The sequence below is a fragment of the Rhamphochromis longiceps genome, linkage group LG5, assembly GCF_057381845.1.
Source record: "Rhamphochromis longiceps isolate RC_006_pf linkage group LG5, R_longiceps_female_GT1.1, whole genome shotgun sequence".
Taxonomy (NCBI): domain Eukaryota; kingdom Metazoa; phylum Chordata; class Actinopteri; order Cichliformes; family Cichlidae; genus Rhamphochromis; species Rhamphochromis longiceps.
The window spans coordinates 23,979,643-24,051,731 of record NC_140561.1 but is presented as its reverse complement, the minus strand read 5'-3'; the positions used below and the strand labels follow the sequence as shown (position 1 = coordinate 24,051,731).

The following is a 72,089-nucleotide window of genomic DNA, read 5'->3' as shown; positions in this document are numbered from 1 at the left end:
TCGTCCTGTCCCCTTGGCAGAAAAACAGCCCCATAGCATGATGTTTCCACCCCCATGCTTCACAGTAGGTATGGTGTTCTTGGGATGCAACTCCGTATTCTTCTTCCTCCAAACACGACGAGTTGAGTTTATACCAAAAAGTTCTACTTTGGTTTCATCTGACCACATGACATTCTCCCAATCCTCTGCTGTATCATCCATGTGCTCTCTGGCAAACTTCAGACGGGCCTGGACATGCACTGGCTTCAGCAGCGGAACACGTCTGGCACTGCGGGATTTGATTCCCTGCCGTTGTAGTGTGTTACTGATGGTGACCTTTGTTACTTTGGTCCCAGCTCTCTGCAGGTCATTCACCAGGTCCCCCCGTGTGGTTCTGGGATCAAAGCTCACCGTTCTCATGATCATTTTGACCCCACGGGATGAGATCTTGCGTGGAGCCCCAGATCGAGGGAGATTATCAGTGGTCTTGTATGTCTTCCATTTTCTGATGATTGCTCCCACAGTTGATTTTTTCACACCAAGCTGCTTGCCTATTGTAGATTCACTCTTCCCAGTCTGGTGCAGGTCTACAATACTTTTCCTGGTGTCCTTCGAAAGCTCTTTGGTCTTTGCCATGGCGGAGTTTGGAGTCTGACTGTTTGAGGCTGTGGACAGGTGTCTTTTATACAGATGATGAGTTCAAACAGGTGCCATTCATACAGGTAACGAGTGGGGGACAGAAAAGCTTCTTACAGAAGACGTTACAGGTCTGTGAGAGCCAGAGATTTTCCTTGTTTGAGGTGAGGAAATACTTATTTTCCACCGTAATTTACGAATAAATTCTTTACAAATCCTACCATGTGGATTCATGGATTTTTTTTTCACATTCTGTCTCTCACAGTTGAAGTGTACCTCTGGTGCAAATTACTGACCTCTGTCATCATTTTAAGTGGGGGAACTTGCACAATCGGTGGCTGACTAAATACTTTTTTGCCCCACTGTACTTGACTTGATCAGTATCCTTTTGTTTATTGCCCAAAAAGTGTTTAGATTTAGTAACGTAGAAGCATTAGTTAAACAAGACTGTAGTTTCTAATAATACTTAAGCAAATTCTGAAAACATGTCACTAAACAGTGGTTTCGTTGATATAATGACAGAATACATAATAGAATTATTAAAATGAAATAATTAGGTTAGCTTAACATAAGGTAAGTACATACACTTCATATAAAAAGTTTAAATATAAGCATGATCATTTCATCTGATATTAACATGACATCACCATAAAGACATGAATCAAATTCACAAAAACAATATTTTACAGTCATGTTAATGTAAAAATAAAAATTCTGCAATTATAACACAGGAAACTGATGCTGATTAAACATAACTTTATTGTACAAAGTCAATTTACATTATGTTAATTTAATAGGTATATTTTTTTTCAGTATACCTTCGTCCATATTGGTCTATATTGGTCCATATTGGTCCATAGTTGTTACGCTCCGATGGTGTCACCCTTCAAGTGCAGGAACTACACAGTTCAAGAACTGTGATGCCATCAGGGCCAGTGGGGTTTAGTGTTTTTCTCCAGCTAACCGGGGCAGAAGTCACAGCCAAGTAGGGGTGTGAGGGTATGTGTTTGTCGGGGCAGGAGAAAGCAGCAGAGGGCTGTGAAATGAACCTGAGGAAGAAACTGCTCAGCTCATTGGCTGCCCACTAGTTGTCTGTCTGTCACGTTGCTTGGGTTGTCTTGCTTCAGAAGCCAGTGTTTCTTGAGGAGGAAAACTTGTTTATTGGCTTTTTACTTTTGAAAGTGTTGGTTAGATTACTTAAGAGTGGGCTTACAGGCTGCCCACCCAGTCAGAAGTCAGGAAAACTACTGATACTGTTGTTTTAAGATTTCATTTTTTCTTATTTTATAAATATATATATTTTTTAGTAACTATATGAATCAATAAAGTATTCTGATTCTGATTCTGATTCTGATTTTTCCAGATTGACAAGAGTTACATATAGGTAGGCTGCTTGTATCTACCGCTGACCTGGTATACACTCACCAGCTGTCTCACATCCACCCACAGCAATGAATGACTCACCACTGCAAGAGTGGGATTTTTACCCAGAACTAACGGATAAATTGTTTAACTGACCAGAGTGGAGTCATATAGTCTTTACACTTGTCAGATCCTGTCCTTAGGAAGTATCCATTCCAGAAATGCGCAATTCCCCCAAAAGCTTCATATCAGGAAGTAGAAGATAAATCCAGGTACTGTCAATACCTTTTTTGGCTCTAGTTCTTCTTGAGTTCAAGTTCCTATATAAAACATTTCTGCTTAAGTTATTTGGGTTGCCTGACGGTTGTTCCTGTTGCTGATGTCTACATTACTAATGTCTATCACAGCTGGGATGGCAGATGAGTTTGCAATATGAACCTAAAAGCAGACAAGGGAGAGATGGAACTGAATCTTAACAAAAAGCGAACCATTTATTAAGCTGAAAAAACATTGTATTGTATTGTATTGTATTGTATTGTATCTTTATTTCAGACATATACAGAAAAAACCCCCAATATATACACAACTACAGATACTTGCATTTACAAATACGAATATATATGTAAATACACACACACACGTATGTGCTCAGATAAAACAAAAAATAAAATAAAATAAAACAAAATCTAAATGACATGAAATGACAATTATTAGGTCTGAAATGGAGTAGGAAGAAGTATAACATACTTATTAATCCCTACCCCATGCTCAACATTTTATTGAGATGAACACATGAGCACAAAACATGGCACAGGGAACAGAGGCAAAAACTAAAACCTATACTGGGAATAACTAGGAATGACTCTGACAACTATGACAAGAAAAACATGAACATGAATCCGAGCAGGTGCATGCGAGAAACTGTGACGAAAAAGCATGAAAATGAAACATGGACATGGGGTAACCTGATGTGACGTGGAGGGAGAAAAACAGATGACCCGACACTGAAGAGAGGAAGACAGAGGACTTAAATACACAGAAGGGAAATGTGGGAAATGGAAATACCTGGGGACAGATTGGGGAGACATGGAGCACAAAGAAAGGCAAATGGGAACAGGTAAGGAAGATGAAGGCACAGCCATAAGTTAAACGTTCAACGTAGAGCACAAAACAGACTAGACAAAAGACAGGAAAAGACTCATGAATACGGGGACAAGCATAAACTAGAATAACACTCAACTAAACCCTAACTGAACACTAACACAAGAACTTAACATTATTGTAATCTTACATAAGAAGATCAAGAATGTAAACTAAACACTGGGTGGCAGACACAGCCCCTGATAATGTCTACGTTTTGAACAGAACAGCTATGAGTCTGTCTGGAACTCTAACAGAAGGATTATCACGATGATAGAGAGAGCCGTCTAACATCTGTCCAAATCTCCTCATGTGTTCAATTGGACTGAGATCTGTTGACTTTGAAGGCCATATGCCTCCTTCATCAAAGGCAGCAAGTGGATCCAAATCATGCTGGTAAAAATCCAAAAAGCATCACAAACCCAATAGATGCTCTCACTGTGAAGCTTAAACATTCTGGTATTTCCCTTGGTACATCACACCTCCAAAGAGCTCCAGATTATTTCAATTAAAATGCAATAAAAAAAATAAATTCTGATTCTTCCCAGCAAAGGCATGAGGAGCTGAGGTGGTTGTCCATTCTGAGAAGTACTACCTATACGACAGGATGAAGACTTTTTAACACTACATTTAGAGGTTGGAGTGGGTTCATTTGAAAGAATGATTTCATTTTAATGGATTCGATAGACATTTCATCAGAATGAGCTTCTTTCAGCCAATCTTGTACAGATAATTCGCCTTTTCAGATAGATATTTCCTCCCTGACCTCACTATTAGGCACATTTGTAGAAGCAGTGGTCTATTTTTCTATTTTCAAATCACGATCTGTACGCTGACTGTGTTTATAAATCTATGAAAAAATTGTTGCCATAGCGCTATACCAAATAGTGATATCAAAGTCAGCACATTTTTCTCTCTTGAGAGTTTTGCGTCAGTAGTCATAGTTTGTGAACGACATGATGGTTGCAAATGGGCCCTAATTACCAGACCGAGTCTAAGGTTCAGGTCAATTAGTTGTCCTTCCTTTAATAAACAAAATGGTAAAAAAAAAATCTCATAGAAACATTTAATGACTCCGAAACTTTAGTGTATCATTGATCATCATTAGTTTGGAAATTTAATGCATTTTGAAATATTTATCTGTTTCCTGTAATCACGCTGTTTATTACTATAACAAGTATACATGCCAGGATAATATGGACACTTTAAGAATAATCTACCCACATCAATCCTTTTTGAAACCCCAGATGCACAATAAACATGCACAGTGTTTGCAAAGCAGATTTGCCATGTAGTAAGAAGGTCAGAACAACTGTAAATCATCATGATTTTGTCATATACCATTAATTTGAGTTAATGGTTAATATTTAAGCATATTTAATTTGAGTACGTATAGAACATCATTTCTATACGTACGCAGAAGTTTACATTTATTCTTGATCAGTCAGACCTGTCCTTGGGGACTGTGTGGGCACATAGTGACGAGTCTCAATCACTCCATCCTCGCTCACTGCTGGGTCACTCTCTTGTCAGGGTGAGACACAATTAGTCCTTTCTATTGTCTGGATTTCGGTGACACTAGCAAACCCCTGTCACGACTCTGCTTAAGTTCAGAAGGGGTCAAAATTAATGAGAAATACACATTTTCCACACACAATAGTTGCAGCCGTGATTGTACCATCAGGATGATACAGGTCTAAACCATTAAAAGAGGCTCAGGATCATTGTTATGTACATTTATGAAGTGTGAGCTGTTACACAGCTGGTGAAGCCATCTGCATTTGTTATGTAAAAATGGATTTGTAGCTGTTGTATAATAGAAACCAACGTTACGTCTAATGAAAACAGAGTGAAACGTAAACACCTGCGTGGGTGTGCAGGACCTTTAATTCACAAGCTATACTTTGTGTTACACCTGTGCAAGCAGCAGATGTATAGAAATGAACTAGTAAGTAACTCCAAGCTGGCCTCTTTACACCACTGGATGCACCAACAAAGTCATTTTATTTATTTATTTTTTCAGGAAAGTAAAAGTGACCCTGCTGTCACCCGACATGGTCGGGTTAGAAGGTGGGAAAAAGAAAGAGAGGAAGGAAGCAAGGGTGGGAGAGTGGAGTGAAAGGGTAAAAAACAAGAGTGAGAGGAAAAAGAAAAGTATAGTAAACAAAATCATCAGGTGTGTGTGTGTGTGTGTGTGTGTGTGTGTGTGTGTGTGTGTGTGTGTGTGTGTGTGTGTGTGTGTGTGTGGTTTCTGGAGAGGATAAGACATCAAAGTAATGGTAGCCTAAAATAAATGCTAAGAAAGAAGCAACAGTTATGACAGAGCTGTCTCTGCCACCCTATGACTTCCAGATATTGAACTTTTGGACTCCTTTGGGAAAATACCATCATTCAATAAATGCCAAATAAACAGTCAAGTAACTCTGCTCTGCGTTCAGAAAGTGGAGGGATTGAATTTATTCATGAAAAAGGAAGCCTGCCATTGTTTACAGACTGAAAAAACTACTCAGGATACAAAGTAAAAATGAACACAGATAAAGGACAGTGCTGTGATAGCTATGGGGCCAATGAGCTGACAAGTATTTCATATAATTATTTTTAAAATTATGCAGATAATGATGTAGAATGTACATCAATTAAGATTTTCTATTTATAGTGCATAGCTGTGTATGAGCAATCACATTTCTTTCCTCTGTGTGTGTGTGTGTGTGTGTGTGTGTGTGTGTGTGTGTGTGTGTGTGTGTGTGTGTAAGTGTGTGCGTCTAGTGTCAGTACATGCATAGTGAATAGGAGAATGTGTGTGTATCGAGCTGTATGTATGAATGAGTAGAGGCTGCACTTATATATACCCTTCTAAACCACTGTGATTCTACACACACACACACACACACACACACACACACACACACACACACACACACACACACACACACACACACTGTCCAGCCACTTCGGCATGTGGTGTTGAACCTTCACTCTACTTGCTGTACAACAGCAAGTGGCTTATAATGAGTACGTCACAGGTCTTGCTAATTTCATTAACGTCACTCCGTACTATGGCAACCCATAATGATCCATAATTACAGTGCCAATTACAGTGCATTGTTGTGTGGGGTCATAATATTTGTAAAACGAAGCAGATGGTTCTGATGGAAATCAATCAGAGGCCACAGACATTAGATTTGTTATTAAAGCCACAGTCCTATAAATCATTTCCTTAAATGTAGGTCTTTGTCCCCGTGATAGGGTCTGATCACTGATACTGAGATTATCAACACCCTTTACGTTTAGCTATTTTCTTTAAGGTAAAAGGAATATTGCAAGTGTCTAAGAGCACTATGCTGTGTTTTTTTTTAGGTCAACAGTGACATCTTCTGGTTAACTCTGTACCTGCTGAAATAGAAGCAACTCTCATGTAGGGTATGTCATCCATTATATAGCTCTGAAATGCTCATAGTGCAAGAAAACACCCCCAAAAATGTCTTTTCAGTGGCCGGAATCAATACAAGCTTTAGTAAAGCGTTTGTAAATGTGGTAAGTCTCAGAACAGTTAGATAGCATCACTCAGTCACTCACTGTAAACGAACCAACCGATGAGTAAATCTCAGCTACTCACACATGAGTTGCACTCTCTTTTACTCAGAGTTGACTTTGCAACTCCAAGTTGACTTTGTAACCTTTGTTTGGCATAAGGTACACAAAACCATCAGGTGCAAATGTCAACACTCTACGGTAAACAAATAGCTGAACCTAAAAACGCGGTCGAAATGGCATCTGAGCAGCAGAGGATTTAGGAGCTTTTTTTTTTCCCTTCGTTTTTTTTAAAATTCAGTTCAGTTTTATAGAGATTGAAATGTCAGTGATGAATCATTACACTGAAACAGTGTAATGCAGGAACTGTTGTTGACCTTTATTTACTCCCCACACTACTTCCTTCGTTCCTTCTCTTGAATCCCTCTTTCCAGCCCCACTGAAGCTATTCCTACACTTCTGTCAATTTGTTTGCAAATTATTTTTTGTGCAGTATTTCAACATTTTCTGGAATAGACGGATTGATTGAAAACTTAAACATGGGGTTCACATGAACCCTAGCAGCCTAGCAGCATCACAGCTATTTGTTATCTTTGTAAGAAAGATGAAGCCCATATTACACATACTGTATAATGAAAATGGGCTTTCATTCATGTACTTAACTTATGACTTATGACTACTTATGACAGGGAGTTTTAGCTTTCTATTATCATATTGCAGCAAATGTTACCTTTGAGTAAATGCAATGCGCTGTAATTTAAGGCACTTTCTCAAAAAACAGAACCACCTGACTGTAACTTACACCCTGCACGTGGTGTTGTAAATAATTTCGCAGTATTTTAATGGGGCTGTGACGTATGCAGTGTATTCAAAAATGATCCCAAAGCCAAACGTACATCTTCAAATTATTGGATTTGTTGAACAGGTCCTAAATTATAAATGATTCACTTTACCTTTAATAGGAATAAACTAATAAAAATACAAAACAAAACATCATTTGACCCTGAGAAAATTCTTTCATGAATTTATCATGATTCATAAATGAATTCTGTTGTAAGACACAGACAGAAGTACTGCGTTAACCCTGAACTATACTGTGCAGCTGTAAGGTGGCATGAATTGCAAATTAAGTCAAATAAACATGTTTTAAGCTTGTATGTAGGTACCTGAGTTAGCTGCATTCCACCATTAGAGTGGGTGTATATATATGTATATATATATGGATATATAAAGAAAGAAAAAAAAGCACATGTCCTTCTGAAGTGTCCTTGAGCAAGACACTTAATCCTTAACGGCTTTAGCGATTTGGATTTGTAACAGCTGCAGTGCTGTGTGAACCTAATCTCTTTAAAGAAAACTACTGTACGTTAACTTATTATGTCTGGACTTAACCATGTTTTTCTGATACACATAGATCAAAAATATGCTTCACAACATAAAAGGAGAAAGACGTTTTTTTAATGCCAAACTATTTCATCCCATCATCCAAATAGTTTTTTCTAATTAAAATGTTCAGGGTAACTGCAGCAATTAGAAAAAAAAAAAAAAGATTACAAAACACATTTTCTGTCATGTTTTGTCAGCCAGGCAATTTAAATAGGGTCATCAATCTGCCTCCCAGTTCACTTGATTTCAACATTTTGTCAGCGTGTCAGCATTTTTCAAGCTGTGCTGCATCTGATAAGTGCCTTTGTCAGGCTGCATATCAGAGCCCTCTTCAGCGGCAGTCTTTTTGCTGTTGTTGAGGCGAGGCGACTGGCATTTACTAGAATGACAGAAGCATACTTCATATGCTCTCTACATCATCTTCACTTTCCTTTTTATAAACCTCTCATCAGCTTCCCTCTCTCTGGCTCACTCATCCTCCCTCGCCGTCACCCCATCCCTCTCTCTCTCTCTCTCTCTCAAATCCCTCCTCTCTTCCACTTAATTTTCTCCAATTTACTCCGCTTCCTCCACCTCCTCTCCTCTCACTGCCTTCCTCCATCCCTCAGTCTCTTGGGCATTTTGCAGTCACATAGTCAGGCATGTGAGGTGAAGGACTTATGTAATCTGTTCTCTCCATACATTCTCTTGTTTCTGTCTTTCTTTGTCTGTCGCTCTCTCTACAGTGGTGCCAATTTGCCAACAATGTGGAGGCTACAGAAGTCAAATACACCTCTTGTCTTTGTGTGAAGGAATTGTAAATGCATGTGCAGACTTAGCAAATGCAGACAACCACTGTAAACTGGATCCATTGTTCACCTGCCAGTCAAAGTAATCTGGTACGTAATACCCTTCAAATTTGGTTCCCAGTTTAAAGTAACACTGTGTGCTCCTTTTAAATGAAACTAGTTATTTTAAATAATACTTTATGTATATTTTTCTACAACAATCAGCTAAAGCCACAGTTATATGAAGTTATGCACAACACTAATGAGTTTTGACATAATGAAAAAAGCCAAACAGAGGCTTTATCCATCCTGAATAAGCACAAAAAAGTGAGACGTTAGCATACTGGATAATTCCATCCAACAAATAGCCAGCAGTGTGGCTGTAGGCAATATTAAGTCAAATCATGCAATTCAATCCATCCTGAAATTCAATTTATATTCCTCTAGTGATACCTCTGAAAACCTGGCCTGCATGAGAAGTGGCTGATGTGACATCTTTAGGGTACATGAGCTTCAGAACGTTTTTAATTAAGATGTTCTAAATGTGAGAGTTTTAATCACAGATAAGTTAATATATATTTGTAAAAGTGTATCAATTGCAGTTGTGCTTTATATTTTTGAGGGAGGCTAATTGCCTTTGAGGTTATTCACTACAAAGGCTAATTAAAAGACCAAATGTGGCAAGGATATTAAAGTTACACCTTTGAAAACCTTTCAGCAAAAATCGAAATAACGTTCAAACTTTAATTACTTACAGGACGCCCTATTAAAAGTTATTTAAAAAAACAAAAACTTTATGCATTTTTTTTTACCATTGCAGCACTGGGAATTTCCATTCTGGCAGAGTTGTCTGTTTACTTTCCTCTGTTAAGCATTAGGGTAGACTATGATAAATAACTAGAGCATTTGTTTGCTGTAATACGTTATATATTTATTCATACACAGAACACAAACTGAGCCATGTTGGCTGATGGACAAGACTCATTTCTAATGGTCTCAGACAAACATGGTGAATTTGTATAAGAGCGCATGAGTGAGCATCTCTGTGTGGGTGTCCGGGTGGTGGATTGATTTGAACCCAGGGGCAGTCCTGGAATAGACAGAGTCACTGATCTGTTTCTAATGAAGAATAATGCACTGCGTTGGACACAGAAAAAAGCCCTGCCTTCACACATCAAACACACTTATACATGACAAACATATCAGGGCACAGAGTCATGCTTTATACACATACACCAACAACAAATGTCCATAAGTGCATTAACAGTATCTAGGCTTTAGCAGCTGAAGCATATTTAGCAAGAGTTTATCTCAGGGGTCAGCAACATATATTTTGTTTGATGATCATACTAAGATATACTAAGCAACTGGAGCCTGAATGATTTAACTGAAAAATCAAAAACATAGTGTTGAATTATGTTAGAGTAAATAAATGTAAAATGTAATAAATGCAAAGCTTAGTGTTTCTGTGTTATTGTTGTCCCTACAATGAACTGACAAAAACCACATTTAATTTAGAATAAAAAATGATTACACCATCCTTACATCCCTTTTATTCACGGTGAAGTTTATCACTGCATACTAACAGATAGTTAAGTTAAGTGGCCAATTCTAGAGCTTAAAAATGAAGCCAGTAACAGAGTACTGAAAGCTCCAAGTGGTTCCTCTAATGTCCACTTGAGCCCGACTCCAACAACAAATCGATTTAAGACTCCTATCTTAAACACTCAACTAAATGACATGGCATTTAGTGGCATGGTACAAAATGCTACAAGAACTCAGTTTGTTAGATGTAACCATGCACGTAATATATATAGTACATATAGTACACTAGAAACACTAGAAGATATTTGCAATTACCATAAGATTTGCTTTATCCCCCCCGAAAAAGAAGTAAACAACACGAAAGTATATTAAAAGTCATTTCAATGACTAATTTTTAAAACTATGAAATCTTAATATTTAGTCAACAAATACACGATCAGTTTTACACCACTAAACAAGCAGAAGCTGAACTAAGAACACAGTGATTTGGAAAAATCTGCTAAATTCAAGTCTTGTAATTCTATATTAAAGCAGCAAATGTTTTACCTTATGGTAATGTTGGCATTTAGAGCTTGTTCTTCATAACATATGACTCAAACAACACGATCATTCATTGGTAACCTCCTGAAGCTACATTTAACCTACTTTGTTTGGAAAACCACCTCATTTATGAGGGGAAACTAAATGGAAAAGGCAAATATACTTTACTTGTGCAACCATGCAGCTCCTCCCTGCAGCTCCATGGTATATGCTGCCGAATTATTACAGTGTGTGTCACTGCTGATTTCATTTAGTGATGAAGCTAATTAGGATGGTCAGGCATGGCAGGACTTAGCAGGAGTTTTAGTCAAATATTAAAACTCTGACCAGAGAAATGAGCTTATGTCATTTACACCAATGAAAAAAAAAAGAAAAGTCCTAAAGCAGGATGTAGAGTAATGCCTAATGCTGTTGTACTCAAAAAAAGGCAAAAGGGATTTACTTTTTTCCTTACTTATTGATGTTTTTACATGGTCACGATTATTCCTTTTGCTTTTTTGTGTTTTTTCCCTACAGGGTTATTTAGTCTTTCCTTAGTTTACCTCTCTCTGGCCCCCTTTTTTGTCCCCTCTTGCTCCTTCACTCTCTCCTGCATATAGTTTTGCACAAGCTGATATTGCCATAAATAGTTTTGCTAGTTTTAGTTTTAGTTAAGTTGCTGTCATGTCAGGGAAAAGAGATGCTTGCCTTATTAACTTTTGGTTTCAAACAAGACGAACCGCAGTCTCCCTGTTTTTAACCCATGTATCTGCTGAGACCTCATCTCTGTGCACATTTTACTGCACCATAGACTATAATCCTAGACCGCACGTAAAAGATCAGTGTAACATCTGCCATTTCCAAATCTTTTAGCTAAGCATTTTGGCCACTGCTACTGTAGCTTTCCTAAAGTGTGGCTCCATAGTGTAGTGGTTTACACATTTGCTTGCCAAGTGAAAGGTTTGATTCCAGCTGGAGACACAAATCCCTTTTGGAGTGGCACCAGGAAGGGCATCACAAAACTGCCAAATAAAACATGTACAGCCATATGCTGTGGTGACCTCGTGTGACAAGGGAGCAGCTGTTTTAAAACTAGACATCACAAGCGCGGTACCAAGAGACAGAGGGACAATGCATACTCATAAGATAGCGATAAGATAGGCCCATGCTGTAGAGTTCCCTGATTTATCTTTGGCTTTTTAGACATGATAGCTATATTTATCTGTTATTTACTTTCTGTGACTACCCCAATTTAGATGACAAGGCAGGTTTATTTTCCAGCACCCTTTAACAGCAAGGTAATTTGAGGCAAAACAATATATTATATGTACAAAGGACACAACAGGTAATTAAAAGTGTTTGCATCATGCATTTTTTTAAAAAAATATGAAACTCTACCACTCTAGTGGTAAGCTTTTAGTTATACTGATGCTTTATTATTGTTATGGTCTTTTTGCCCGAGTGTTATGATCTTGTAGGGACAACACCAGCACAGCAGCACAGAGTACAGATGCAATGTAGTGAAAACATCTTCACTCAGTAAGACATTCAGCTGTTTAAAATACACATAAAGTGACCTTATGACATTTTCTCTAATGTTTAGCGTGCATTCTGCCCTGGTTATTATCGCATCAGCACTTACAAATCTAGAGCACATAACAAAACAAAAACAGATAGAAATCACCAAATGCATATGATTGCACAGTTCTGAGAAGGGCATGTTTTTCCAGGCTCGCAAATTTACAAAACTCAAGTGTCCTGAGGCTAAGACATCATCGCACACTATACAGTGTATAGTGTGTGTATTTGAGAGAGGGGAAAGAGGGGGGAGAGCAAGAGCGCAAGCCAGAGGGAGGGAGAGAGGGAGAAAGAGCGTGATGGAGAGAGAAAGGAAGACATTATCTGTGCAATTCCAAGCCATGTCCATCATGTGGCAGTGTGCAGTTTCGTAGAAGCCGCTGTCACAATGGAGCAGAGCCAGTCAAAGTCAGCCTAATCCCTTACACACACACACACACACACACACACACACACACACACACACACACACACACACACACACACACACACACACACACACACACAGATATGTCTGGTCTTTATCTCTGTGTGCAGCTTGAAGCTTGCAGCCTGCCTCCCCCCCTGTCCCTCCTGCGTTCTCCTGCTCCTCTCTCTTTGATGCCTCTGTGGAAACACAGGACCTGCTAATGGAGACAAGAAAAAGGCTTTTCACTACACTACCTTCTTGTCATTCATGCCAATTCATTACAGTAGTGTTTAAAAAGGAGGGGGGAGGGGAAAATAGATTTGCTGTGTCTGGATCTTTGAAAAAAATAAATAAATAGAAAATGTGTGTCAAATGCTGCAAATTAAAATCAGAATAAATGGCACTGATGCTTAAAGACTTGCTAATAAAGAAGGTAGTGAGAAATGGCTTGTTTTTATTACCTTGGTATATGTAGAAATGTTTTTATATTGTTTTTGCTTTCATTTAAAGAAAATAGTCCTGTTATACCTGTTCTATTTTTTTAATTTCCTCATGACCCTGTGAATCAAAGTGAACAACCACCTAAAACAATAAGACAAACTGTGTGCACAAGGATTAAACAGCTATCCTATTTTAATTTGCTTTTGGAATATGACAGCATCAAATTAGCCACATTGCAATTTTTTTTTATTTACTTTTTACATATTTGCATATTTTTTCCTGGTTCATCATCCCAACACATACACAGTTTATTTAGAAATTAATGAATTTAGTTTTTTTTTTTTAAAGTTACATGAATACATTTTTAACCACTCTAGTCTTACAATTTGTGTACGTAAAAGTCATCTTTCTGTATCTGTCACACTTATGCTTATGAACAAATACCTGCACTCATAATTCTTTTATTATTTAAAATTCTCAATAACACTGATTGAAATGCAGTCACAAACTATGTTTTACAGATGGCTGTAGACACTCACTGTTGTAATTCTCCAAACCTCCTCTGTACATATGGTTCATGATTTGAACAAAAAATTTCAAATTGAGATTTAGATCACTTCATAAGATTTAAAGTCCAGTTCTTGTGTAATTTGGCATATGCCAGCCTTTCCTCCCTGTTACTCTTGGCGTCTTGACAGCCACCCTTCCACTGAGGCCAGTTCTGATGGCACATGGACTCAAGTCAAGGGCCAGATGCATCTCTCAGGTCCTGTGTCAGATCTTTGCTGAATTTTCCCCCTATTCCTTAAAAATATGATTTTCAGATACTGTTCCTCCAGTACAGAGAAATGTTTTTGTTTTTTTAGGCCTACCACTTCTTCATCTGCTGAGTACTTGTGCAGTTTCATCCTGTTGTTTTTTTTTGCCTTTATTCAATAGTAGCGCAGTGAAGATAGACAGGAAAATGGGATGAGAGAGAAGGAAAAGACACATGTCATGCAATTCTTCCCCTTCTCTTTCTTCAAAGGGCCGTCCGTGGGTCATCCACAAACCCGGGCCACCGCATATTGTTGTCTCACCCACTAAGATAGCTGGCACCCCACTTCATCCCATTTTTAAGGACACATCATGGTGAGCTATGCCACATTTTCAGCTAATACCTCTTTGAGGATCACCTTCTTGGTGTAAAAACACTATTTTGTACCTTTCAAACAGTTTTATTGTTGGAAATTTTAATAGATTTAACAAAATAAATGGGAAGAAACACTGGGTTTTTTAGTAACACTTAAATTGTTTTAAGTAAACAATTTAAAATAGTTATTCATCTTAATGTGCAGACCGACAATATGATTTATCGTGTTTTGTTGCGCACTTTGAGTCCTTATGTAGGCTATGGAAAAGGCAGGAAACATTTCCTTCTTACCTCTCATGTCTCTTGTGTATGTGTACAAGCCGGCATATTACCTTTTGTTGCTTTTATTCCATGTCATGCTTTTCAAGTCTGCACTCAGTATATTTTAGCTCAAACGTTAATCATAACAATGAGGAGGGCGATGGTTCACAATGTTGCCTCTCTATGAAATATTCCAAATGTCAGAAGAATGACATGCACAGTCATGATAGTAATAAAATGTGTGAGCAGAAACCTTATAGTGAAATGGTTTGGAAGAGGATGTAGCCTATTATGACACAGAATGATGGTACATATGGCAGTATATATACAATGATGTCTATCTTTTAGTGGCTGGATAGCTGACTCGGCTATTATACTACTTATATATTGCTGATTGTTGTTGACTAAATTCACATAGAACCAGCAGCAGCCTAAACACAAGTTAGCTGACCACAGTCTGCCCACAAAGAAAATCCAATGCAGCACATGCCAGAAGTTATTATGCAACTCATTTCAAAGTGAGTTATTTCTCCATACTGCCCTACTACCCACTTTAACCCATATGACCTAACTATTGCTCTAGCCAGTATATGATTATCTTAATTATCTTAAATAAAACCTTTACCCTCTTAAGAAAATGATTTAAACCAGCTGTCTCTTGGTAAAAAAAAGCATCATTCCATCTGAATCATATTATATTCCAGTCATGAATAATCGCTGTCAGTCTTCTCCTGGAACAGCAGCTGTGAAATAATGACCGTAGGAGCAAACGTATCATTATGTGGGATGTCCTTTAAGTTCTCAGTAAAGAGAAGTACAGTGTCAGACCCTATCTGTTGACCCAACATCCTCTTTTCTTGACTTTGCAGCTGACAATGTCACAGTCAACCCTTACTTGACAGCTGACTGAAAGCACTGATGCTCGCTGTTTTCTTAGGAGGAGTCTCTTTGACCACACGTAGCAATTTTGCTTCCAGATGAATTTTTGGCTTTATGTCCAGGTGATGAGTCAGTCTAATTTCAAACATGCATAACTTGCCCTAATGATGCAATCGGTAAGGACACTGTTTGGATTATATTATTTTTTTCAAAGAGAGGGCAATGATATGCTCTCTGCAGGCACATTTCATTCTAAATAAACATGTCTAGAAGTGACAGCTGTCCTGTAAGTCAGGGAGGATAGGGGTAAAATTGCACCTTGACCTTTATACTTTCAAAATAATTTGTTGGTATTTGTAGCTTTAGGTCAACAAACATGTGAGTCTTGACTGACAGAGGGCAGAGGAGGTAAAAATCATGGGTTATTCTTGAAGTTTCTTTTATGTTTACTTTCTAAGCGAAACATATGCGTTATATATTTACAGAAAATGGAAATGGATTGTTCGACAAAGCATCTAAGACTATAGTTTATAGCATTTAACAACATTTAGCTAATTTATTCATATTGAATACCTAACTTTAATTTTACCTTATCAATGAGTGATTGAACTGCAGTGTTTTGATGTACAACTCCACTCTTCTTTTCATTATTGTTACTACTTTACGACTGTGAGTTGTTGAAGTTACTGAAAATGTCACAGCTTTTACTGAATAAGTTTTGCTATACCCACATAGTGGGAAACACTCAGGCCTGTTAAATGATGGAGGGTTCAGTAAGTATGAAATGAAGAAAGTGTTTTATGTTAGATAGCTACAGTACAAAGCCTTGAGTCACCTTTTGTTTCTTCATATTTTGCAAGGAAAAAAAAGAGAAAAGTGAAAAAATGAGTTTGTAGGATTCAAACAAGTATGAAACTCATTATTTGGTGTTACCACTTTTATTCTTCAACACAGCCTGAACTCTCTTTTTCAAGCTTTCTTGTCATTTCTTTAAGTAGTCTTCAGGAATAGTTCTCCAGGCTTCTTGAAGGACATTTTTTTTTCTCACAAGCGCTTCTTTGGATGTTGGCTGCCTTCTGTTCTGTTCTCTGTCAAGAGGATCCCACACTGCTTCAATAATGTTGAGTTCTGCGAGTTTCAGACTTGCCACTTCTTTTTTTTTTTATCCTCAACTTATGCAACACAACATCCAGAAGAATAGAATGAACTTTCTGGGACCCCACTAGTTCAGTCTCCAATTTTACAATGACACACTAGAAACCATGCTGAGATATGCCAAGTTTTTGGCTAATTAGCTGTTTGGGAATCACCTTGTTGGTACAACCCCCCCCCCCGGAGAACCATTGCTCAAGACCACAGTAAAAATGAGTAAAATATCACTGGCTCCTTGGAAGCCAGATTTTTTAGTAATTACGTTTGTGCAGTGTTGTAAGTATTGGCTCATTTATACTACTTTGACTAAAAACTATTATTTTTTAATAACATGCTACATATAATCTGTCACAACTCAGAATGAGCAACCCAAAAGCATGAAACAAATTAAAAAGGGTAAATAAAGTCAAGGCTAGATTGAATCATTTTAGTATTTTTATTTTTTCATTTTACTATTTTGAGAGAATAAGCCTGATTGGGGACGATAACTGTTAAGTCTGATTGGGGAAGTGGAGGCAGGTGAGCAAAGCGGTGATACTACCGGTAAGAAAACAGAACAGGTGTGAAAGGCAGGTCTGAAGTGTCAGACGAGTTCGATTATGGCAACACAGACATCCAGAAGAAATGAATGGCATTATGACAAATGCTGACAGTGACATACAAAAGAGTCTATTGACGTATCTTGTTCCATTGATATACAAGCTGAATATTTTGCCATTTCTCTATTTCTTTTCTCATGTGCATGAAAAAGTGCTAAAGACGGTACACACTGAAAAATCACATGCTCTGTGACTCAGTTTGAAACTGTAATCAGTGAAATCAGCTGCTGCACTGTTCACTGTTGGCTGGAACGGAAACCGGCAGACTCTTGAGCCTCAATAGCACATGATTGAAAACCTCTGGGATTACGTTCACTGTGCCTTTTGTTCATCTTTAATCATGAGGCTGACATTTTTGTAAAGAGCTTCATGCACTGGTTAGCTAACCCAACATAGGACTCAAGATTTTTGACACCTGGACTAGTTTCAATTGTAATATCTTGTTTATATTGTACAAATTATTATTTAAGTTTAGATTATTAAATTTTATATTGCACCTTATTTTAACACACACACACACACACACACACACACACACACACACACACACACACACACACACACACACACACACACACACACACACACACACACACACACACACACACACACGTTAAAATAAGGTGTCTATTCAGCAATAAAGATCCATGAGTACATCAGGAAGATGGCCGCTACCAACTGTGTGCTTAGTGAATACCTCAGGCAGCAGAAACCCGATGAAGAAGAGGAGCAAGGTAAGGAACCATCATGGAAGTAAAAGCCTCTCCGTGGTATGAACGATCGGCAGGTAGAAGAAGTGGCTGAAATCCAGAAATCCAACCAGTGGCTGGACAAAGCAGAGGCACTAATCATGGCAGGAGCGGCTGGAGTCTACCACACCAGGCAAGACCCCAGGTGCAGGTTGTGCATAGATGCCGCTGAGACAATCCAGCAGAGTGTAGGATACTAGCAGGCAGGGCATACATGGAACGCCATAAACAAGTGCCCGGCATAGTATACAGAAACATCTCTGCTGAGTATGGCCTGGAAGTCCCGAGGTCAAAATGGGACATGCACCCTAGGGTGGTTGAGAATGATGTCAATGAAGGCTGAGCCAAGATCCTGTGGGACTTCCAGGTCCAGATACACAAGCTGGTGCTGGCTAACCAACCAGACATGGTTGGTGGACAACAACATAAGGAAAACGGAACATGAGAAGCCAAGAAAGGACTGAGAGAAGAGCTCAAGAAGATGTGGAGGGCGATAGCAGTAATGGTCCCAGTGGTAATCGGATCACTTGGTGAAATGACCACCAAGCTTAGCGAGTGGCTCCAGCAGATCCCAGGAACAACATCTGAGATCTCTGTCCAGAAGAGTGCAGTCCTAGGAACAGCAAAGATACTGTGCAGGACCCTCAAGTTCCCAGGCCTCTGGTAGAAGACCGAGCTTGAAGGATAAAGATCGCCCTGCAGGGAGAGAGCGTTTACATTTTCTCTTTTACAGATTAATATTTAAATTGAGCATCTGTAACAAAACAATTTACCCCCATGGAATTAATAAGGCATTCTGATTTTGATTTGACCTAAAAACAGACATTGGTCTGGTGTTAGTCCTTCAGGCTTCTCATTCTGCAGCACTGCTGTATTTATATTTATAATGGTATAAAGCTATATTTAAACCATTGAGCTCTGCTCTTTTAAAAAACTGGCATAGATGCAACGGTGTCCTTGAAGCCGGATTCAAGAAATAAGTGCTTAAAGTTTTAAAAACATATTTAGCTGACATCATTGGGTATTAGTTCGCTAACATAAACTAATGTAACCAATCAACCTGATGATATCACGTTGCGTATTGGCACAAGATGGCGCTAAATATGTTTTTACAACTTTAATTTAAAGCACTTATTTCTTAAATCCGGCCTTAAAGACGGTGTTACATCTATGCAGGTTTTTGAAAGCAGAGCTCAATGAGCCATAATGTCTTACAGAAACCCCCCACTTTGCTTTTTTTTGCTTCATAAAATATGTGGTTGCTCTTCAGAGATATACAAGTAATTTTCCTAGAATAAATAATAGCCATCAATTCACATAACATTATAATAGTGCTGTCACTGGTGACCTGCATACCTGGCAGTAAAGCATTAATTGTATGAGGGAGAGGAACAACCTGCTATGAACCAGAGAAGCCATTCAGCCAGTGTACTGGGGGGCCTCTGTCTCACTCTCTGGGGCAGTAACAAACCTTGCTAAATGGGAAGCCTGTTAAAGGGAACTGCAGTGAAGTAGCACAGGAAATTTGTATGTGTGTGGTTTTTGGTCACCTGCTGGCTCCAGCAACACAAAGGATTTGGTTTTGAATGTGACAGATTAATTAATAGTTTCTGTTCTACCCTGAATTCACCAAAGTGGTGCTGAGTTGTGCATGAATGTGCTCAAAAGCACATGATTGTGTTTTCAGTGAATGGTGAACTGAGCGAATGGTACTTACGACTGAAGAATATGACATGAGCATTGCTCATTCTGACAAAAGTGAATGGATGCTGTGAAGTGTTTGTATTGTGACTGACAGACTCTAACTAGTGCAGCTTGTTTGAATCAAACAGCAAAGCAGTGTGCTGTTTTAGCGAGTCCAATATGAACATATCAGTAAATGTTGTGTAGCAATGGATATTTGTTTTGCATATGTGTTGAACCTAAGTTTTTCAGATTGTCAAACAAATTTTTAATATTAGACAAAGACAACTCAATTAAACATAAAATGCAATTTTTAAACTGTGCCTTTGTGTTATTTTTGGTCAACAGTGGATTTCCTTGGAGCTCGCCCACGAATCCCATTTTTGCCCAGTCTTTTACTTATTATGAATCATGACCTCTGACCATAAGTGGGATAAGTGAGAGTTGCAGTTCTTGAGATGCTATTTTTGGTTCTTTTGTGGCATTCTGGATGAGTCATTGATGTGCTCTTGGAGTAATTTTAGTAGGTTGGCCACTCCTGGAAAGATTCACCATTTGTTTGATGATGGCTCTCACTGTGTTTGACTGGAACGCCAAAGCCTTGGAAATGGCTTTGTATCCTTTTCCAGACAGATAGGTGTCAGTGACTTTGTTTCTCAGCTGTTCTGGAGTTTCTTTAGATGATATGTGTTTTATGATGTGTTGGCTTTTGAGATCCTTTAGCCTACCAAATTTGCCACTGCCAGACAGTGCTTGATTCAACAGGTTGGCTTGGGTGGTTTATTTATAATATTAAAATTTGTTTGATGACCTGAGGAAGAGGGCAAATACTTCTTTTCTGCAGTATTGTATGTCTACGTGGTACTACAGCCACATGAAAACATTAACTTACATAAGTTAGTAGCATGCTGATGTTGTCGTTTAGCTCAATGCAGTACAGCTACTCATGAATTTGAACTTGCATAGATGTTAATCATCCTTAAAAAAAGCACAAACAAATAGGACTTTTTCTTATTTTTAACCAGTAGAGATGCAACTGCTCTTACTAAGTTATTTTGCTATGGGATATGTATGCTGTTTATAGTAACAATGGTAAGAAGAATGATATTAATGATAGTATTTTTAATTCATAAAACAATGCTTCCCAATGTTAACAAATGGGCTAGCAGTAGAGGCAGAAGTCCTTATTAGCCATTTCCCTTTAGTCTGTTTTTGTAATTTAAAAAAATATATATATCCAGAAAGTCAAATGCCTAAAATGTAGAAAGAAAATTTTCTATTATCAAGCACACTGACAACATCATTACAAATTAGTTTCATCCCAGTCTTCCCTGATGGAAGCATATTTTGCAGCACCTCTGGGAGAGAATATTATCAAGTTAATGTAAAACTAACATCATTATGCCAGCCAACTAGAATCACTTAACAGCAGGAAGCCATAACCACTCTCCCACTGTTCCTCGCTACAGATTAATGAACTCAGTGTCAAGCAGCACTTCATTTAATTTTGCCCTCAGTGAATGGATATTTATCATTAATGGATAAACAAACAAGGGAACTTGTCTACTTCATTGCTTGCATGGGCCCGTTGTGTAATACGTACCGGTGTCAATTGCTTAGGAGCTCTTCAGTGTAATGCTGCCACGGCAGTTTTTACCCCCCAAAATTAAACTTTAGACTTTAGAATTGTTTTGTGTAATAGATATTAATAAATGAAAGCGGTGCAGGCTGGTTGATGCCAGTGAAGTGATATTTATATAAATTTGCACAATCTGTTGTTAAGCATGTGAAATAACCATGACCTCAACTCTGCATTCTCAGGTGGAGATGACAGGAATGTGTTGACTGAAAACATACAAGAACAAACTGATCAAAGACACTTGTTGCAATGACAAGCAAAATAACAATGAGTACCAATTTATCTCAGCATTGACGAAAGCTGTTAATTAACATATGGTCACCTGGTTTGTCAGGTAGTGCATATGTTATTAATTTTATTAGTCAAGACTATAGTTAACCAGTTACAAGGTCTCTTCTGAGAAAACTGTGTTGGCTGTCTGTGTGGTTACCAACATGAATGAGTCCTGCTGTACGACATTACAACATATGATTCGGAAAAACACCATACATTTCTATAAATATATATATATATATATATATATATATATATATATATAACACCCAGCACGCCCCTGCGGGCGGTTTATCCTTCAAGCTCGGGTCCTCTACCAGAGGCCTGGGAGCTTGAGGGTCCTGCGCAGTATCTTAGCTGTTCCCAGGACTGCGCTCTTCTGGACAGAGATCTCCGATGTTATTCCCGGGATCTGCTGGAGCCACTCGCCTAGCTTGGGAGTCACCGCACCTAGTGCTCCGATTACCACGGGGACCACCATTACCTTCACCCTCCACATCCTCTCGAGCTCTTCTCTGAGCCCTTGGTATTTCCCCAGCTTCTCGTGTTCCTTCTTCCTGATATTGCTGTCATTCGGAACCGCTACATCGATCACTACGGCCGTCTTCTTCTGTTTGTCTACCACCACTATGTCCGGTTGGTTAGCCACCACCACTATATATATATATATATATATATATATATATATATATATATATATATATATATATATATATATATATATATATATATGTATATATATATATATGTGTGTATGTATGTATATATATATATATATATATATATATATATATATATATATTTAATGCCCTCCAAACAGGCCATTATAGCCCAAAGCTTCCAAAGCCAGACTTCCGTCTGAAGGGAGCTTTGATGTTAATTTGTGTTAAAAAGCCAGGTTAGAGTATCCCATTAAGAATGGATGGGTGAATGGTGGTGGGTGGATGGAGGGGAGCCTCGAGGTCATACTCCACTCTTTCTCTGTCTCTCACTCTCCCTTTCTTCATGAGTCAGAGCCAGTCAGGCTACTCTGGATCCTCTGGTCCATTGGAGGCTGAATCTGTTCCAGCTGACTCCATGTAAAAGAAAAAAAAAGTTCACTGACGGACACAGTATATTGGGATCTTTAGATACTGCACCTTTGATGTTGGTTACGTCAGTTGTCCAGTTCTACAATTAATGGTTTTAAAAAATACTAATGACACTAAGAAGCCCTATACTGTTGGTCTATATTTGTCTTTTGGTCTGTGAATCGAAGTATTGGTCAGGTGCCGCTAATCAAATGCACTTAATTAATTGATCATCAGCAAGTTGTCCGCATCTATAAAACCAAAGGTTTTGGCCGTTTGCTTGTCAGGAATATTCAGGTGCGTGTTAATGCAATGCCACAATCTTCCCAGGCATGGATTTCCCTCGATCTGAACAAAACACAGTGTTTCTGACACAATATCCTTTGGACACATGACAGCAAAGAAAAGATGTTTGGCCATAATACATAGCACCACTGTTACAAAGTGTGCACAGTACTGCAAGGTAAGTGAATGTTTATTTGCATTGTTTTCTACTCTTTAGCTTGCACAGCTTTCAATTTGCGTTCTTTCACTCAGCACAACACACACATCTCCCATCAGGTTCCAGAGTCCAACTCAAATAGGGAAGGCATGATTAGATGATGGAGATCTCCTCCTGTGACACTACACCCTGAAATCACTGCTTACTGCAAATGCCAACAAACCTGAATGAAGTGAATCAACATTGTAAAGAAAAGTGGATGAAAATCCCCAACTTTGATGGGAGAGATTGATAAAGTCACATGGAAACAATTACATAAAGTCATTTCAGCTAAAGAGATTTCACAAAGAGATTTCACAGGACTGCAAATATAGTCCTGTGAAAATTTTCTTTTTCACATGACTGTATGTGATTCAAGGGGAAATGCCCTTGCTCTGTGACTTCGGTTGTACATATAAATGACTTTATGGTCTCAATCAACTGTTTCAAATAACACTGAATATAACAAGAAGTTTATTTTGTAAATTATGGTCCTATGCTCTTTTGCTAATCCCTTGTGACTGACTGCTGATATCTGGATTATCAGTGGAGGAAAAAAGAGCTTGGCTTAAGGCATCACAATGGGAATTCTATTACCAGTGGGTCAATGTAATAGTGGTGCACAATAGACTTTTATATATAGTCTATGGTAAAGACCATGTGAGCTGTTTTACAGAGGTCAATATTACACTGCCTTTGACTTTAAAAAGTGCCATTTTTTAAGTTTGAAGAGATTTTTTTAAAAGGAGCTGCTGGTCTGTCATGAGTCCATAACTGAAACTAAAATAAGATTCAAGCTAATTGCACCTGAGTTCATGCACAGGAACTGGCAAATGAATCATATACAGAAGAAATCACTGTAACTGGCTATAATAATATTCATTACAATGACAGTTTGATGTGTTTACTGCATGACTTGCAAGCTTCACCAATTAGAGTTACACACAGTCGCCATTAGCTCAGTTCTCACACATACAGCTTCTGATCAGCATCATTCATGTGCAGAGGAAAAGCTGTCTGATGCTACAACTCATGACAGTTACCCAGCAAATGTCTCTTAATCTTCGATTTATTGAATTATTTATTCATTGTCCACTTTGTCCTGAGATCCGTTAAAACAATAAGCTCATGCTGAGTACTTCCGTTAGTTTATTAAACTACAGTGAAACATGTTTGCATCTACTATTATGCTTCTTACCACACTGTTTCATATAGATAATGAGCTGAACAAAAAAAATCCTGGCTTGCAGCTAATCTTGCAAATACAAATATGCATTTTAAATCCATGCCTCTGTCAGTCAGGCTGCAAGGCTTTAAAAAACACCCTCCTTAAAAATGTTATGGATGACTTCACTGCGTTATATCTAGTACACTAGATCTGATCCTCACACTATACTTTAAAGATTTTATGGTTCCAAAATATCAAGATAAGGTCCTGATGACACAAATGTGGCAAATTTGGATGCAGCTGGCCTTTTTTTTCCAAAATGTGATGGTTCTGGCAAGCAGGGGTGCTGGGAGTCTTGCCATACACATGGGCAGGGTTAGGACGAGGCACCAAAGCTTTCTCAGCTCCACCTGAGTGTTGATAGAGTGAGAGAGAGAAAGCGGCAGGTCTTAGGGGACAATGACACACAGTGTCCTGTGTGGAACCATATAAATGCTGTTTGTCATTAATTTATTTAGGACTTAATTGTAATTTCTGACACCTACATGCCTGTATACATAACTGATGTTTGAGGACTTGAATTGAGAAAGTATCATGGCACATTGTGTGTGATTTGAAATAGGGAAGTGTATAACACAGAACAGACAAAAACAAATCTTTTCAAATTGAACTGACCAAGACATGATTGCTGATTGGTAATGGATGGTAGATCACAATGTAATGTAATGAAGTGACTGCTGATATGATTTGGTGCTATATAAATAAAACTGAATTGAATTTATAAGATAAGATTATTACCTCCACCAGGCAGGATATGTTTTGGCAGTGTTTGCGTGTCATTTTGTGTCTGTAAGCATGTTAGCTCAAAATTTTTTGAATGAATCTTGATAAAACTTTGGGATCGTGTTAGCAACCCATTTAAATGAAAGGGCTTTACATAACGATTTATTGGTTGAAAATCGATAAAATGCAATGTCACTTACAAAATGTAATGTCAATATCGAGAAAGTATCATATAAGATTTAAAGTATGCCATGTTTGACCTCTGACCTCTCAATCAAGGCCAATAGAAGGTCAAAGTGTTAATAATGATATATAGAGCCATTAAAAAGGAAACTTCTTACTACCATCGTTTGTATTGACAACATATGGGAAATGATATATGGGGATTCAAAATCTTACACTACTTTGAACCTCTGACCTCTTCTTCAAGATCAAATACGGTCAAACTCCCTTTAGGTAAAACTTTCATAAAATGTCTTTTATCTTTAAAACTATGCTTAAAATTCTACTGATTTTATTTGTATTGGCAACATTTAGAAAATTGCTAAAATTGCTATATAAACAAAGGCTATATAAATGAGCGATCGTGGCTCAAGAGTTGGCAGCTCGTCTTGTAATCAAAAGGTTGCCGGTTCGAGCCCCGGCTCGGACAGTCTTGGTCGTTGTGTCCTTGGGCAAAACACTTCACCTACCGCCTACTGGTGATGGCCAGAGGGGCCGATGGCGCGATATGGCAGCTTCACTTCTGTCAGTCTGCCGCTGGGCAGCTGTGGCTACAACTGTAGCTTGCCTCCACCAGTGTGTGTGAATGAATAGTGGAATTGTAAAGCACTTTGAGGGTCTCAAAAAGCGCTATATAAATGCAATCCATTATTATTATTATAAACAGAAGCTATTGGTATATATAAAATCTAAATATGAAATTATAGTTTGCATCCAAATATTGTGTCACATTTAACCTATTTACAAAATCAGTACAATCTGATTTTTACTACACTACATAAATCTTAAAGTAGATGAAAAAAAAAAACAAAGTATACAAATGAATATTTTAAAAAATACAGTACTATTCCCTTAACAGGAAATATTCTCCGGAGAGTGAGCTGTGTTGAAAACAACATGATCTGCTGTTAGGTCAGTGCCTATTAGACCTTCCATGTGACACATAAGTCGTTTCAGATTTGAATCTCATAGATTTCCAATACTCAACAATATTTTAGGATTTGTAAAGATTTCCCTTACCAGTGAGGATCAATTGGAAAATATGTGCATCACTGTGATAAATCATTGCTCTGAACTACTGTATTTTTTGCACATAGAACTAAAGTAAAGGTCCCATGAGCCTTGAGGATACAACAGCCTGCAAACTATAAGAGTAATGAGTGAAATGCAGCATGAGATCATTAAGATGAACAGCGCTGCTTTGTGACTTGCTGTGCCTCAGGCATTGGGAGGTCACATTTACTGATTTCATGATTATGTTTCTATTGCATATTGAAAAAGTGTAATTGTCAATTTTGATATGTCTTGGTGATAATGGAAAATGTAATGATTATCCAGTAATGTTCACCCTACGGGACCAAAACTACAGACTGTAGGTTACTGGTGCATGTTGTTTGAATATAACAGGCTTTTAATTGATTTCTCCTCCTCCAGTGAGACCAAATTTATTTTACTGCCTCTGCTGTGGTAAATTTTCAATAAATACAGTTTTGCAATAAATGTCTCACATCATCACCTTGTGTTTTCACAGAGTTAACATTCAGACTGGACTGTATTCACAGTAATGTACAGTAACATTAATTTTCATCTGAAGTGATGGTATATATATATATATATATATATATATATATATATATATATATATATATATATATATATATATATATATAAATGTAAATGTAAATAGCAGCTACTATGACATTCCTTCTCATTCCCACATTTAGGTCATTTGAAGATCTCGGAGCTTTGTAGCCTTTAGAAAGTCTTCGATATAAAGGAAAGCTAACAGTTCCTCTAAACTCAAATCGTGTTCCAAGGATTAGAAAAGAAGTGCATTCTTCTTGACTGGTATACACACCACAAAGCCTAACACCCCACAAAGAACGCTTATCAAATCTATGATCTTAATCCTACAGTGGGCATGAACAGTGAAAGGATTTTTGTCCCAGTGTATTTCATGACTAAGACAATAACTGAAAGTGCACTGTCCTATGCAAGACTTTGTCTTTCTGTGTCTGAAAGCCTTTCAACTTGTAAAAGGTTGCTGCCCTTGTTGTAGTTTAGCTAACCCAGTGGCTCATTGGGCACTGAGATACCACATGTACATCCACATTAAAAACAATCTGCTGTTCTCAGTTGAATGTTCACCACAAAAATACAAAGACAAACAAATGTACAGAAATAAAGCGAAAGATACGGGTACGGAAAATAGACATAGGAAGCATGAAGGAAACACTGAGAAGTCTTTATGACCAGCACAGTACAAAGGCATCATGGATCATCAGTTCCTATTGCTACTGGGTCTTGTGCTTTTTTGTGCTAGGACCACTCAGGGCATTCAGTAACTTTAAGAAAAGGGGGCCATGGATTAATTTCTCAAGCCCCCTGGTGCCCACTGCACTATGAAATGCTCTAAATGCTAAAGACTGAATACAATTAGAGCTCTCTCTTCAAATACCCATTGACTCAGCTGTTCTTGCGCTATGCCTCAGCTCACTGAGTTCTGAAAGACACTGTGACACCTTTGTGACCTCTGTGTTGAAGAATGTTTTTAGAAAGTAGCAACTAAACAAAAATTGAAATATAGCCGCAAGGAGGTCAAGAGTAAATTTGTTATGCACCTTGCTATTCAAACCATTTAACTAAGTAGTATTAGCTGATAATTATGCTGGGATTTCGAAATGAAAGGAAGACAACATATACGATTGCTGGGCAATGAACAAACTACAAACACAGGCCGGGGTTTGAATGGTTTAGGTCTCTGGATAACCTTCACAAATGAAAGACCACAGACACAGAAATCTCAGTCATGGCTGCACTGTGGAACTGGTGTCTCTAGAAAATCATGTCCGCCTTACAGCATGACATTTAGATTAATGTCACCATATTTGGAGACCAAAGAAAGACTTTCTTTATTTTATTTGGACAAATGTAATAAATGACATTTTGCAAAACTAGCAAAACTTGAGGTTAAGTCAAGATCTATTAGTATTGACCACAACAATACTAATTGTAGGAACAACTTTTTTAGATATCATCTTTTGAACAATACAAGTACGTAAAATGAAAAAAAAAAGTATTTCAATAACATACATACATACATACATACATACATACATACATACATACATACATACATATTGTAACATTAATGGTGAATTACAGAAAGAGAAGATTTAATGCCCATAGGCTAAAAAATTTGGTGTAGTGACACTTTTCAGTTTTACCTGAAGGGTCTAACTATAAAAATGCCTTTCAGTGTTTCTGAATTACATCAGTTTCAATTCAATAGAGCTGTACAAAATAGCCAGTGTCACTCATGTCTGCATGAGAAATAAGCCATAGGTCATTATGCAGCTGCACCTTCTTGCTGAGCAATTGCTTATTTGGCATGTGACGTTTCTAATAGGAAATGTTTCTGAATCCTTCTGCTCGGTTGTCATGGAACGTCTCGCTGTGTCTCGTAGCCCACGGCTTAGTTCCTCCTCTTTCTGTCTGTCTCGATCACTCTGACTTTCTCTTTCCCTGCCTCCCTTTTCCCTTCACTTTTTTCCCCCTCTCTTTCCTTGGCTGAGATAAATAGGAGGTAGTTAGTGCTGATGTGAGAACATAGTGTTGCCTGCACAGTAAAAACTACATTTGTCAGTGCCACAGTGCTTTTTTGCTCTGGGTAATTGTGTGTCATTGTCTTGCAAGACTGCCTGGAGATATTCCTGCTATGGAAAAGGAAGTGAGGTCGGTGGGAGTGGGGTGTGGGGGTGGGGCGAATTTTGTGCGAAGTGGAAATGAAAAGAATTTGTTGTTCTACTATGTGACACATGCAGTGGCCTATGTGATTAATTAGGCCATTAGCAGATGCAAACAGTTCCATGCTATTCAGGTCATGCTGATCCTTAACAGCTTAATTTCAGTTTTTGTGATTTGTTTTTGTGTTTTTTAACGATTCTTTAAACAGCACACCATTAAAACCACCTGCCTAATCTTGTGTTGTTTTCCCTGGTGCTGCCAAAACAGCTGTCATCCATATGGGCACGGACTCCACACCTCGGGTTGTCTTGAGGTGTTTGGCACAGATGCTGGGAGCAGATGGAATTTCTATGGAGCGTCCAAGGATTTGGCTTATTTTGGTGCATCAGTCCTGTCTCTTGACCTGACCGGAGGTTGCTGCCTATCAGTGAGTGCTGCTGCAGTGGACTTTTAAGTTTTAAGTTAAATGGCATCGCTGTCATGTAGACTCTCATTTCAGTGCACATATCTTCAGCTTCTATCACTGTGGTATTGGTAGAGTGCACAGAAAAAGTCTGACTTTTTATGATAGAGGTGCATGTCTTTAACATTATTAGAACCTGAACTCACAAAGCTTGCTCATGCCATGTTGGCAATTTAGACAAAACATTTTAATAAGCCATATAATATGATATTTGGACTGTATAAATAGCACCCTCATAGGTATCTGTGAAACTGATGTAACGTGCTGTAAAAACAAAGTGAAAAAAAGTGAAGTTCTCGCTGTAATCAGGACTAGCTTGATGGGCTCACCTCACCGATGTCAGGGTTCTTGAAAGCCCCTTTGGGGAAACAAAGCTCTCACAGGCTTAAAAACTTTCTCTATTCCATCACACAACCATCTTACCCCCAGCCAAACACTGCACAGAACAAATAGCAGTCACATATTTTATGTTAGTTATGAGAACAGGGACCCCTTTAATAAAATAAGCAGCTGAACTCAACTTTAAGGAGTGTCAGGGTTTGGATCTTATATAGTTGCAAACCCCCCCCCCCCAAAAAACCAATGCCATTTCACAGAAACTGTCCTTGTCTCTGAAGGTTTAAAGTGAGAACCTCAGTGGTATCGCAAACGTCATGATTACACTAGTTGTCATGGGAAGGTGGCTCCGTACTTATCAGCTTCAGGATGTACAAAGAATACAACAGTATATAACCAGGAATGATTTGTGGACTGATTTCAGGGCACTTATCCTTGTATCCTCGACATGGTTTTGCTTGAACTACAAATGTAGTTCAGGCAATTTATGTAAACCACAACTATAATGATCTTGCACAATGAACAACAGAAAAATAGAAAATGCTTTTGATAGTAGCCATTTAGTAGTTACTATCAAAAACATGGTAAATTGTTGTATCTCCTCAACTAGCCAGACTTTCAGTTGGATTCTGATAGGTGCTCAGTTTCGAGGTTGTCCTTTGATGTGCTTTTAAAATTGTCAATATGTTAAAAGTTGTGATTTTTAAATTGGGTAAATTGGTGCTAATTTATAACATTTGTAACCGAAACTTATCCCAAAAGGTTCACACATAAAAAAAGTTATTGAGATGTTCAAGCAATCAAATTGATATTAGACATGTAAGGACAACAACAACAAAAATACTTTGTGTGTTATTGAACAGTATAATGTCTTTCTACTTATGCAATATATGCTGTGTTGCTGGAAGCAAATATTTAGACATGTAGATGTGAACCCAACTGCATTTTGGCTGTGAAGTATCTCTTTGTGTCCTGAGCTCACCACCTTCCCAAGCCTCCCAGTCATTCAAATGGTAAACCAGCAGAACCGACTCTTAATTCATTGAGCAGCATTAACAGTCCAGTCCAGCTCTGAGCACTCCAGTCTGACTCACTGTTTCCCACTACTTTCTCCAGGCAAAGAAAAGAAAAGTATTTACCATGTGAAAAGAGACAGAAAGAGGAGTTAGAGAGCTGGATGTGGCACGCTTAATCTGTAATCTGTCTCTGCCATTTTTCTTCGAAGCATGTCCTATTTACTTTTGTGTATGAGTGTGTGTGTGTGCCTGTGTGAGTCAGTCCTGTTTTCTTCTCTCTTCTCAAGTTTCAGTCTGAGTTTCACGCAGGTGAGACTTTTAAAGTAATTCTTAGAAAACTAAATGTCACCACTGGCCTTGCATAAACAATAAATCTTTCACTAATTTCAGACACAGAGAATGATCTCCAACAACAAAACTGATGCTTTTCCATTGGTCACAATGTTTGCTAACATGTTAGAGGGAACATGATCATTTTTCCAATCATAATATCTTTGAGAATGATTGTGTTGTACTGGTTGATTGGGAAAGAAATGGTTTTATTAATAGTGGGTTTTTTGTTGTTGTTTGCTTTTTGGTCTGAACCACTTGACGCACATATGAGATGAAAAAAAACAAACATCAGAGCTGGCAACTGACGCACTGAAAATTGTTTGTTTTGATGAAGATTTGAATGGTGCAACAAAGCAGGAATGCTTGATTTACTTCGGAAATTAGCCTTTTTAATGACAATTCATGAGGCAGCGGTGTAAAGAAATGCATCACCAATGTAGCAATGTACAGCCAAAGATATTTTATTTCAAGGTAAAAGCAGTTCTGGTGAATTTTACAAACAAAATGATAATTTTTAGAGAACAGTATTGTTTTTCTTTTGCTATGTGTTGCACTCAGAGCATGTGGTTAACCTGGGCAATTAAATAATTGCCAGGAAAGTCCTTTTTTAAAAGAAAAAAAAATGGACTGTTCATTGAACCTTCTGACAATAAAAAAATAAACAATTAAAAATTAGTTAATTTGCATCATATTTACTATATCTTGGTGGTGTTTTTCCCCCCAATTTATTGCTTAAAAATTTATTGTGCAACAAGTCATATGAGTAAAATTACGTGTGTATATAAGGAAATGTAAGTAGGTTTTCTGGAAATAATGAAATGTTGAGAAATGAATACAATAAAAATGAGTACAATGACCCAATGGCACAATAATATATTCCTGCCCTAGCTTTAAAAGTTGATAGTACAGTGAACATAATCCACACAATAACTGCTTTATGTTTCTTTCAAAATATATCTGCTAAAACTCAGGATAGAGTATAAAAGTGTTTTCTTATTGGCCAGTGTTGAATGTGCATGCCTTGATAGTTTTATCCTGCCTCTCCTGACTGTATGAGAAGTACAATCAGAGCTCCTTTCCTTATGGGGCAGTTGGGCTTTATAGAACATCTGTCTGTAAACATAAAATGTCTGCAGGAGATGCTTGCTTGGCATTCAGCACCACGTGAAACTCATGCTAATATGCAACTGTCTCTTAAACATCCTCCTAATTACATCTAATCTCTCTCAATGCGCCCCTCGGCAATGTTAAAATTGATGCATGAAGCAAGACAAGTGCATGTTCTGCTTGGCTGGCTCAGGTTATGGTGAGAGAGCAAGAGAGCGAACAGCAGGTTTTTGAGATGGCTTTGTGATCTAAATGTGATCATTTTGTGTTCTACACAGATTTGCATTTGTGGCCCTTTAAAGGCCAAACAAATAAACAGTTTCTGTCATTTCTGGTATATTTCTGCGCAGTAACCTTACATTTGAATGATAATGAATATGTTTGATGGGATATTCTAGCTGCTAACTGTTATCATGACCTCGGGATTTTTTATGAATCTTGAATAGATTCATTTAAGAGAGGGGAAAAAAAACAAAGAACAGATCAATGAACACTGTTTTTCCTCTGGATTACACTGGTGATATCACTGGTCACATGTGTGGTTCAGTAATAGAAGTCATAGATTTTTCTCTGTGTATTATAGACTGTTACACGACTCAGTTGTTTGATAATACTCAGTGATGGGCTTGCATCTGAACTGTCATGGAAGTAATTATACTGTAAATAACGTTTGTCTGTGTATGTGTGTGTGTGTGTGTGTGTGTGTGTGTGTGTGTGTGTGTGTGTGTGTGTGTGTGTGTGTGTGTGTGTGTGTGTGTGTGTGGACTTGACAGCCAAGGGCAGGCAGGCATTACATCAGATTCCATTTCTCTCTGCATAAGCAGCATTAAGGAATGCGAGGAAGAGTGGCTGCGGATGTTGCATAGATGCATGCTTGCTAGGTACTCACTAGCTTTGAGGACATTTGGTGAAGGATAGTATCATATATAGTATATTTCCATCTCAGCAAAAGGATTTATTCTGTGATATAGTGATGTTAATGAGGAGGTTCAAAGGAAGGTGGATGTTGTTATCACCAAAACCTCATCCGGTCAGGATGCGAATAAAACAGCCATCAATCTGTTGCAGTATCTCAGTTTATTGAATTGTAATCAGTGGTAACTCAACTTAAAGGAAGACACATGGTCTGCTAACTCTGAAAAGAAAATAAGGTTTGGATTTTAAGTTACTAATTAACTTAAGAATAACGCTTAAACTCAAGAGACCAAATCAAACTCATCTGAGCTGCCACCCTATGTGGGAGTGAAAAGAGTGAGCTGTAAGTGAGTGCAGTCCTTATATAATGTGTGACAGGTGAGCGCAATTAAGGGCAAACTCCAAAGCCAATCAAAGGTGAGAAAGGGAAACAAGGTAAGTCTGGTGAGGTGAGGGAGAGGGAGGAAAAAAGGGGGTAAGAAAAACAAGAATCCTTATAACAGAGACATTTCAGAAATTTTAAGACCAAGCCATTGAATAAGGTGGTTTTGTTTCTGTTATATAAACACTCACTCTGGGATAGTCTCAGCATTTAATGTGACTTACAGGTACAACACAGCCATGCCAGAAAAGTAGCTCAAATATCAAAAATGGCAGTTCTTATGTCTTGCCCGTCTTGTTGGATTGAGAGGATCTGTGGTGCCCAAAAGAGTGACTCCGCTGAGTCCCTTCTTTTCATCTGACATTATCGGGAGGTTAACATTTGGGTTTTCAAATGAAAATGTTGAATGTCATACATTCGTACAAGTTATTAATTTTGTTTAAAAAAGTGAATTGAATTATCTTAAATTTGGATTTTTCCTGGCCAAAAATTACTTTAATTTAGATTAATGTTGTTACTGATACTGTCTTCCACCTTTTTATTGCCACAAATATGAATACATGGTGAACTGTTAACCAGTTCAGATGTTGCTGTTGTATATAAACTTTGACTGATTGTCTTGAAACATTTTTATTCCTTGAATTATTATTATTATTATTTTTCTTTTACAGAGAATCCTGCATTTGTGCCTCCTAAAGTAAACTGAGGTGTTGCAATAACATTTCACAAAAACAACGGTTCACACTGTTCCCATGGTGACATCCGGTGCCCATTTTCCAAACATTTACTTTTCATTCTTCTGCCTTATTAAAATCTTCATTTCTCTCTTTTTTAAACCTCTTTTTAAAAGGTTGCTATCTTAACTGTAGCTGAACTTTTATGTAAGCTGTATGGGTAACAGTCTGAAAACTGTGTCAAGCACATGATGTTCCTTGAGCGACACAAACACATTAACAATTTGTCTAAGTTAGAGACAGTTAGAGCACTGCGTTGACAAGGAAATGGTTCTTGACAGTAAATGGGACACTAATTAAACCCTCTTCAGTAATAAGGTGATGCTTTCTGACTCAGTGAAGACCTAATCATAAGGTTTTAGCACATAATATCTTTAAGAATAATCACTTAGCAATAAAAATGAATGAAAATGAATATTCAAATGAGAGAATATGTAAATTATGAATTGCTTGTCCTTTTACCTTTACTCATTTATCTGTATGTCATACTGTCTCACATAAAGAACATGTATTTCTTTCATCTTGTATCTTTTTGTTTACTCCACTATATTAAAGAAAATGCCACAAAGAAAGGAGGCCGCCTCTGAGTTTCAGTGTTGAGCTATCAGTGCTAGTACATTTGGTGATAAATGTGGCATGGCAGAAGGCCTAAGAGGCTAGAAGAGATGGGTTCTCTGGTTGAGGATCTGCTGAGGCAATGATACTCTCTACTGGGGCGCTTCACTTGTTTGTGCCAGCAGAAAGGAAGCGCTGCCACCAGAAATTCACCATCTCTTTTCTTGTTTTGTTCCAACACAGAGAAATTCTTCTGTTTAAACCCCTACCTGCTGGTACTGAATTCTTATCAAATAAAATGTTAGGCTCATAGTAACACTGGTCTCTCACTTCCCACTTGTTACAATTAAATACATATGGATAAGCATTGTTTTTGAACTTTGGGTGTTCCTTTTATGGGTTGCCACAGTAGATCATCTGCCTCCATCTCACTCTATCCCTAGCGTTCTCTGCAGTCACACCAACCCCACTGCATGTACTCCTTCACTACATCCATGAACGTCCTCTGTGGTCTTCCTCTTTTCTTCCTGCCTGGCAGCTCCATCCCCAACATCCTTTGTTCAATATATCTACTATCTCTCTTCTGCACATGTCCATTAAAGCCTTGCCTCTCCAACTCGGTCTCTAAATCACTCAATCTGAGCTGTCCCTCTGATGAACTCATTTTAATCCTTTCCATTCAGTGAAAATCTACTTTGTGCATCTTCTTTTTTTTTTTTTTTTTTTTTTTTTTTTTTTTCGCTGTAGACATGCAGAGGGCTAGAAGACGGTGAGAAAGTGACAACTGCTGGTTTTCTTACAGGGAGTGCAGAATTATTAGGCAAATGAGTATGAGTATTGTGCATCTTCAAACCATAATTTTTGAACGTGAATGAGTATAATTTAACACAAATCTGAATCTTTTCTCAAAACTTTTCCTCGAGACATTTCCTGTGATTTTGTCATTTAATACTATTAAAATAACTATGTGAGTACTGATAGGAAATGTATTTCTGATGGTTAGCTGCCAGAAGTGACTACATGCATCTGTGTATCCATCCATTTCTTTCCATCATTGCTTATCCCTTGTGGGATCACTAAATTATCGATCGGTCCTTCTAGCTATCTATCTGGAACAATATTGTTTGGTTATTCATACTTTCAGCCAGTTAAAAGTCATCAGCTTAACATGCCTGTCTTTGGACTGTAGGAGGAAGTTGGAGTACCCAGAGAGAACTCACAAAGGCAACCATAAAGCAAGAGAACATGCAAACAAAGAGGCCTTCCCTGCCTTGCCAGCCAACAGGTTCGAACCAAGAACGTTCTGCCAAGGAATTGAGAAAACATGCAAAATTCAACTATCGTGCTACTGATAAGCCATTTCATGATGCCAGACTGTATTTTGTCATCCAACAATCTGAAATATTTACCTCAAGTTCAGTATTCTTCTCCCACGATTATGCTGAAATCTTGTGTTGATTGCAGTGTGGCATACTTTTAGCCTTCCTCTGTCAGTGCCGTATCAGAGGCATGCTGTGTCTGTTTGGGCTGTGCAGTTAGACCAGCAGTTAATTATTAGCATGACTGGTGAAGTGCAGAAGCTGCTGACCATTTTGGGATGTTTATGTTTGAGCCTCCTAAACTGTTTGACATGAGAAAATGTCTGTAATGAGAAAGGTATTTAACTAATGGGAACAGCTATCACAGTGTTACTGATGAAGGAGGAAAGGGGGAAATTTGGATACCCAAATACATATACTACCTAAGAATAAAATATAATAAAATCACTAAAGCAGCACTATATACAAAAATAAAATTGCAGAAATGTGTCACTGCAGACATTGCTGATTATATGCCTCATATCCAGAATAGTAGGCAGATGAAATGGCAAAGGTTGGTAAAAAACAGCATTGTCATAGCAACATAAACAGAAGATGTTCACTGCCCTGCTGTAATCAGAGGGGTTTCAGGCGACAGCTGGAAGTCCTGTGACAGCAGAGAAGCTGGACTGTAATATGGCACCAGGAGCTTATCAAAAACATTGATTTCAACATTGATTTCAATTAAGTCTGCATTGCGTGAAGGAGTGAATGGAGGTTAAATTAAATGAATGCCTTCAAACCCATGCTCTGTGGCACATTGTATTCAAACAGATTGGAACAACAGCAGTAATACTGTGACTGTACTTGAGTCATGAATGCAAATTTTCTATCACTTGGACACAATTTCAGATGGGACAAAACACGTCACAACCCTGTGTTGTTATCTGTATGATGTGTGCGTTTGTGTGTAGTTCAGGGTGCTTGGCAGGGAATTCATGCAGGCAATTAAAACTGTTCATTAATGCTTTGTTAACCAACACTCCAGCTAATCCTATCATATGGCAGGCAGCGATAAGGGCATTTGCTCTCTTGCTGCCTGCCTGTCTGTCCCTCTCTGCTGGGAGTTGATATGCTATCAGCACACTGTTTGTTAAGGTGTACAGAAGACTCACTAATATCCTGATTCAGCAGTGGTTCAGGGTAATACAGGAAGGAGATGTTTGGCAGTGTACACTAGATAGCCTTTAAAACCTCAGGTTATGTCTAATAGACGAAAATATTAAACATATCACCCCAAATAAACAACAGAATACTGAAATTGCATTGATGCATTTTCTGATCTGTCACTGCCCCCATCAGTGGGATAACCATCATTTCCTGTTGTTTACAAAATCATAACTGATTAAAAAATGTGACTTGAGGCCTATAAGCAGAATTAAAAGCTTAGTGAGGTAAGTTGAAAGTTAACCTAGCACTTTCAGTTTTACTAAAGTGGTTACGCTCCTAAGGTTTGATGGTAACTTAATGTTACAGAGCAGGTTATGTTCTGATGATCATCTACTTGCTTAACTATTTGTTGAAAGATCCCACTAATTTTGAGGAACAGCTAGTAGGAGGGTCTATAGTCTAAAGCCCTTGTTTTTTCTTCTTCTCAATATGTCCAATTTTTCAAATGTCACCTGCATATATATATTTCATTTTTCTGTAATCTTGAATATAGTGATGTAATAAAACAGAGTACTTAAAACCTTGCAATTTCTGAGCTTTTATGAAATTGGCAAAAGTTTTGCGAGATCCCAAGTTTGCTTTGCGAGATCTCGCAAAAGTCCGTCTTAATTTTTTTTTCTCCCATGTCCCTTGCGGGGCTCCGTAATAAATAAGTCATATAATACAAAAACCAGCTATTCACATTTCAGCTTTTAACTATTTAAATTTTCAGCTTTTTTCTTTTAAACAAATTTAAAGTGAAACAACACAAAACACTGCAAACCACAACACAATTAAATATAAATTAAAATATGAAAACAAAAAGAACATGCATATTCTCTGTCATATGTGCCTGCATGAATAAACTTTCTGAATCCTTTATCATCCACAACTATTTCAGGGTCCGGAACAGAACAAAACAAGAGACCCCCAGGAACCCAAACAAAAATGTCCAAAATGCAGGGGAGCAGAGTCCGAAACATAGTTCAGGTGGCCGGCCCGGGGCCTGATATTGTGAAAGCTCACACAGCTCTGGTGGCCGGCCCAGAGGTTGCCAGCCCAGGAGTGCAGAGTGAAACAGTTCAGGGGGTCGGCCACGCAGAAGGCAGTGGCGGCGAGAGAGCAGATCTGGGGGCCGGCCACGCGGAGGGTGTTGTAACTTTATGCAGTGTTGCTCCAACTGCCCATGTAGCGTGGGTTGTGGTCAACAATAACTTTAGACCAAGCACAGAGGACTGAGACGAGGCTATGGTGGAGGTCCGGACTTTTACTCCATAAGCTCAGAACACATACAATAACACCGTACCACCTACTGGTGGGAGGTAGTAATAGCTGCTGCTTATTACAATATACCACATCCCTCTTTTCCGAGATAAAGATACTACCTCTTAACTCCAATATTTTGTAACATAAATGCACCTTTTAAATCGTAGGAACATTAACAATATTATATTCTTGAGACATTAAGTAAAGCACACCTCAGATTGCTTGTCACTTGAGCAATGCAAATACACATCAGTGTAGTGTTTTGAAACAGATGAACACATGACAGATTAGATAAGACATGTCAAAATGAACATATGAAACATGACATATTTTCTCTCTTTTCCAACAAGACAGTTATCTAGCTTGTACAGAACAATGCAGGTACAGGATAGAGTGACTTTAAGTTTCCCAATCACTTAGTCTCTATACCTGGCAGGGCGTATTATTGCTCGGCCACTGCGTGTGTAACATGTGGGTGTGTTGTCCATACTTGCAGGACTAGAGTTTTGTGGGGTGTCATTTGCTGGTGGCTCCACTGGCTCTTGGGTGTGAACGGACAGTTCATCTGGGTCCATGGGTGTGTCCTTGAACAGACTTGGGTGTATTTTCCTCAGATGTCTCCTGTTCCTCCTGAGCACTTTACTATCTGGTGTTTGCACAGTGTAGGAGCGTGGTTCCTCTCGCCGATGAGTTACAACAGCTGGCTCCCAACCGCGCCTTGTTTGCATGTGCACAGTCTCGCCTGGGGTCAGAACAGGCAATGGTCTTGCGTGCTGATCATAGTGGCGTTTCCGCTTTGATTGCAACCCGCGCACTTTGTCGTGAATGTTCTGTGGGGTTGACTGCCTCAACACAGCACTGGTGCATGGCAGGGTGCTGCGGAGAACCCGTCCCATCAACATTTGTGCAGGTGACACACTAAGTCCTGTGACTGGAGTGTTCCTCAAAGACAACAGCACTAGATGTGGGTCTGTTCCAGTCCGTGCGGCTTTCTTAAGTGCATGTTTGACAGTCTTTATGGCTCGCTCCGCCATTCCATTTGAAGAAGGAAAACCGGGACTGGAAAAAGTTAGCTTTATCTCCCAAGATGCTGCAAACGATCTCATCTCGTGGCTGGCGAATGGAACATGATTGCTCACTATCTCTTTGGGAATTCCGTGTCTTGCGAAGACTGATTTCATCTTCTGAATCACAGAGTGTGCCGTTTTGTCAGGTAAGTTAAGAACTTCTGGATATTTCGATAAATAATCCACTAACAAAAGATATGGATGATCGTTCAGTTCGAAGATGTCTGCTCCGATTTTCATCCATGGCAGCTCTGGAATCTGGTGTGGAATAAGCGGTTCAGCCTGGTTCTTTGGCTGCATTTTCTGGCATTGTTCACACTTTTCAAGCATGGTCTCTATGTCGCGTGACATGCCAGGCCAGTACAGCACTCTTCTTGCTTTGGCTTTTGTGCGCTGCACGCCTTGGTGGGCAAGGTGCAGCTTCTCCAGGATCACACGCCTGAAGCTTTGGGGTATTACGATCTTGTCCCCGATCATAATAATGTCATCGTGGAAACTGATATCGTGTCTCATAGGCCAGTAGCTGTGGAGTGTTTTGTCTAAACTCTTCCTTCTGGGCGGCCATCCGTTGAAGTGTCTTTCGCGCACGGCTTGTAGTACGCTGTCTGCTGCCACTGCTTTTTTCAGGTCACACAGTGTTTTCTCGCTCAATGCTGCTGTGGCCTCCAGAGCATACACAACTCTTTCATCATTTGCGTTTTCACTCACGTTTCCGTCGTCACTGGTAGTTGTGGCACGTGAGAGTGCGTCGGCTATGAACATGTCTTTGCCGGGGGTGTACGTGACGGTGAGATCATATCTCTGTAGTTGTAGCAGCATTCCTTGTAGCCTTGCTGGTGCCTTGCATAGCGGTTTGCGCACTATCGCCTCCAGGGGTTTATGATCAGATTGCACTGTCACTGGTCTTCCATAGACATACTGGTGGAATCGTTTAGTGGCAAACACAATGGCTAGCAACTCTTTTTCTATTTGTGCATACCTTTTTTCTGTGTCTGTGAGTGCTCGTGACGCGTAACACACAGGTTGCCCTTCTTGTAATAGGCATGCGCCCAGCCCATCTTTTGAAGAATCGGCCTGCAGTGTTAGTGGTTTCTTGTGGTCATAAAATCTCAACACTGGAGCTTGTGTGAGCGTCGACTTGAGCGTCTGTAACGCTACTGTGTGATGTGGCTGCCACTGCCACACTGTGTCCTTCTTGAGTAGCTGTCTCAAAGGTGCTGTGAGCGATGCTTCATTTTGGATGTACTGTGCCAAAAACTTCGTCATTCCCAGCAGACGCTGAAGGCTTTGTTTGTCTTCTGGAGTCGGCATGTCGACAATAGCTTTGATCTTTGAAACATCTGCTTTCTGCCCTGCTGCTGTGATGATATGGCCCATGTATTTCACTGTGTCAACTTTGAACTGAATTTTGTCCTTGTTAAACTTCACGTTAGCTGCTCTTGTTTTCTCCATGACCTTCTGCAGGATTTCATCGTGTTCGTGCTCTGATGTAGCTGCAATTATCATATCATCTGCGATGATAAATACACCAGGAATGTTGCCGAAAGTCTCACAATTCTTTTGTTGAAAGACCTCGCTGGCTGATTTGATCCCGAATGGGAGTCGGAGGAAGCGATATCGGCCCCAAGGTGTATTGAAGGTACAGAGCTTTGATGACGGCTCGTCCAGCTTGATCTGCCAGTATCCATCTTCTTCATCCAATATGGTGAAGATGGATTTTCCTGCTAGCTTGCTGCGAACGTCCTCGTGTGTGGGAATGGAGTAGTGCTGGCGTTTAACTGCTTGGTTCAGATCACAAGGGTCCAAGCACACCCTTAGTGTTCCGTTCTTCTTCTGTGTGGCGACAAGACTGTTGACCCAATCTGTAGGCTCATTGACAGGCATTATGACATCTCTGTTTTGTAAGTCCTGTAGCGTCTTCTTCAGCGCATCCATTATGGAGAGTGGCACGTTCCTGCATGCGTGAATCACAGGTGTTGCATTTGGGTCAATATGTATGTGGTGAAGTCCAGGGAACTCACCTAAGCCTGTGAACACATCAGCGTACATCTCCACAAGATCTTCCGAGGTAGAAGGTGGTTTAGCTGATTTCGGTACAGAGGATGTCATGGCAAGGGTCTCAACTCGTTGCACCAGATGGAGCTCTTCACAAGCTTGTCCACCTGGGATCGGTTTATCTGCATGGCTTGATACAAGAAAGTCAAACACAGCCTTGTGCTTCCGTGCTTCACACTCAAGAGACACCACACCATCTGCACGTATGCGGGCTCCACCAAAAGCTATGAGTACAGTCTTTGTGGGCTGTAACCGAGGCATATCTGGTAACTCGTCATAAACTGATCTGGGGAGCACATTTGCGTCCGCACCTGTGTCTAGCTTGAAGGTGAGTGGTACGTCTCTGATTGTCACACTTTCATGCCATTTGCCAGTCTTGTGCTTGTCGCTGGATACCATGTCGATGTATAGTGAATCGCCATCAGTTTCAATGTTGTTAATAGTTTTTGTTTTCTTGAAGTGTCTACTCTTCTCTGCGCTAGCTCTGCACACTTTTGAGAAGTGGTTATTTTTCCCACACTTGTGACATGTTGCCCCATAGGCTGGACACTGTCGGAATGCGTGTTTGTTGCCGCATTTGTGACAAACTGTTTGTTTGTCGTTGCTCAGTTTGTTTTTACTGTGTCCTGATTTAATGTATCCTGGCATTTTTCTTAATGCGTCCACTGACGTGTCTTGGGCTGCAGTTATTGATTGCATGGCCTGAATCTGTGACTTGGCCACTTCTGCTGATCTGCATATTTCTATCGTCTTGCGCAGTGTGAGGTCGTTGTCACGAAGCAATCTCTCTTTTAGTCTTGCGTCACTTATGCTGAACACCAATTTATCCCTGATCATGTCGTCCTCATTGATCCCAAATTCACAACTTTTACTTCTCTGACGGAGTTCCGTGACATATCTGTCCACTGTTATATCCGCCGACATTGGGTATGACCAGAACTTGTGGCGTTCAAAAACAACGTTCTTTCGTGGACTACAGTATTCCTTAAACGTTTTCAAAATGTCCGCCATTGTCAGTGCGTCTCCGGTCGGGGTCACTGTGAGCGTGTTGTACACTTCAAGCGCTTCTTCGCCGATAGTGTGGAGAAGAATGGCTATTTTAACCTTTTCATCCTTCTCCAACGCACCCGTAGCAGTCATATACAGTCCGAATCTTTGTTCCCATCTGCGCCAGGTCTCAGATAAATTGCCTGTGACCAGTAGCGGTGATGGTGGCTTGAATTGCTCCATGCCGTTAGCAATGGCTACTGTTAGCTAATCTACGGCTAGCTTACTCACGTCGCGGTCCCTGTTCACACGGTCTTGCCGACTTCTGACACCATGTTGTAACTTTATGCAGTGTTGCTCCAACTGCCCGTGTAGCGTGGGTTGTGGTCAACAATAACTTTAGACCAAGCACAGAGGACTGAGACGAGGCTATGGTGGAGGTCCGGACTTTTACTCCATAAGCTCAGAACACATACAATAACACCGTACCACCTACTGGTGGGAGGTAGTAATAGCTGCTGCTTATTACAATATACCACAGAGGGCAACGGCAGTGACGAGGGCGAAACAGGTCTGGAGGCCGACCGCGCAAAAGGCGATGATGACCAGCCAGCGGCCTAGAATGTGGCCGGCGATGCTGAGGCGGCAGTTGGGGACCTGAAGGCAGCGTGGCCCCCGCAGCACCAGGCGAGGCAGAAGCCGAGGCAGAGGCCGGACCAGGCGAGGCAGAAGCCGAGGCAGGACCAGACGAGGATGACGAGGCTGGACCAGACGAGGATGAAGACTCTGAGGGTGGACCAGACGAGGATGAAGACTCTGAGGGTGGACCAGACGAGGATGAAGACTTTGAGGGTGGACCAGACAGGGATGAAGACTCTGAGGGTGGACCAGACGAGGATGAAGACTCTGAGGGTGGACCAGACGAGGATGAAGACTCTGAGGGTGGACCAGACAAGAATGGCGCTGCAGGCGACGGGATGGAAGCCAGAGACGGTGGCGCCTCAGGTGACGGCGTGGAGGCCGCAGGTGGTGGTGCCGCAGGTGACGGCGTAGCTGAAGCTGAAGCTGGACCAGGTGAAGGCGAAGCTGAAGCCGATGCAGAGGCCGGGCGAGGCGAAGCTGAAGCAGAGGCCAGGCCAGGCGAAGTGGATGCTGCTGCTGCAGGCGATGATGAGGATGATGAAGCTGCTGCTGCATGCGATGATGAGGATGATGAAGCTGCTGCTGCAGGCGATGATGAGGATGATGAAGCTGCTGCTGCAGGCGATGATGAGGATGATGAAGCTGCTGCGGCAGGCAAGGATGAAGATGATGAAGCTGCTGCTGCGGCAGGCGAGGAGGAGGATGATGCTGGTGGTGGAGCAGCTGGTGGCTGGACGGGCTCCTCGGGCCCCCCAGTGGGCACCGGGGCCCCTGGCAAACACAGGGCAGAACCAGCAGGCACGGGGGCCTCTGGCACACACAGGAAAGAACCAGCAGGCGCGTGGGCCTCTGGCAGGGACAAAACAGAACCAGCAAGCACGGGGGCCTCTGGCACATACAGGGCAGAACCAGCAGGCGCGCAGGCCTCTGGCAGGGACAAAACACTGGGTCAACGACCCAGGACCATGACAGGCACTGCTGAGGTGTTATGGAGGCCCAGGATGCTTCGATAGCGGCCTTGAGCTCATCCAGAGTGTTGGGTCTTGTGTCTCTCAACTTTCTCTTCACAATATCCCACAGATTCTCTATGGGGTTCAGGTCAGGAGAGTTGGCAGGCCAATTGAGCACAGTAATACCATGCTCAGTAAACCATTTACCAGTGGTTTTGGCACTGTGAGCAGGTGCCAGGTCGTGCTGAAAAATGAAATCTTCATCTCCATAAAGCTTTTCAGCAGATGGAAGCATGAAGTGCTCCAAAATCTCCTGATAGCTAGCTGCATGGACCCTGCCCTTGATAAAACACAGTGGACCAACACCAGCAGCTGACATCATCATCATCATCATCATCATCATCATCGTTTATTTGTATAGCACTTTAAGAACACACCAGGCAGACCAAAGTGCTGAACAACACAGATCAAAACAACAACCAAATTAAAAATACCATAAAATCATTACAAACAATAAAATAAATAAGAAGGTGTCAGTTTCCTACAGAGTTAAAAGCCAGGGAATAAAAATAGGTTTTCAATCTGGACTTAAAGACCTGCACTGATGACGCTTGTCTAATTTGGAGGGGAAGGTTATTCCAGAGCATCGGAGACGCAATTGAAAAGGCACGGTCTCCTCTGCATTTCAGCCGCGACTTAGGGACCGACAGCAGCAGCTGCTCAGCTGAACGGAGCGAGCGAGGAGGAACATGTGGCTTCAGCAAGTCAGATAAGTACACAGGAGCCAGACCATTTAAAGATTTAAAAACCAATAAAAGGACCTTAAAACGAACCCTAAAATCAATGGGAAGCCAATGCAAGGAAGCCAGAACCGGAGTGATGTGATCGAATTTCCTACTACCGGTTAAAAATCGCGCCGCCGCGTTTTGCACTAACTGCAGGCGTGACAAGGTGCCCGACCCGACCCCTATTAAAAGGGAATTACAATAGTCCAGACGTGAGGTGATAAAAGCATGAATAAGAGTTTCCAAATTGGGTTTGGAAAGGAAAGGCTTAACCTTCGACAGGCGTCTAAGGTGATAAAAAGCTGATTTTACCACCCCACTTACATGACCTTCAAAAGTAAGCGCAGAATCAAGTTTAACACCAAGATTAGTGACTGAACTTTTCAGATGAGAGGTCAAATCACCAAAATCAACATCTGGAGAATCAGTAGAACGATGCGGGCCATATAAAATTGCTTCCGTTTTGCGACCATTAAAATTCAAAAAATTATTTGCCATCCATAATTTAATATCGCTAAGACAGTCAAGCAGTGATTGACATGGGGAGGTATCCAAATGACTAAAAGGTAAGTAAAGCTGACAGTCATCGGCATACAAATGAAATGACACTCCGTGTTTACGAAAAATCGCACCAAGGGGGAGTAAATACAGCGAGAAAAGTAATGGCCCAAGGATAGATCCCTGGGGCACACCCCAAAGCAGAGGGGCCACAGAGGAAGCGGCCAACCCCAGCTTGACACAAAAACTCCTTTCGGAAAGATATGATTTTATCCATGACAATGCCAGATCAGAAATTCCCACACAGTGATGTAAGCGGGAGATCAGCAGGTCGTGGTCCACTGTGTCAAATGCAGCTGTCATATCCAATAAGACAAGCACAGCATATTTACCACGATCAGTAGCAACAAGAATGTCATTCATAACTTTAACAAGAGCTGTCTCCGTACTGTGAAAGGGCTTAAAACCAGATTGGAAAATTTCAGACAATTGCGAGTCGCTCAAATAATCCAACAGTTGGGTATGTACAATCCTCTCCAAGATCTTGCTTAAAAAGGAAAGTTTGGAGATAGGTCTAAAATTTGACATAGTAGAACTATCAAGGCCAGGTTTCTTAAGTAAGGGGTGTATGACTGCATGTTTAAACCCACTAGGAACTTGACCGGTTAACAGACTAGTATTGATAATTTTCAGGATATAAGGTCCAAGGATGGGAAATACTTTTTGGAGAAAGCGGGGAGTAACAACATCATTTGGGGAGCCACAGGGCTTAGCATGTAGCACCAACTCCTCTAAGTCACGCAGAGAAATCGGTGCAAAAGCAGGGAATAAGCTTGAGCAAGGAGCATGCATGGCCGGATCAACAATAGGTGGAATCAGAGGCCTCAGGCTAGCAATCTTGTCCACAAAAAAGGTGATAAACTTATTGCACATAGCCTCAGAGGACGGCAAAAGGTTGTAACCCTCCAAGTTAAGTACAGAATTAATCGTATTGTATAAAACACGAGGGTTATGAGAGTTGGCCGAAATAAGTTGAGAAAAGTAGGAGTGTTTATCGGCCTTAACTGCCCTCTGATAAGTTTTCCAACTAATCTTTAGGGCTTCCAGGGAGACATGCAATCTGTCTTTTTTCCACTGTCTTTCACATTTCCTACATTGTCTTCTAATAGCTCGGGTATGATCTGTTAACCAAGGATTAGTCTTAGATTTACATTTTCTTACTCTCAAAGGGGCAACAACATCAAGCACAGATTTACAAGCAAAGTCAAAATACAAAAGTAGGTCATCTGCAGTGGGCAACTCAGGGGCATAAGACATAAATTTGTCAAACAGTATAGAAAACCGTTCGGCAGAATCAGAGCCAAAGGCACGATAACATCGAGCAGGTGCAGCCTGATTTGCAAAAGCGTTAGAAGGAGCAATATCAAATAAGATAGGCATATGATCAGAAAATACTGCATCTTCAACCCGTACATTGCAAACAGATAAACCATGAGATAAAACTAAGTCCAGTGTGTGACCACGTTCTTGAGTGCCACCACTAACAAATTGGACAAAATTAAAAGAGTTCACTAAGTCCAGAAAGTCCTTGGCCAGGGGCTTCCCCGGACAGCAAACGTGAATATTAAAATCACCAAGCAGGAGGATCTGGTCATATCGTGATGCACAATCAGCAAGAAACTCGGAGAACTCTGATAAGAACACCTTGTTATATTTCGGCGGGCGATAAACAATCGCACATAACAACGAAGGCGAGTGGCCCAGTTTGCATAAACAGAGTTCAAAGCTGGTGTAGCGAGACGAAGGGAAAAGCTGCTTCAAGTCCAAGTGAGCCTTAAAAACAACAGCAAGCCCTCCTCCGCGACCAGAAGCTCTCGGAACATTAAAAAAGGTACAGTCAGCGGGTACTAGTTCAATGAAAGCGCTTAACTCACCGGGAGAAATCCAGGTTTCAGTCAAGAAGAGTAAATCCAGAACACGAGAGAGAAAAAAATCCTTCAATATGAAGGTCTTGTTGACCACCGACCTGGTATTTATTAGACCCAGCCTGAGAGGGACTGGGTCCAAAACTTCCGAGGTATTAGCAACCAGATCCACCGGTCGAAGATTTTTCTTGTCAACTCCGCGCCAGCGCATATGCCGTAGAGGAGAGAGTTTTGCTGGACCATTTTCGAAAGACCCAACAACAGGAACCAGCCAGGAGTCCACCGGATCCAAGGCACGCAATGGCACCAATAGTTGCGGACAAAAGCGGCGGATGCAGCGGAGCTCATGGGGAAAATGAGAAATCCAGGATTTCAGCTTCACAAGACGACCTCCACGGTTACCCCGTCTCCTGCGTCGCTTCCGCAGATCCGGTGACGGTGGTAGGGAACGCCAGTACGGTGGTATTGGTGACGGTGGTAGGGAACGCCAGTACGGTGGTATTGGTTCCAGATAGGGAGGAAAAAAGCCTTGGCTGTCATATTCAGGCCGGTCAGACATCTGGATGGATAAACCTATTTCCTATGTTGAGGCACCATCCATGCAATTTCTACCGTGTTTGTAATTTGGGTTGTGGGGGGATCCCACAACTATCCCAGCCAATTTAGAATCACCAGTTTTCTTCAGTCAGTGGGAGTAAGCTGGAGTGCCCAGAGAAAATGTTACAGTTTTTATAATATTTGTATTTGTTGGGCAGCAAATTATTACAGTGGTTAGCAAAAACATTTTAGGTTTGGCTGTGGGGATTCTGTCAGATGTTTGCGTGCTCGTTGGTGCTCAGATTTCCTGCAGACATTCATGTTAGGTTAATAGCTGAGTATTTACAATCCAGTTAGCAATTAGAACATTCTGTAGGTATTACAGGTACTGTGCTGCAGTGGTTTCTATCATATCTATCTAATAGACTCCAATTTGTTCATGTAAATGGAGAGTCTTCTTCATACACTGAGGTCAATTATGGAGTTCGACAGGGTTCAGTGCTAGGACCAATTCTGTTTACTTTATACATGCTTCCCTGAGGCTGTATCATCAGAAGACATAGTATACATGTTCACTGCAATGCCGATGATACCCAACTCTATCTGTCCATGAAGCCAGATAACACACACCAATTAGTTAAACTGCAGGAATGTCTTAAAGACATAAAGACCTGAATGGCCGCTAACTTTCTGATTCTTAATTCAGATAAAACTGAGGTTATTGTACTCGGGCCCTGAAAATCTTAGAAATATGGTATCTAACCAGATTCTTACTCTGGATGGCATTACCTTGGCCTCCAGTAACACTGTGAGGAACCTTGGAGTCATTTTTGACCAGGATATGTTCTTCAGTGCACATATTAAACAAATATGTAGGGTTGCTTTTTCAAATCCCAAACCCCGGGGTTAGACTTGGTTCTCAGAAGGAAACAGTAATACTGTGACTAGTGTTTAACCACCAATAGTGGTGTGTGTTTGCACTATACTAGCTAAGGAAATAGCTAAAATGGCTGAGCTGCAAGCACATATACTGTAAATGGTTTCACATCTGGCATTGGCTGCAAGCCTAACACAAACTGAAGGAACATTACTTAAAAATGTTGCAAGAAGTGATGATGTCACCACCAACACAATGACAATAAATGCTTTACATATTCTGCATTCACATTATATTCTATCCCATGTACTTAAGCTGACCAAAAGCCTGTGACTAGTTTAGGATGATGAATGGCATTTGCTGCCATGCTCACATGACAAACACAGTTTGCTGCATTATATATCCAATGTACCCTCACTACTCTGTCTTGTGTCTTGATTTCCCATGCCTTCTTCTGCACGGCTGGCATGAAATCTCTGCTATTGCAATCACTATATGGTGCCGCTGTAAGGGCAAACAGTGGCTGTACAGAACAGAGTAACTTCCATATCATGTCTTTTTTGGTTAAGGAGATTCAGGCTCCAATGATTTTTTTAATTTGAATTTTGTGTAGTTTCACAAGACATGAACTGGATTTTAGCTAGAAACTGAAACAATGCTTTACTTACTTACCTATCCTCACTTCGTCAATTGCTGCAAAAATTGGGCCATGATGGGATTTTCTGTGTTGGAGCTTGCTGCAATTATTTGGCTGGAAAGGGAGATTAAATCTCATTATCAGACAAGCAGTTAAAAGCACACTGGCTTCCTGTGGAAGTGCTACTCCCAGACTTTGCCATATTGAGCTTGGTGTGCTCTTTTATAGAGTGACAAGTCCATAGCCTTGATGCTAAATAGTGACTCTAAACTACTGACATTTACATCTGTTTCATTACATCTAATTCTTGACAATACGCTTTTACAGTTTCAGAATAAAAAAGGAAATGTGATTTTAAAAACCCCCACATTTTTGAAGGTTACATTTATTATTTAAATATCACTTTGTCACATATTTTGTTCCAATCTTATTGGTCTTCCCTAGTCATAAATTCCGTTAAATTACAATGTGTCCTCTTCCCACGCTTCCTTCTCTATGTGCATATTTTGGTTATTTGATGATTATTTGGACTGAAATGAATGTAGGTTAATGTATTGTGCATTGTGGCTTGGAGGAATTGGCTTTTAGCCAAAATAGCTGTAGTGTCTGTGCTGGCCCAGCCTTCAGTGCAGGTGTCACAAGAATATTACTGCGGCATGAACCATTTTGTCAGAAACTATCAGTTATGTTTACAGCAAACATCTCTTGTAGTGACAGAGCTGATTGCATATTCACCAACTCGTGCAAAAAACTACCATAGTACTGAACAGGTCAGTAATGTGCAATAACATCTTTCTTTATAGAAACAGAAAATAAGTTTTTTCTAAGGGTAAAATGTTCTTCATAAAACAATTTGTTCCACAATTAACCACCTGCATAGTTCCACAATAAATAAATAATTTTAGAAAATGAAAGCATTTAAAATGGAGTGGACTTTTATTCACCTACCCTTTAAATGGAATGAACACATAACACAGGGATTATAATCTATAGAACTTTATTTATTTTGCAGATAACATATATTGCAATCATGCTTTTTCATATAACACCATCTAGACATTTATTATATTTTTTACATATAATATTTTACATTAGGCCCATGAAACAGCTAGAAATATACAAAACAATATTCTCTGACTAGACATTTCTATTACATTATTGTTATTATCATTATTATAATCTTCTTTATTATTAATCTATTCTGCTGTTATCTTCATAGTTTTTTGTTTTTTTGTTTTTTTACAGTTGAGAGATATGTGCTTTAGTTTCTGAGACAGTATTATTGCAGAAAACAGCAAATGATATCATTTTTTTCTGTTCAACATTTAGACGAAAGGAAAAAAAATCCAGGTTGTACGGACATTCACAGATACATGTATTACACAGTCCAGTTTACAACATCATTCAAGAGAGAAAACTGCAATATGGTAACTTTATACAAAATTCACGGAACCCTTTAGTCATTGCACATTTAAACACATCTTTGAAAAAAAAACATAAATAAAAGAAAAGATGGGACTGGTTCAACCTGATTCCTGTCGCATAGCTGCCACAGAAGCAAATTCTCTTGATCCTTCTTCGTAGTAATACAGCGATATCTGCGGTCTGTCACAAAGTCAGGATCTACTCATATGCTATTATATTGCCGAGCAACTTGATATGTTATAATAGGTTTTTATTCACCCTATGAAAAGGAGTAGTTTTCGGTGGTGTTGGCCTATAAAGCATCTGGCTATGTCCTGTTAACAGTACTTCAGCCAGTTTTGTTCTGTGTCTGTGCCAAAGTTTATCTGCCCATTTCTTGTATTGGAAATATAAAACAGAATAGGAACAACTTATGGCTTCTACCAACATCTGTGAAGGCCATGACAGCTTATACACAGTGAAAGAAAATATGCTAGCAGAGCAGATGGCACACAGAAAAGAGGCAGGAATTTGGATCAGCTTTTGAATGTACCCAAGTAGAGATATATATATATATATATGTATATGTGTGAAGTCTTCATTCTGGTTTGCGACTTTATGTTTTGTTGCTGCTTCAGGTAGCATGTTGAATTTATGGGAAAAAAAATGACCATTTTCACACTTGTTGTCGTTTAATACAGCATTCATTGTTTCAGTGTATCGTGGTAGTATCTGAGAGAATTTGGTCACTTCCACCTTTGTTCCTGAGAAGTGGGTTACTAAATAGATACACAAGTAAACGATTCCAGACAGAATAATGGTAGTAATGATAGAAATCATCTCGCACGCTACACTGCAGCCTATTAGCTCTCACAGTTTAAACTCTGAATTAGTATTGTTTTATTTCAGTGTAACACTTTTCCTTCTACTTAATTGGTGTCAGTTGAAGAAAAGTCACCATTTTCCAAATGTTTACTCTCCAGAAGAAGTGCACATGTAGGAGTTTTGTAATGGCTACGCCTTTATTTTTAGAGGTACTAGTTTACAGATTCAAACTGTGCTTGTGGGCGACTGCTCTTTTCACTACCCTGCTGCTCTATACCGAGTCAAAAGGGGATTCTCGAATAATTACTTTAATTAGACTCTTTATTTAATCCATAAATGCTCAGTGGGTCAGCAGTCTCAGAGCATTAATTTGGTCCTTCTCACTCACACACATAGAAAATAACCTAAAACTTGTTCTACAAAAAAGATTTGGACAACATACAAAGTTATTGTTCTTTAGAAAACAAAGAAACAATTATAACAGTCTCTTGCTATGTATTATATATGTTATTTTTGCTGTGGTCACAGTTTTCACTCATGCCAAAAATAAATTGGACACTTAGAAATTCCATACTGTACTTGTGCTTTTCAGTTGTATCCCCAGACACGGGTAGTAAACATTTCAGGTGAAGTGCAGGATTTGCAGGGGATTGATAGTCTAGTTAAATTTGTTTTAAAAATAAAAGCAAATTTGGCCTTACCTGTTGCATGTTCCCACATTGTCTTTGCCTTAAATTGCTCAATATTCCATTTCCACTTTGCTAACTTTCAAATTGTGTTTTCATCTACTACACGGCATTTATTTTGATGTATTTATTTCATGGACATGCAAAATGCATTTTACCGATAAACCCTTTTGTACAATAGTTGGAGTTTAGTAGATTACTCAAAGCACATTACTACTGAATCAACATGGGCCTCCAAATTTTAATTATATATATTCAATATACAGTATTTTACTAAGTCACATTTCCTTTTCTAAAAAGGCTAACTTTTTTGCATAATGAAATTCATAATATCACAATAACTTTGCTGGATAATTTGCTTGTCATCATAAGTTTTATAACTTTGTATTTTACAAATAAACATACAGAAAACCCCCTAAAAATAACTGTGTAATCAGGTTGGTTTCACATGTCCCCAGGAGGTAGGTGAATAAAAGCAGACATAAAAGTCTAGTGGTTGTTCCCAACCTTGATTACGTTTCTTCTATTGTGGAGTGCCAGTCTGGCTGTTGAGACAGAGATCAGACCTTTTTAGATGTAGGCTTCCTCAGTAGCAGGGTTCTGATTCTGGTTTTCTGTCTGCTGGTCTGGACCATTTTCCTGAGCCTTCACCAGTACCAAAGGCTTGATCATCATCCGCAGACGCTGAGAAGAAGATCAATACCACAGTTAATATCGTGAGCTGAGAAGTCAGTGTTCAAATCCAAAGGCTGTAACAAACCACACGAGCTATGCAGCTGTGAGCTTAAGGGATAAATGACCTTAGGCTTTGAATGTAAACATTCTTCTACTGGATGCTTTCCAACCTGAGATAAAGTTATATGAATTAATATACCTTTAGAGAGTGAAACCTACTAATGACACCAACAAACTTCCATGGGCCAAACTTACTAAACTTACTAAATCTTTAAAAAATGCTCTCAGCTATGCAGCGTCAGAACAGGGCTTTGCAGTCAACATTTTTATGGAGTGTTTGTGAAACTAAGTGTTCGCCTGGGTGCAGAGCACTAATCAACTTGCTGATTGCTACAATTAGACAATCAGCCATCAGCTGTTACTGCAGGATCTGACGCCTGCACATCGCCTCTGATAGCCTCTGTTCCACTGTCTGCAATTATCGCCCATTTATTCTGTCAGTGGTGACTATAAAGCTATATCTGTCAGAGGAGACTAAGAGACTATCTGTAAGCCTGCTTATTCGGCTCACTGTGGATGACTGCAAATCAAGAAGTTGTTAATGTAAATGGTATACCAGAAAAGGTATTCTCTTACAGTGATTAGTAACATCAGGTCAATAAAAATGCAGCGTGGCACTGCCCTGCGTATAAACGTCATTTACCAAGGACTTCATGGCTGTTGTATGTCATTGTCACTGTTACAGCACACAGCTATCAGAAATTATTTAACAAAACTAATTAAAAATCTATTTCACTAATCCTTTTATCACCGCTCTACGCTTCATGACAATTTACTACTTTGCCCAGGATGCTAGTGTGTTTTACTTATTATAAAACCATTGAATTACAGTGGTGCTGTACAGTTTTAATGCATGGAGCAAAGTCACACTCGCTATGCTCATCCTTTTCCCTTTCAGTGTGGAGCATCTTTTGGCTTCTAAATTACAAAATTAATTACAAAACATAGCTGCAAGCGGCAACAAGGGGGCCAAGAAGTTCAGCAGGGTACAGTCACAATGTCAGTTTGATCTGATTATGTTAAAGGTGTATCTGTTAGCACTGATTGAAAATAAAACCTCTTTTTACCATTTGCATGGCTTCTAGGGACTCAGAAAAAAGTGCATAGTGTGTACACCAAGACTGATGTTAATTTATGAAAGAGATGCTGTGCTACAGTATGATTTCCTTTTTTATATCATTTGTCCGTAAGGGGCAAATGGATAGAAAAGTCAAAATCCATGTGATAACTTTAGAGAGGGTTGTTTTGAAGATCACCTCTGACAATATTTGTAGACATCAGAAAAAAATGTAGCCTGTATTTATTTTAAACCTTTCAATGAAATCACTCATGGTGGTTGCATCAATTAGGTTGAAAAGGAGACATATCCTGGCTTTGGGGCCTTCCAGAGACACCACACAAAAATTCTTGTTTATGTCCTATATCTCTTTCGTCCAACATCATACAAAAACAAAACACTACTAAAGCTATAGAACTGATCAGTTCTATAGCTTTACACTAGAAACTGCAAGTTTGTACCTTCTTATAGGCGTTGACATAGCTTTTAGCAATATTGATGGTCACACATGCAAATTCCCAGCAGATGCCAATTTTGTCTGAATGTCTTGTTCTTTTATTCACTGAAATGAGGCACTAGGAGACCTTCTTGGGCATAAGGAAAACTCAGCAGCAGTTCTGTGACAATCAACCCACTTGTCTGATGCTTTGTATTGTGTGAACTCCATTTGAGTCCTTGAGCCTAGTTTGTGCAGCCAGACCTGATGAATGGACAACAGAGCAAGCATAGGCTGAAATAGAAGCCCTCTGTGCCTATTGGTTGACTCTGATTATGTTTTTCTGTTTTTACTATTATTGTACGACCGTCTACTGGTCAGATGCAGCCCGTTCTCACTCCCGAGGCGTAATATACTGACAATTTAATGTGATTGCTGCATTGCTGGCTGTGTTTCAAAAGTACATCCTATCTCTTTTACCTAATCACATTTCAGAATCAGAATTCATAAGGACTTAGGAAAGGAGAACAAGAATGCACTGAGAATAAACATCCTTATGCTAGAATATGTACTCATGAGATGTCCCAAAGTTATGGTGATATTAAGATTCTTTGGAATCCACGAGTAGCTAATTTGCCTCATTTGTGTTTTTTAAAAGTTATGTGCCTAAACATACCGCTAAATCTGAACCATTGGTGGCCCTAGAGCACTCGTGGCAAAGCCATTAAACTCGGTAAAAAGAATCAGGGAACTGCCAGTGGACAAAGAAGAAGAAGGAGAATAGAAGACTGCTGGTGCCTGCACAGGTTCTCTGTTTGGCCCTTAATTATAATCCTTTCATAGTACTTTCAAAGCTGCCCATTATGAAAATAATAAAAAGTAAAGGTAATAAAGCTCATGGGTTAGTATATTCTGGTAAAGCGGGCTGCATTTGTGGTGACCTAAATATTTATCTAAACTTCTGTACATGGTGTAAATGGATCTTTCACTAAATCCTTTGGGCTTGTATTTTTCTTTATCTGCATATAGGATCGCCTTACATCCTGTATGAGCTAATATCAGTTTGGCTTGTGCAAAAAAATCATGCATAAGAAGTAATCCACTTGAAACACTCAGTGTGGCTTATTCAGCTGCAGAGTCCAGGGTAAAGCTACTAGATGTGTGAAAAGCTCAGAGGTGGGTATAGTGATGCATTATACGCTGGTTTATCTTTAGCTACTTGTCAGCCGTACACTCTTGGCATTTATACCATAGCTTTAAAAAGAATAACATCCCACTTCCTTTCTTAACAAGAAAAGGATATTAATTTTTGTAGTGTAAAGCAGGCAATTATAACAATTTGTGAAATACAATTAAAAAAGTCAAGCATTAATATATTTGTCTTACCTCTTTGTATGTGCCTTTGAGTGTGAGGAACATGTAGCCCATGTAGCCAGGGATGAGAATCATGGAGGAGAGGGCCATGCACCAGCCGACCCCCTGACCCCAGGCAGGGAACACATAGTCGCCCATAGTAAGAGGAACCATCTGTATTGCACTAAACAAGAAGACTCCCTGTACGCAAGAGGAACAAGAGAAAAGATCTAATTATGCTTACAAATATGCTACCAAACTGCATAATGTTTAAGCTAAGATAAGAGTTTTGCAAATTGTACTATTTCCTATATTGTCTTATACAGATGTGGTTGGGACACACTATTGGATGATGGTGCTTAAATGCAAGTTAACACAAGCATTAAATCAAGTGTCAGTGAAAAGAAATAGACTCCAGCCAGAGAGAGAAGCAATCATCAAACAATGGCACACTTTTTCTTAAATGTATGGTTCAAGTCATTTGCAATATACAGAGTGCCTTCAAATAAAATACTGACCACAGTGGAGTACTATTTTTCTTTTGTGTTATGTTTGTGCTTGCCGCACTTACAGCCACAACGAGTGGAGTAAAGACAACCCAGCAGGCCTTCCACCAGAGACATGGTCTGTAGCCAATCATTTCTTCAATGTTGTCATAGAATTTGTTCACACCTGGAACAAAAAAAACCAAAAACATTATCAGTGCTGTTTTTATCATTATGTCACTGTGGATTTATATGTTTCCCATCTGAGTCTTAGATGTCAAAGCTTGGCATTGTAGCGACACCAAATTGGCAGCTAAAAGACAGAAAACACTTACTGTTCTAAGATGGAGAAAAAAAACCCTTTTGTTTGGCTCACCATAGAACCATGAGATTGAGATACATTCGAAGAAGACCAAGAAGAGTAGGGACATCCCACTAGCTGAATAGTAATCAAACAGTTTAAACACGTACAGTCCACCCTGAAAACAGAGGCAAAGAACATGATGAGAAAGGAGAAGTAATGGAAAAAGCACTTACAGGCATGTGCGGGAGAGTATTAAACTAGTGCAGTGAAGTAACATCAAGAGTGAGAATAAATGGTTAAACATCCAACTGATGAACTCAGAACTCTAAATGGATTCTTTGTGAAAAGCTGTGTTTCTCCTACTGTGCAGTGCACGCAGTACCAATATGGCTCAAATTTCTACAGTGCCAGCATTTAGTGCCTTGCAGCTATCAAGTCATTCTAGGGACCAGCTCAAGAGGACTTCTTGGAGTTTGTCCACTTCTACATTTTGAAGCTTGATATACTTCATACTGCCTGGAACAGCGATTAGGATAACTGCCATAAAATAACGTGCTGTGCATGTAGCATGATGGAAATCCAATGTGACTGGAATAGAGGAACAGCGCAGGCTCTTGAATTGTCATAGCTCAAGAGATGCAGAAGCTTTTATTGCATATTACTGACACGTTGGTTTTTTTTTTTCTTGCTTATCATTTTCTTTGTCTTGCATTTCAAACTGATGCAAATCTTTGAAGTGTTTTTAGCATAATGTTACCTGAGGGAAATGACTCAGAGTGTGTCAATTGAAGAAGCAGAGTTTGGAATTCCAATATATTCAAATAAACTTTGATAGCTAAATATTTATGTGTAAACAATAGTTTATAGAACTGTGTTAAGCCCTCAAATGTCATTTTATTACTCAAATCTGAAATCCAGCATAGTAGAAAAGACAAATGATTAAGTACAATGACATTTCTCTTCAACAGACTAAAACACCTATTTTAATTACAGTCATAATTGGGTTAAAACAGCTCTTGTAGATTAAAATGGGATTAAAATAGCGCACTGTGCATAAGCCCCAGGAAAATTTGTCTTGTACACAGAGGTCATTCACTCATAAATGAGCTGTGACTAATACTGAAATGCTAAGACTTAAAATTATTGAGGAAATAATAAAATATACTAGTGATTTTGGAACAACTGAAGCTTTTGAATCACATTTGCAAAGTATGGCTGTCCTGAGAGTACAGAAATAGCAGCGAATGTGGGGTCAGGAGAAACAAAGGGCTGTTTTCCTTTGGGGGAGGATAAATGTGCCCCGAAAATGAAATCAGTAGACAGTCCGAGTGTAAAGGTGACATGTTAGAAGCTTATGAATTGTCTACAAAGGCTCATTCACTAAGGAGAATGAATGTGTCGAGAAAACGTTGGGATATTCGCCTCCTCGGACAGTCAGGTTACTTTAATAAATTGTTTGTGACCTTATGATGTGATTAACAAAGCGCTGGGGTTCCTCCTCCTTGAATATGCGCAGCAGTTTCAATGAATATTTAGAAATTGAGGAGAACGTGTACTAGACTAAAGCCATTTTATCATTTCTCAAGGATATGTTGATATGATATGCAAATCAGAGCCCTTAATGACCAGATCACACCACATGGGAATCTTGCTAGTAGATGTTGGGGGATCTCTTTTTGTACTCGAGTAAATACTAAATATTGTGAATCAGTTTGGCATGTTAGTCTCAAGAATTAGACCCTATGACTGTTTTACAAAGTGTAAAGATGAACCCAACAAATGCAGGCATTGATCAGGTTAATGTCTGGTTGTTGTTAATGTAAATATAAAACAGAAGGTAAATTCACAGAAAATGTCCTATTAAATGACCTGTTGTTGTTGTTGTTGTTTTTGTTTTGTTTTTTTTACTTTGGACTTACTGTAAAATACAGACATTCCAGGGTAAGTAGTAAAAAAAAAAATCTGTTATTTAATAATTTGTTACTTAATTACAGTGGTGCAGCATGAATGGCCATGGGGGGCGCTTTGTAGGACCGATTCTGGCCCACAACCCTTATGTTTGACATGCCTGCACATTCAGAGTTAGTGCACATTCATATTCACCTGTGTGATGTTGGACAGGCCAATGATGTAAGAAATAAGGCAGACGACTGCAATGAAGATCTCTCTACGCTTTCGAAGGACATGGGGGAATTCATCAACCAGGGCAGTGATGAAGCCTTCCACAGTGCAGAACTGGAGATATTGCAGAATCAGGTTGAAACTGTTACACAATACATTTCTGTCACAATAAAAACATTGCTAAGGTTTAGTATCTGAGCAAAAGAGCAATGGTAAGTTTTTTGGCACATTAGTGCAGTATCAAACTGAAAACTTAGATCATTTTTATTTGAAGGTTAGAAAAGTATTTTAGAAAGCATTTCATATTGGTAAAAGGAGACATTTTTTTCTTGAAATATCTTTACCTGACTGTCAATTCCCAGCATCAAGAGCATGGAGAAAAACAACACTGCCCAGAGAGGGGAAATGGGGAGCTGGGTGACAGCCTCTGGATATGCCAAAAAAGCCAAGCCAGGTCCTGATAAAAGATAAATATCAGAGATAATGTGATTTGTATTTGACAGTGGGACACAAATAAAACATGTGGTATTTGGCTATGACGTAGTGGCTCCATAGTGTAATGGCTTTCACAATTGCCTAACAAGTGATAGGCTCCTGATTCCTGTCCTGGGAGATTACTCTATATGAGTCGCATCAGGCAGGGCATCAGATGTAAAGATCTTCCAAATCAAACATGGGGAGCTACCCACTGTGGTGACTCCTTGTGAATAAGGGAGCAGCTAAAAGTATCTGGTTTTGACTGAAGAAGTCAAAACAATAAATTTAAACTGGGCTCATATGACAGTACTGAAAGTGTAAAACTTGATAAAAGAAGAAACAAAAAAAAGAAGTTGATCTCGAAGTGTCATTGAGAGAAAAAAGTACACTGAATGTCAAAGCTGAGTATTTGTAAAGGACTGAGAGTACAGAGAGTTTTTGCAAAGTATTTCCCTTCTAATAATCCCAGCAATCTGGACCAACAGTGTAAAAAAAATCATTTGTCCCTTCAAAATTATAGCAGCTGCAATGGCTGACTTTTTGCACCGTATTTGTAGTCATATTATCTTTTGCCTGTGTCTGTTATTACTATTGAGTTTCAACATTGATTGCAATTACCTGAGGCTGCCACATCAGCGATGGGTCTCTTTGTCACATTGGCCATAAATCCCACGATGGAGAAGATGACAAAGCCGGCGAACATACTGGTAAAGGAGTTGATGCAGCAGACAATGACAGAATCTCTGTAGGGGAGAGACAAAGCACGCTGCAGCCATTGTCACGCCTATATCAATTCCTTATCAACCCGTCACACATTGTGGCGAGGCTTGTGGGAGTGGAGTGGTGGGGGGTGGGGTGGAAAGGGAAAGGTGGAAAGCCATTTTGCATCTGGCAGTGGCACAACAGCTGAATACATTGATAATGTCCTGATTTTATAAAACGGCAGTGAGTTCTAGCAGTTTTACGACTAGAGAGACAAATGGGCAGATGGCCAGTGTTTATTTTATAAGGTGACAGCCTTTGACAGTCACCAAATGTGTGTACCTGAATCTAAAACACTATGTGGAGCCAAAATAATGAAACAACTGATATAACAGGGGGCTCAAATAGTCCCAAAATAGAACAAACTGCAGACACTATGCTGTCACGGAAACCAAAAATAATCCCAGGAAGAGACATCTGCACGGTCTCCATATAAAAAATAAATAAATAAATGATATGAGTGAGTGGTGTTAGATGGTAATTTTTTAACAGGCATTTAATTCAAGCTGTAAATAAACAGAAACAGTATTTTATTCACCTACCTGTATACGTTGTTGGTGAAGGGATTATAGCTGCCGAGAGCAATCAGAGAGCCTAATCCTAGCCCGTAGGAAAAGAAGATCTGAGTGGCAGCGTCGAGCCACACCTGACACACAGACAGAAAAGAGGTTCAAGTAAGTGTGCTTGTGCAAAAATTGCTGCTAAAAGAAGATTTTTGTTTGAAAAACCGGCCAGGATTATATTCATTTACTGATTATCAGGACTCTTTTCTCTGATGAAAGCATGTGCATAAATGCTAGAAAGAGGGAAACTGTTTGTTCTGCACTGTAACGCCTCAGCATTGTTTTGTCGTGCCTGATGCTATTTGATCAACTGTCAAATCACTGAATCGTGATCTGACCTCAGCTTCTCAGTCTTTACAGAAATAAACACATTATCTCATAATCAATACTGTAAAAGAAAGTATTTGTGAACTGTGCTAATAATGGTACTTGCAATGAACAATCATGGTTATAAACATCATTCACAGACATTCACGTTAAAGCTCTGCAATCACTGAAAATGTATCTGGAATCTTGTTGACTTATTAGTTCCTATCCATTCATGTAGGTACAGAGACCTACATAATGTTAAAAAAAACAACAACCCTGAAACATTACCCCAAAAACCAAAACACATCAAGTTGGGGCTCATCTTATACTCTGCAGCAACCTTAATTTTGGTTGCTGCTGCAGAATATCTACATGTATTCGTGATCAGAAAGAGCAGCGAGCTCACCTCAGACTCCTTAAGCTTGTTGAAGTCTGGTGTGATATAGAAGAGGATTCCATCCATGGCACCGGGCAGAGAGACACCACGGCAAAACAGGATGAACAACATGAAGTAAGGGTACGTGGCAGAGAAGTACACCACCTATGGGGCACAAAATCGTGATTACTGCAAAATAATCTCTCTAAGCCATCTTTAAGATCTCCCGAGAATATTTGAGGCAAGAGCGCAGTTTGAAAACCGACAAGTTCTTAATCTCATCAACTTATTGTGTTACTGAGGCACCATCCACACAGAGCAGCTTAGTGCCCTAGTCAACCATCTCCCAGAGGCACAGTGACCCCAGAAAGACTGGGTTCAGCACACTCCCGGCGCACTATTTCCCTCCTTATCTGAACTAATTTCAGACTGTGCTGTCAAAGTCAACACTAATCATGCCAGCCAAGATAACATCTACTGCATAAAAATGAATCAGCAGAGGATCTTGTTGTGAAAGTTAGGAAATTGTTGAAACTCCTTTTGCCATACTGAAAAAAACAGACATCAAAATAAAGATCAAGCAACAGCAAATAGAAATCTCATACTTTAGCTCAGTGTACAGATGATGCAAACTCTGTCGGGCTGTTTGCCATTGTGCAAAATGTTGGTACTTATATAACACAACATACTTTATAATAAAAGGATATTCCAAAGGGATAGCCTATGTGTCCATGTATAATCTTTTTGTATGATTTTTAACTTTTTTGTGACAGTGTACCAGTGAAGCTCTTTTCCCACACTAACAGGAAATTACACAAAATTTCTAAAATAAGTGAGTAACTCCCTTTATTTCAACAATAATCTAAAGTTCTGTTGTTCCAGTTCTATATTTGGCTTTTTCATTGTTTATGCTGATGTCTGTACCTTCTTCTCCTACTTACTTTGCCAGTCCAGCTGACTCCCTTCCAGATACAGAAATAGACAAGGACCCATGCTATGGCGAGTGTGATAGCCAGTGGGATCCTGACCTCCCCAGGCTTCTCCAGGCCATCGGTCAGCTGATGCATGTTTCGTCTGGAGGGAAGTAAAGGGTTCTTACTACAATACACAAGGGCATCCTTGATGTCACATATGTAGCATGCATGGAAGCATACACAAATGTGCCTACATGCATCTGGATATTCACAAAGAGTCTTTTGATGGCTTTTTTCTCATCCTTAAAGCTTAAAGGTATGATAGCGAAAGGAAGTTGTGCTTCTGTGCACACGTTATTTTTCTCATCCATTATCCATTTGTGCACAGATTTTCCTCCTCTGCTGATATTCTGGGTAGATTGCTATTAACGGATATGGCCACTGAGTCATCATATGCAAATGGCCATATCTAACTCTGACCCATGATGTAATGATCATGCACATAAGGGAACCTCTAACCTTACTGTGCAGTTAAAACCTATTAATAACATTAACTGAAATGTCCAGCTTACTCCCAGAACTCTACAACGGCACTGGTGAGGTTTGAGGTGTCTGTGATGCTGTAGTTGGTGTAGCAGCGCTCTGTGTTCCAGCTATTTCCACAAGTCTGCCACGGCAAATCCTGAAATTTAAGGAAAACGCACACAAACAGACACACACAGGTTCTTTTATTTGGAGCACTCTCCCACTGCCTATTCTCTCTAGCTGTCACGCTGCCAAGACCACGATACTCATTCGGGACACTGAGATTTCATGGTTTTCTCAGAGCAGTGAATGCTTCATCGCCAAATGCATTTATCAATACCTTGTGTAAGGCACTAATTATGTGGGAAAGGAAGTAATAAATGTCATACTCTGTTAAGGGCTGTGAGGCCTTATATAAGAGATACTGGCAAACAGCACCTGCCTCATGATTAAAGGGTTAGAAAGTAATAGTACTAACAATACAGACAGGGCTATATCTGGAAAATCTCGGCCCTTAAAGGTTCAGAATTAGTGCCCTGTTACTACATTTGCTAAGAAATGTAGGACTTTAAATTTCAAATACTCACAGCACTGAAGGAGTTGTACAAATAGTAAATAGCCCAGGAAATGATAACAATGTAATAGATATTGAGCCAAAAGGACAGAACAGCAGCAGCCAGGCCAACACCTGAAACAATGGAAAATAAAGGTGTGATGTCAAATTGTGCTGAATAAAACAAAATGAGGAACACATGTAAGTCCACTTAGAATGCCTAAATAAAGTAGTTATTTATAAAATTTAGTTTCAAGTCTTAACAATACATATAATTTACATATAATTTACCTTTGAACATTGGAGCCAGCTTCCACACTCCAAGACCTCCAATAGAAGTGTACTGACCAAGAGCCGTCTCCAGAAAGAACAGAGGCATACCAGCAAATATGAGGGTCAAAAAGTAGGGAATCAAGAAGGCCCCTGAATGAAAGGTGAGAAGTAAAGGTGTGTAAATGACGACAAAGGATATGCTAATAATTTTCAACATAATCCAATAAAACATATTAGGGGTGTTTTGTTTCTGCGCCCCAGATCACGTCACAGCTATTTGTCTGTGCGCAATTACGCACGGTTATACTGGACATGCAGTTTATATCTGTTATAAATAAAGAAGTCCTGGGCAAACTGTCAGGTTTTAATGTCGAGATCTTTGCGCTCCTTCTGGTGTGTGGATATCTGAAAATTGCCAAGAATTCCTCATTACCTCCACCGTTTTTTCCACATAAGTAAGGAAATCTCCAGACATTTCCGAGTCCGATTGCGTATCCGACACAAGAGAGGAGAAAGTCAAATTTCCCACCCCACGTTTCTCTTTCGGGTATCTCCTTTTTTGTCTTCTGCACTTTCACCACCAAGGTTTTGGGTTTGTCGTTTGGCGTGGTGGTGGGCGCGTCATTCACCGTCTCCGTTAAGACGTGTCCGTCCGAGGCTTTGGTCCCGTTGGTAGCCATGGTCGAGGTGTGCGTCGGACAGTCCTGACCAGTGGAGAAGAGGGGGTTTCAGCACTGGTCCAGATAGACAGCAGTTTATCCGTCCCGTACTTCCAGTTCCCAGACAACAGCCGAGAGGGGGAAAAAAACGAAAACTGGGGTACAGCGAGTGATTTGGAGAAAAGGCGAGGCGAGGACCTTAGCAACAATCCAGTGACCCTAAAAAACAAAAACAATAATATAGTTATAAATTTCACAGAAAAAGTGACATTCCTAAATTAGATATTGTTAGTTGCTTTGAATGCAAATATACTTATTCAAAATATATATGCATAGAGCCTTAAAACGAATGTCCTAATAATAATGAGGGATTAATTTTGCGATAATTACTGTGGATGTTAACTCCTTGGGTGAAATAAAAAAACATTTAAAGAGGAATTAAATATTCCTAAAAAAATTCTGTTAAATGACAGATTGAATTAAATTATATCTATTTAGCTCTCTCTCTTTATACATGTATATATATCGTGACATTTCTTAAGGGGTGACAAAAAAGTCTGTCCCGTGTTCTGTGAATCCCACGGGATCAAATAAAAGCTTCTCATGCAATATGAATCACTTTTAATTGCCTGGAGTGAATCCATGTTAGCAGAAATTTAGAGCCTGCTCTTGTCCTTGATTCATTATGCTCTAAATTCAATGGCCCACTTCTCACTGCTCCCTTACAAGAGAAAAGCAATTAAACACATTTAGAAATCAGACTCGATAGTGAATCACCTGGAGAGGCTAATAACTCACCAGAATTTGCAATTTGAATATAGATCTACATCAAATATCCATGGAATAGAGTTCTAATTTGCAATAGTTATTTCAGTTAATGCAAAAAAATTAGTAAATAAACGTAAAAGATCTACGTCATCTGTTTGTATTTTAAATAGCATTTTTAAATGCAAAATAAACGACCGTTAAAATGGTGAGCAGAGAGTGCGCTCTCTGTGCTCCCTTATTACCTTGTGCGTAATTGAGAGAAGCGGGGTACCGGGGTTGCATTTACAGATGGAAGCTAGAGTGTTATTTTTTCATATTTCAGTCTACTAATAAAAATACACCACTTCTATTCCAAGTTAATGTGACATTTTGCATCTAAGAGACATCGCGATAAGAACTGCTTGTGCATTTTCTGCGTATTTAAATTACACAATCTACAAAACACAGATTCAAATTTCACATACATGAAATGTGGCTGTAGAACAGAAAGATCAAAGAAGATGCTAATGGCTCCTGAAGAAAACTAAAAAAAAAGTAAAAAGTCTTCGTCGACCTCACGCGCAGCTGCATATCCTTACGCAAATTCAGCACATCTGCACACGGCAAATTCCTTGATGGTCCTCGCGTGTAACAAATGCATTTCTTTTCTCGAATTTATGTAAATTGCACCCCGTACAAGTGAATACTTACAATACAGTCCGCTACTTTGCAGATTCTTTCTCCGGGGGGGAATATCCCGATTTTGGAAAAAAGTAACTTCCTTTCACTTGCACTGAGTCAAACCGCGGTGAAAACTTTGCATTCGGCGACAGCGAGCGAATATATGATCCGAAAGGGGAGAGGATAGTGGGCAAATGCGTCTTTGAGAGCGAGGTGCTGTCCTTAAAGGAGTGGTGCTGAAAGAGAGGAGGGGAGAGAAGACGGAGAAAAGGAGCTGCCGCCGTCTCAGTTGAAGCGAGCAGGGACGTAACATGGAGCGCAGGATCCTCACTTTCGTCTACATAGCGTCAATGTCACCTCAAAGTCGACCCTCCCCAACTCCAACATTTCCACCACTGAGATGGCAGCGGGTTTGAGAGAGGAGCATCCGCTTGTCTCAAGGTTTTATATCGTTACTCCTGCAGCTTTTTTTCTCCCGTTTTTTTAAACATCAGCAACTTCTCTCTCTCTTTCTCTCTCTCTCTCCCACCTCCCCCTTCCCCCTCTCTCCCTTTGTGACTCACTCAAGGTCCAGATGATGAATAACACAGACTTAACACTTTTATGTAATCCTCTATTTTCCCAAAGTCATCCCTTGAATTAACTTGATTTCATCAAGTTGCCATTTAGAACACCGAAACGCATTAATAACGCACATGCACAACTATGAGAAACAAAATGTTCAAAAAGGCCACACTCGGGGTAAAAATAAGTGTAGTCTAATACTGCATCAAATGCAACTACTCCAAAGTAGAGGATACAGTGGAAGATGCCAATGGCTGCTTTAGCTGCTGGCAAAACATGATAAGAGGGTCCCAGCCAATAAAAGGAGTCAGGGTGTGTGAGATAAATTGAAAAATGTGCTTATAATCTTCTTAGCCCGCTGTCTTCCAAAATGAAATACCCTTGTGGAACATCTCAAACGAGCAGTCTTAATGCAGAGTTTAACTCCCACATTGAGATAAAATATGCGGCTCTCACTGGGAGATTAGACTTGCTCATGGTTTAATAGTTAAAGTTTGAGTTGTTAAAATGAGTAAGAACCAAACTGGTGTCAGATTAAAAAAGAGAGAGAGACTCTACACCTCCCTTTGTGATGATGTGAAACTGTTATTGAGATGACTTCTCCTCGCATATTTCCACACTGATGCATTGTCTTTACTGCTAGGTGACACTCTACCGTGCAATTTTAATAATAATGGATTGCATTTATATAGTGCTTTTCGAGACCCTCAAAGCACTTAACATTTCCACTATTCATTCACACACTGGTGGAGACAAGCTACAGTTGTAGCCACAGCTGCCCTGGGGCAGACCGACAGAAGCAAGGATGCCATATCGCGCCATCAGCCCCTCTGGCCATCACCAGTAGGTGAAGTGTCTTGCCCAAGGACACAACAACCAAGACAGACAGAGCTGGGGATCGAACCGGCAACTTTCCGGTTACAAGATGAGCTTCCCAACCCCCGGAACCACGGTTGCCCCAATTTTGACGTTCTATGTAAATTTTGACATCAAAGCAGCTTCACTTTATTATCACAAGGTATCATATGCAATTTAATATACTTAAAGTCCTGGATGATATGTGTATATTTTCTGATATTAATATTGTTATTTCAGTCATATCGATGTGCCTAATTTCTTTTTATGTTATTTTCCCACACTTCTACTTTTCTCGATTTGCTCTTGCCTCCATGTTCATCTACCCAGATCTTTCGCCTCCATCTTCAGTTCTTTTTTTATCTCTGCGCGCCATGCTGAAGGCTGTGCAGTGTTGATACGGTACTGAGAAGCCACAGCACTGAGGGAGAAAGGAAGAAAGAATGCCCAGATGGTGAACCAATGAGGGGTGAGCTAACCTTCTAATGATATGAAACAAAATGTAGCATTTCTTACCCCAGCTGGCTGATTGGCCTGCAGGCTGTGGCACCTCTGATGTGCCTCCTGTTGGCCTACAGCTCTTACACGCGGGGGAATTCAAAATGCCACAATGATGAGAGCTGCTGGTGCCGTGCTTGTGGCCCTGGCCCCACCTGATGGTGTGCTTGTGTGCACTGGAGCTTGTAATTACAGAAGGAGGTGGTGGTAATAAAGAGCAGAGTACAGGCAGACACACGGGTAGACAGCTGGCCTCCTGTCAGTTTCGCTGCTGAGACGCTGGGGACAAAAGCAATGCTCTGAAACTGTACAGTCGATTATCTCTCATGCGGGACAGACAAAATGGCGATGCAGATGATGACTGCGATAATGATGACAGATGCATTTTTAAATTCAGGCATATTTACAGAGCCATGTAGAAATATGCCACGGGTCAATTTCAGTACTTCTCCGATGCTTTGATGCCTGGTTTGGTGAAGCCCTTTTTCCCTCAGCGTCCTTGTCGTAGTAGTAACATCCCTCTATAGTTGTTATAAAAATGCCCCTGAAGCCATACATTTTTTAACTTGTTGAAGAATAGAAGTTTCTTAATCTGGAATGACTACATGCAGATTAATATAACAATACGAGACGTACAGCCACAGAAATGACAGCTCATTGACATTAAATGCAAAGATGTTGATTTTCAGCAAGCATTAATGTTACTGTGCTCAGGGATTTATTCGTGTATGTCAACACGGTAAAAAATTTAAGGCTGTTATCAGTGATATTAATGTTGGTGTAGCACTTATAAAGTAATGTAATGCACAGATTAGAATACTGACCTGATTATTCAAGTATACCAAGGCCACATCAACACATTTTAGTCCTAACTTTAAATATAAACCTCATGATGGTGTTAGAAGAAAAGTCAAGAGTTCATCATAATTCTCCAAATGGTGGATTAACCTACCAGCATTTATATACAGTACAGCGGGTGTGGTTAAAATTAAATCACACCTGATGGCAGAGCTTTATCTTTAGGCAAACTTAAGTGGATACAGTAAAAAGAATGCTATCTATATATTATTATGCTAAACATATTTTTATCTTCGTAAATACAGCCACATGTTTTTTTTTCCACTGGCAGAATAGGTCTATAAAAACTCTGTGCTTCTTGCATTAATTGTTAGTGCACTTTCCACCCCAAAGATTTCAGTGCTTTTAGGACCTCAAATACCCGCTAAGCTAACACTTAAAAAACAAACACTATTGTTTGTTGGCTCTGCACTCGAGAGCTTATGGAAAGCAAATGCAAACTGCAGTTTTCCATGTGTCTTAATCCTAAAAAGCCTTGGCTCTTTCTGGGTGCTGCAGAGGGAGGGACTTTTGTCAGGACCATGTGTAACACACAGCAACCCCACAGAATGGGTTTTGGCTCTTCATTGGTAAGACAGTCAGGTAGGATTCTGCTTGGCCTCTCCAGAAGAGCCTCGGCGCAATGGTTTCCGCTTGCACTGAAAAGATGGTGACAAAGTGATGTGTCTGTTGCTGGGTGATTCACAAAAGGAATCCAGGGTGCATTTCTACAAAAAGGGAGGGTGGAAACACAGCGACAAAGTAAAACAAATATTGGCTTCCCTCCCTGTCTCTCTCCCTCTCTCTCTCTTCTCATCACCAGGGTGTAACATAGAAGTCGATGTGAGAGTTTGCTGCAAAAAATAGGTTTTGTATTTTCCACACCTATTTTTTGCAGCAAAGTCAATTTATGCTCCAGTGAGGCAACATCTTTAAGAACAGCACAGGTGACCAAAATGCACAGGTGAAGAGTAAAAATTCTCACTTAAGCTAAATATTTTTCCACTAATGGTAAATTGACTTTTCTACTTTAACTGAGCACGCAAATTCACACATACATTCACACGTAGGCTTTTTAAGCCTTTTTAAATTTTAAAGCACCTTTTGCCAGCTGTCAAACACAGATGGATTTGCCCAACATTTTGCAAAAGGACAAGGACTTGCATCAAACTATTCACCTTTTTATTATCAAACAATCTTCTCTACCTTCTGAGTTGCAGGCAGAAAGATGGATGATATTGAACTAGATAGGTGGTAATTTTATACATGTACATATATCTCTCAAACCCAGGAGGCTATAGAAGCATGGTCTAAATTGATTATTGTTACAGACCTTTCATGGTCCAACTGTCAGTCAAATAGGTGCTTTGCTATTGATGTGTGGAGATGGAGAGGAGTGATGCGTTTTCTGTAAATGGGGCATTAAATTGTTTCAACCCGTGTCATGGTTTATTACAACACTGGTGATACATGTCGAGAAAGGTAAGAGAGGTCCAGGTGATGAATATACAACGTGTCATTCTGTGTGCATGAGGTAAAAGGTCAATTAAGAAAGAAACATCTGTGTTGCATGTCTGATGCAATAAGGCACGCTAAACACAGTGTATCATTGTGTGCAAACATGAGAAAGATTTCTCAGCAAAGCACCAGTGAAAGGGAATGCTCTCCTTAAAGGTGTAGATACAAACCTACACCTTAAAGGTTATATATATAAATAAAATTGAATTCAATTGGAAACCTTTAACAAGTAAAGCCAACACGCTGTTTGATTTCTCATTTCCATACAGGACTGGGATGTCATTTAATATGATTTCTGTTATTTGCTTTTGCAAATTTAGTGATTTTCCTTATTTGGAAATCCACATGCCCCATATTTAATATGTATTGTATACATATTTATCTTATATGTATAGATTGTTAAATACTGGAAAAAGAACAAACAGCTTCACCCACTTCCAAGGTGTTAAGGAACACTTGTGGCAGGAAGATTTGATTTATTATTTACCCGTGTGTTTCGGTCTGTGGCTTTCATAAGGGTCATGAAGAATGAAGGTACATATTTGAGGGGAAAAAATAATAGGAAAATTTTATATCAACCATATGCATCTGTTGCATCCCTGAATAACTTTTAACTTGAGTTATATATTTAATGACAGAGACAGAAACAGCGCTGCCCCTACAGGCAACAAAATATATTAAAATAAGATTACCGAAAACTAGCAATGTCACCCAAATAAAGTAAGTTAGTCAAACTAAATGATAACATATAGAGTGACAATTTACCTCATGCATTTGTCCATTACACATTCAGTATTCACAAAGTCAGCACTCAGAGAAAAAAGAGAAAAGAACACTCAGTTGTCATTCAGTATATTTATCCACCAGTGGAGGATCAGTAAGGATGGACTAGGTTATATGAGGCTAACTGGGGAGTGACCAATATCAGGAAACATAAAAGATCCACTGTGATAACTTTAAGGAGAAAAACATTAGAAAGTTACAGTGCATAAAATCTTACTGCTAGATATTGAAAGATTAAAGTGCATAATCATAGCTATAGTGCTGTAGGAAAGAAAAACAACTCTGGCCACCTTTCATAGTGATGATAGTGTGATCATAGAAAAATGGCTACCCACTGTCGGTATGTGTCCACATCTATTTACTGTGGAGGAGGCTGTAAAACCTTATGAAAGGAGTCCGCTAGGAGTCACTGAGTCAGTGAAGATCAGAGCTACCAGTGGAGAGGTACACTTTTGTCCAGTGGCAGCAATACTGAGGTAATTTGCTCAGGATATCCTGAACTTTCTGTTTCTGCTGCTTTTAGCTACTGTTACTGTTAGCTGCTGCTAGCCAGTATCAGTGAAACTTTGATCGTAGTGGAGCTAACTTTGCTAGATGAACAATTAGTGAATAACTCTTATAGGATGTGAGAATATAAAAATTTATCAAACTCTATTTTCTGCTGCCTACATTGTACATTTTGCCTCCACACCTAAACGGGATAGTAAGTATAGTCAGGGGTTTATGTTAGATTCAGCATGTGGAGGATTCTCAAAACTTGTTAAAGTCTTGAACTTGAACTTGAACAAAAGAATGAAAACTCACAATAATTTCTGTTGTGAACTTCAGTAGATTATCTTTGTGTACGGGTTGTGATCAGCTGAGCTGTTTGATGCTGCTCTGAGGTTCACAGCTCTTTGTGGATTCACAGAACTAAACTTAACTATACGTAAGTTGTCTTAATGAATTTCAGTCCCCTACACTGACACTATACTGTATATCAGGGCTGGGGAACTCCAGGCCTCAAAGGCCACTGTCCTGCAGGTTTTAGATGTGTCCTTGATCGAGCACAGCTGATTTAAATGGCTAAATTACCTCCTCAACA

General features: G+C 39.6%; 1 protein-coding gene across 1 annotated transcript; it reads right to left on the bottom strand.

Moving 5' to 3' along the window:
• Positions 1-50,696: 50,696 nt before the first annotated feature.
• On the bottom strand, positions 50,697-66,374 carry slc6a1b (solute carrier family 6 member 1b). The gene is made up of 15 exons (XM_085406760.1): positions 65,981-66,374; positions 64,297-64,741; positions 63,882-64,013; positions 63,625-63,725; positions 63,085-63,194; positions 62,540-62,672; positions 61,629-61,763; positions 60,893-60,996; positions 60,207-60,331; positions 59,456-59,568; positions 59,094-59,225; positions 57,063-57,165; positions 56,773-56,873; positions 56,235-56,402; positions 50,697-53,304 (listed from the first exon to the last, which is right to left on the bottom strand). The coding sequence occupies exons 2-15, from the start codon at positions 64,541-64,543 to the stop codon at positions 53,191-53,193; spliced, it is 1,818 nt and encodes a 605-aa protein (XP_085262886.1). The 5' UTR covers positions 64,544-64,741; positions 65,981-66,374; the 3' UTR covers positions 50,697-53,190.
• Positions 66,375-72,089: the final 5,715 nt, after the last annotated feature.

What these genes read in the sequence shown, in the direction of transcription:
- slc6a1b (XM_085406760.1), bottom strand. Translation starts at nt 64,543, where the DNA reads ATGGCTACCAACGGGACCAAAGCCTCGGACGGACACGTCTTAACGGAG. An exon ending in ATGTGGAAAAAACGGTGGAG is followed by an intron (nt 64,014 to 64,296) that starts GTAATGAGGAAT and finishes CCTTTCATTCAG; the next exon opens with GGGCCTTCTTGATTCCCTAC. An exon ending in TCAAAGGCACATACAAAGAG is followed by an intron (nt 53,305 to 56,234) that starts GTAAGACAAATA and finishes TCTTCTTCTCAG; the next exon opens with CGTCTGCGGATGATGATCAA.